Source organism: Pseudophryne corroboree, chromosome 6 (assembly GCF_028390025.1).
Source record: "Pseudophryne corroboree isolate aPseCor3 chromosome 6, aPseCor3.hap2, whole genome shotgun sequence".
Taxonomy (NCBI): Eukaryota; Metazoa; Chordata; class Amphibia; order Anura; family Myobatrachidae; genus Pseudophryne; species Pseudophryne corroboree.
This window is the reverse complement of record NC_086449.1, coordinates 720,092,700-720,150,199: the sequence shown is the minus strand read 5'-3', so window position 1 is coordinate 720,150,199 and position 57,500 is coordinate 720,092,700. Positions and strand designations below refer to the sequence as shown.

General features: G+C 46.2%; 1 protein-coding gene across 5 annotated transcripts; it reads right to left on the bottom strand.

The window, feature by feature from the left end:
• Positions 1-7,312: 7,312 nt before the first annotated feature.
• Positions 7,313-44,142, bottom strand: NIPAL4 (NIPA like domain containing 4). Of its 5 annotated transcripts, XM_063928380.1 has the most exons (8): positions 43,253-44,142; positions 42,066-42,227; positions 41,867-41,987; positions 14,113-14,361; positions 13,485-13,541; positions 13,226-13,316; positions 10,570-10,730; positions 7,313-8,284 (listed from the first exon to the last, which is right to left on the bottom strand). In XM_063928380.1, the coding sequence occupies exons 3-8, from the start codon at positions 41,898-41,900 to the stop codon at positions 7,671-7,673; spliced, it is 1,206 nt and encodes a 401-aa protein (XP_063784450.1). In that variant the 5' UTR covers positions 41,901-41,987; positions 42,066-42,227; positions 43,253-44,142; the 3' UTR covers positions 7,313-7,670. The 5 variants fall into 5 exon arrangements, with proteins under 5 accessions (XP_063784450.1, XP_063784451.1, XP_063784449.1 ...); XM_063928381.1 differs by lacking the exon at positions 42,066-42,227 and having other exon boundaries at positions 41,867-41,990; XM_063928379.1 differs by lacking the exon at positions 42,066-42,227.
• Between the last annotated feature and the right edge of the window lie 13,358 nt (positions 44,143-57,500).

Sequence of the window (57,500 nt, the reverse complement as noted above, 5' to 3'; positions counted from 1 at the left end):
TTTAATTGACATACGTCAAGAATCCTGGGTGTCTCCAGGAAAGAAATTTTCCCTGTCTAAAAAGATGCTAGCTCGTTATCCTATCCCTGCGGAGTTGAGTAACAAGTGGGAAACTCCACAGTCAGTGGACTCTCATGTCGACCGTCTTGTAGTGTCATCTACTCTGCCTGTCATCACTGTCACCTCACTGAAGGAACAGACGGATAAGCATCCACAACTACCACAAAAGACTTCAAGCTGTCATTGATGTTAAAGGGGGCAATACACGGTATTAAGAACTGAGGTATGTAAACTTTTGATCAGGGTCATTTGGGTAGTTTCTGTCGTCATTATGATTTAAAAAGAGTAAACACAGTTGTTTGACAATAAATGGCTTCACCCAACCACTAACCATGAGTGAAAGAAAAGTTTGTGAGTTATCATTCATAATCTCTGACAAATGGGCAGAAAATCACAAATTCTGCTAGGGTATGTAAACTTATGAATATATATATATATATATATATATATATATATATATATATATATATATATATATGACTGTTTAGAACCGTCACTCCGTGCTGCAATAGGTGACTCCTCGGTGCCTTCAGTGTAGATAATGGATAGTGAACATGGAGACTGCGGTACTCGGTTTTCAAAAGTAGAAAAGTTTTTACTGAAGCATGTTTAAGAAGTTACAAGATGCCTTAACAAGGCCGACGCTTCGGTGCTACAAGCACCGTCTTCAAGGCAGGCATGAACAGTGCTGAAAATAAATTTGGTAAGGGTTCTATTGATCACCTGTATATCACGTTTGGTCAATAAAAACGGAAGCATTTGTATCAGGTACAGGAGCCGGGGGAATTAGATCATTTTTGTACAAATGGCATCTACCAGATATGAAATCGGTAGATGTTGCCACCTAGCAAAATCATCCACCATTTTATTAATAAAGTGAGAAAAATGTTATGCGTATAAATCTGTGAGTTTAGACGAGAAACGCAGGCCCAAGTAAGTTATAAAATCGGTAGCCCATTTAAAAGGGAACGTAGAACCCCAATTTTGTTTTGCCCTGGAACCCAGACCCAATGCCTCCGTCTTGTCAGTTAACTAAGAAGCCCGATACCAAATTAAAGTCCTTCAGTATTGTCAATAAAGAGGGAAAAGCCACAACAGGGTCATTAAAGTAACGTAGTAAATCCAGCAGCAAAGGCAGATACCTTCACAGAATATGGGACTATACCTGTCCCTTCCCAGGAAACTTCCTGTATACAGCTGCAGATCAACGGATCAATGGCCAAATTAAAAAGGGGAGAAAGTGGACATCCCTGACGCGTGCCGCGAAATAGTGAAAACCATGGTGTGTTCAATCCATTTATCGTAAGGTGTGCCTGTGGGTCAACATAAAGTAAACGGAAGACCCTAATAAACTCGACTCCAAATTGTTGGGTGTGAAGCAAATGAGACCATGATATACGGTCAAACGCTTTATCATCGTCGCAGCTAACCACTAGAGCTTTAGAGCCAATGGATGTATTAGTACTATGTATTGCCGCTACCAACGTACGAACATTATGCACTGAAGTCCTGGATTTTACAAATACAGTTTGGTCAGGGTGCAAAATACGTTATAATACCGATTGGAGACGGGAAGCCAATAATTTAGTAAACAACTTCAAATCCTGAATTGAGAGATATGGGCCGCTAAGACTGAACATATTGAGGGTCCTTACCAGGCTTCGGGAATACAACAATCCTAGGGTCCGTAAATTCTAGAGGTGAGGAGTTCTCCCGCAACAATTCAGGTTCCGTGACTGGAGCCATTAATGACGTCCTTTCCTCATCTGTCAATACAGGCAAACTTGCTTTTTCTAGAAATTACATACCCTTAATAGGATATTCCGGAGGGGCTTTGTATAAATTTTCATATCATCATAAGAAGGCCTCAGATATGGCCTGTGTATCTACAATCGAGGAGTTAGGGTCATTATTTTAATGGGTGATGCGGGAAGGGGCAGAGTATGACCGTACCAGATTAGCCAGCAGTTTGCCTGACTTATTACCACCACGAACAAATTTATTCAGTTGTATATCATAGGAAAAACTTGCCCTTTCAGTGCATAGTGTGTCATACATCTGTTTCGCATCTTTATAGGCCTGCCTCTTATCAGAGGAATCATGCAAAACCATGGCGTCATAAGCTATCACTAGTGCTCTACTAAGGTCATGCAATTGTATTCAATAATTTGCGTTTTCTAGAAACATATTCCATGATTAGCCCACGAATACCCGGTTTTGAAGCCGACCAAAAAAAATTGACATCATCAACATGTACAATATTATCATCTACATAGTTAAGGAAGGCCTGAGTAAGAAATAAACGGAAGTGCGAAGAGTGACCTAAATAAGCAGGAAACCTTCAGTTATAAGATCGGGGTATAGGGGTATCTAGGGTGATAGTGATCCAAATCGGGGCATAATCAGAAAGTAAAATGGGTTCAATCCAAGATTCAACAACATGGCGTAATAGGGTGTCAGAGGTGAACCAGAAATCTAACCTAGAGGAGGAGTGTATATTCACGAGCGTCAGGATAATTAAATCTCCAATGGTCAGTGAGCCTCAGGGAAGACGTTACTAATGACAGTGACGTAGGAGTGGCGATACTAGACGTACCAGGCGAGGCAGATATGTCCAGACCCACCGACTGAACACAGTTGAAGTCCCCACCCAAAATAATTCCTCCCTCTGCCCAGCCCTGTAACTTGGCATAAATATCAAAGAAAAAAAGAACATTGGGGGCATAAATATTAGCTATAGTGTAAACAATATTATGAATCTTTAGTTTCAAAAATAGATAACTGCCATCCTGATCTACCAAACTATCAAGAATAGTAGAAGGTAGGGACGTATTGAGGATTGTCAGAACACCTCTACTTTTAGTAGTCGCCCTATACTCTCCTATCCAGGAATCACGCAAAACATTAGGGTCAGATATCCTACAATGAGTTTCCTGCAGTAAAACTACGTCCAGCTCCAATTGTTTTAAATAGGTAAGGACCTTTTTCCTCTAAATAGGGGTATTAAGCCCCTCAACATTCCAGGATATTAGCTTAAACCACGACTGTATTGTCGTGGAGGAAGTGGGGACTGACAGAATTTAGCCTTAACAATCAAGCCCCCCCCCAAAAAAAAAAACAAAAAAAAACCCCTATCTCAGCGAGTGGGCAGTGATGGATCGACAAATAATCAAGGCAGTGAAGAGAGAAATATATTCCTGCAATAGACCGTATAGCATGTGTGTGAACAGCAATAGAATCAACAAACAAAATTGCCAAATATTTTCAGATTTATAAGAACCCATATAGGTGCTCTCTGGAGTTGCATTAGTATCCAGTAAGAATGTGTCAAAGCGCGCAAGAAGAAAAGTCTCACACTGAAGTCCATAGAGCACCATATCCAATACAATAAAAGACAGGACAAAAGGAAATAAGAAAAAGGTAGGCGTGGGGAAAGAGGAGAAAGTAGTAACAGAAGAAAGAGAAAGAGTAGAGAAAAGAAGAGAAAAACAAACAAAGAGAATACTGATATACAGCAGTCGGCGACAAGCACTGAACACAATTGTGAATTGTATTTGCGTACAAAAAAATAAAGCAGGCATAATATACATAACCTGTAATTCAATACAATCAATAACCTGAATGTGCAAAATAAGGAAGATAATTAATCAACTTGAAAAGGATATAAGAAAATCAGTCAGCATCATCCATGCCAGATGATTGAGCTGTAGCCAAAGAGACCACAAAGTTCCTGGCTGCTTGAGGAAAGTCGTAGAAGTAGGCTTTCCCGTCGTGAAAAACCATCAGTTTGGCAATGTACAATAATGCAAAATGATGACCCAGCTCAAACAGGCGCTTACAAATTGGTGAGAACTCTCGCCGTTTCGTGGCAACCAGATAAGAGAAATCTTGAAATAGAAGAATTTTAGTGTCATGGTACCGGAGATCAAGATGTTTTCTGTAAGCTTCTAGCACACGAACCTTGTCCGCATAATTGAGGATTGATGACGGGTCTAGGTCTCTCTCTTGTGGACTGGCGATCAGGACCAATGCGGTGGACACGTTCAACCAAAATGGAGCCAGTATCCGAAACACAGCCCAATTTCCTGGGCAACCATTGGGAGACCAGTTTCATAAGGTCAAACGGTTTCACCAACTCCAGCAATCCTATAAGACGAACATTATTTCTTCTATTCCCGTTTTCCAAATCTTCAAGTTTGTCCTGGAGGGACATCACCAATTTATCATGCTCCGCAAGAGACGATTTAGCCGTAGCCAAGTAATCCTTCAAATCAGAAATTCTTTGTTCAGCCTCAGTGATACGATGATCATGAGCAGTCAGCTGAGTTAGGGCCGAATCCAGAGAGTCTTGCAGAGGTGCTAGCTTTTGATCACCCCAATCTAACTCTCTCTGCACGTTATACCTGCCCCCCTGCAATGCACATGGTTTTTCCCAACTGCTAATTTGCTGCTGCGATCAACTGAATTAGGCCCCATATGCACGCAGGGGAGGCAGATATAACATGTGCACAGAGTTAGATTTGGGTGTGGTGTGTTCAATCTGAAATCTAAATTGCAGTGTAATCATAAAGCAGCCAGGGTCATTCCATGAAAATGGTCTTTTTATGTAACGTTTGTTACCAGTTTTCATGACAAGCTTTGCATCAAAATTAAAGCATATCATGTATCACACAAACATTTACTTTACATAAAATATTCAAAACACATGCTCAAAAAAAATGTATTTCACATGAAATATATTTCAAAATGTAACGTTTGTTACCATGGAATGACCCGCCAGTATTTTACCCTGCACAGAAACAATATAACCCACCCAAAACTCTCTCTGCAAAGTTATATCTGCCACACCTGCACATGGTTTTGCCCAACTGCTAACAAATTTGCTGCTGCGATCAGGTTTGAATTACCCCCATGATCTGCAGGAGTCTAAAGCTAGGTGGTATCCGTTCACATGGTCGACCGTCATTAGGTCGACCACTATTGGTCGACATTGACATGGTCGACACATGAAAAGGTCGACATGAGTTTTTTTAACTTTTTTTCTTTTGGGGAACTTTTCCATACTTTACGATCCACATGGACTGCGATTGGAACGGTAATCTGTGCCGAGCGAAGCGGTAGCGGAGCGCAGGCACCATGCCCGAAGCATGGCGAGCGAAGAGAGCCATGCGAGGGGACGCGGTGCACTAATTGGGGTTCCCAGTCACTTTACGCAAAAAACGACACCCAAAAAAGTAAAAAAAAACTCATGTCGACCTTTCCATATGTCGAAATTTCATGCGTCGACCATTTTCATGTGTCGACCATGTGTCCATGTCGACCATCTCAATGTCGACCAATAGTGGTCGACCTAGTGACTATCGACCATAACATGGTCGACCATTCATACCGGAACCAAGCTAGGTACACACTGCAAAACATTTTTGCCACTGGAAGGTCTGATATCTGTGCTACGCATTGTGATTTTCTGCCACACCACAGTGAATTTACATATCTACCCACAAGCAGGATGAGGCAGTCGGGGTAAACCATAGGGAATGTGTGTGAGATTGCACACACTGCACAATATTGGGACTTTTTGGCTGGTATCTTAAGTCATGACTGACCAATAGGTAATTGAGGTAGAGCGTTTCTGGATGTTTGGCCAAAACACTCTCTTACCTACACACTATGCAGTTATACAGGCAAACCACCCGATCGTTGGCAAATCTATAGTATGGCAATTGTATATTGTGCACCTAGCTTGAGTATCCCAAAACAGTTTAGCAAGTTTCATTCCTCTTGCATAGAGTTTGCTGTCGAACAGCATATGTAGTAGTTGTGTTTTTCCTGGGCACTGCAAAAATGCTTTGTTTAAAAGTCAAGCAACGTGTTAAATTCAAATGTTTAGTTAAATTGAACAAAACACCGACCAAATCTTTCTGTATGCCAACTGAGGTTTATGAGGCAGATTGTATGTCATGTGCACGTGTGTTTGAGTGACAAAAAAATTTAGTGATGGTCATGAGGATGTCAAAGATGATGAACGTGCCGGAAGGCTTTACACATCAAAAACAAGGCAAATGTTAAGCAAGTTTTGCATCAAGATCTAACTTGAAAGAAAATTTGTTTCAGTACCAACACCTGTGCACTTACACCCCCCCTCCCCAGGCTCATTGAATCAAGTTTCTAGGTTGAAAGTTTATTTTGTACTGCAATTCAAACACAAGGCTAATTTACAAATACATGGTGTTTTTATTTTGTTAGTGCATTTAATGATGAACATATCTGAGACACGTCAGTATTTGAGAAAACATTCAAGTACCAAAAAATAATGACCCATTATAATGGCCATACACTAGGGGGCACTGTTCTATCATATCCAATGGCTGCTCTCTCCAAAGTACAGTTCTACCAATACTGAAATTTTTTATTGTTCTTCTTTTAAATGATCACATCTGCCCTGTCACTTTTACGTGGGGATTCCATTAGCCGTGAGAGATACTATATCCCAGGTTTTCCGGGAAGGAAATCTACATTTTTGCTCATACTCCATGAGAGTTATGAGCAATAGTTTCCCCCCTGTAATTAAAGGCAAAATGAGCAGCCATACCTCTTGCTTATTTGAATCTCTATATTAAGAGAAGGGATTTAAATAAAATTATCTATAAACACACACACACACACACACACACACACACACACACATCTCACTGTTTACGGAGATTACAGCTGTAACAGTCCCACGAATCTACTTGATTTTCTTATTACAAAATGATTACACCAATGAAGGGGAAACAGCATCTTAAAAACAAAAACCCCCACAACTTTCAAATGGGATTTAACAAAAACATTTTAAACATATACACAGATTTGCCAACACTTGTGAAAATAGACAAAAATAATAAATTAAATGAATGTCCCAAACTCATTCCATTAGTGTGAGATAGGTGCTTTCCAGCTCCAGAGGGCGGTTACTAGACCATTCCAAATTCATAACCGGAAATACACTAACATGTAACTGAAGTCCAGTCGGGATGCGGTCAACATCCCGCTGGATGGGATCCCGGCGGTCGAAATACCGACGCCGGAATCCCGACCGCCACAATCCAGACATACTCTCCCTCCGTGGGTGTCCACGACACCCATAGAGGGAGAAAATAATAGTGTGCCAAGCGTGGCGAGCGAAGCGAGCCCGCAAGGGGCTGCGTTCCGCTCGCCACCCCTGTCGGGATTGTGTGGTCGGGATTCCGGCGTTGGTATTTCGACCGCCGGGATCCCGTCCAGCGGGATTACGTACTGATCCCGTCCAGTCCCATCTAAAAATTTCATTTCAAGTCACTCTGAACACCTCTGTCCCAACATTGCAGACGTTCAGAAGAGAAGGGAAGTTTAATAAACAATAAAATTCCCCTGTGCCCACATTCCACAGACTTCCGAGTCAATGCTCATGAAGATCCTTGTTCTTTAATCAGATGAGTTATTGAGAAAGGCCCCGAGATTTTGGTTTATTTTCTTTTGAGAAGAGTCATTGTTCAGAATTCTTTCATGCGAGTATCACTGCAATTGAGCCGTATAATAACACGGCAAACAAGTTATGTTACTATGGAAGAACGGTGCCCAAGTACAGTTTAAGTATAAATTACAAACACTTTGGGTATACTGCCAGTGATCTCAGTCTCCATGTTGTCTATTAAAGTTATCTTGTCCTCTTTTTTGGCTTTTTGTTGGGTGGGCACTGGTGGCAGGTTTTGCAGTTGCTCCTGAAGACTTTTAAGACTTACATCAAGGTTATTGAAAGCGTGGAGCATGAAGACGCCTATTATGATGATGAGGAATCCGCAGACCGCTCCCACTGCATCCAGTGGGGACATAGACACCCATTCCTTAAAAAGGATGAGAGACGTAGCAATGACGACTGTTGTGAACAGGACGTAGTAAATTGGAAAGACCAGGGAAGTGTTGAACACGTCCAGCGATTTGTTGAGGTAGTTGACTTGGGTAACGACTGATAACACCAGGATAAGTAGGAGAATCCAAGGTAGAGGGTTCTGGACAACAGGCAGGCCAGCGATTAGGCCCTTTATGGCGATGCCCAAACCTTTCACGGAAGACACAGAAAAGGCACCCAAGAGGGAACAAATTGCCAGGTCCACAAGAATATTTGTGTGTCCAAAACGGGGTGAAAGAATGAAGATTAGGACTAAGCAGCAGATTAGCAGCAGAATAATGTAGATGATGAAGCCTGTGAAATAAACAAAAACATGTTTTACTTTTGAAAATATAGACATTTAACTGAAATAAAAATACTTTATGCAGACGCTTTTATCAAAAGGTTCACTTACAGCCCTGGGGTCATTGGTACGAGTCCCACAAGGGCATTGTGTGTGGAATTTATGTGTATGTATGCATTTTCCACAGGAGCTCCAGTTTCCTTCCACAATCATACTGGCAGCGTAACTGCAATGTGCCCTAATGTGTATCTGCATGGTAAGGAATATTGGTAGACAAATAGATACCGTAAACAGGAATGCAACACGGTGCAAGCATAAGACAACACCAGGACATACAAAGGTAGCGTGATATTCAACATGTAGGGGACTCTGCTCCTGAGAACTTATGTTTATGGGGAGAGATTAGAGATATATAATTTGTATTATCATCTCAAGGATAGAGGGCTGGGGTTATTCTCAGACTTTGTATACAAGTTGAAAGACTTAATTTAATCAATTTGTCCATCCTATATTAGGGCCTTATTCACTATATAACATATATAGTCTGGTTCTCAAACTCGGTCCTCAGGACCCCAAACAGTGCATGTTTTCCAGGTCACTCAGCAGGAGTACAGGTGTATTCATTACATTACATTTTAAAAGATCTACATATGCAGTAGGATGTAATGGAACCCAAGGTCGCCAGAGGTGCATCCCGCACCTTGTAAGGGTCTTGTAAGGGTTTGCCTCTTTAAAACAACGTCCGAGTTCAGGCGGCATTACATCCGGCCCATGGTGCTAATTATTTCACTTGTGATTGTCTAGAAAACACATCTGTTTGAGATCCTGAGGAGGACAGAGTTTGAGAACTTATGGCTTAAAGCACAGATTCTCAAACTCGGTCCTCAGGACTCCACACGATGCATGTTTTCCAGGTCTCCTCACAGAACACTAGTGAAATAATTAGCTCCACCCGCGGATCTTTTAAAAATGGGTCAGTGAGTAATGACCACCTGTGCACCTGCTAGGTGACCTGGAAAACGTGAACTGTGTGGGGTCCTGAGGACCGAGTTTGAGAACCACTGGTCTAAAGTCATGTATTTACATTAATGCAGGAAATGGTCATCAAGCATGTGCAATTTACTTAATCATAGCAGGTATCATGGCATGGCGCATGTGAACTCTGCATTTGTACAACATAAATGACATGTACAAAACAGTTGGGAAATCACACTGAACATCCCCTCCCACCCCCACATTAAAAAAAAAAAAAAAGGAAGGAGGAGGAGAAGGAGGACAGATGGTTACATTTTAATACAAGTTTGTACGAAGTTGGATAAAAACACGACACTCCCATCTGCAAGTTCAAACACATCTTGCCCACATACATGAAAATCCTGGCGTTTTTTTTGCAAGTGAATGAGCATCAATCTGGGATTTTTGTATGTCTAAATTGCAAACTACCCGGGACTTCATCCCGGCTTCTTGACCCTGCTCTTTACCAGTGTTGGGCTGAGACCCAGGATTTTGCCAGCTTGCTAGAGTAGGCAATTTCCCTGGTCACAAGTGTGAAAGGGGTATAATACAACACCTCAACATGCACGCCACACCGTGATGATTTCATTCAACGCATTTTCTGTTTCGGTTTTGGTTTTTTTGGGCGGGGGTTTAATTTGAGAAAATGGCATTTCTTTTGCCCACATTTTCTAATTTAAAACACTCTATATACATCATTATTAATTGGGAGGGACGTCCCAGAGGTACTGAACTAGGTCCTATCATGTGTACATTAAAATAAAGATTTTTCTCTGCTTTTCACCTAGTCTGAAGCATATTAACGTAATGCAAATTTCCAATTGAATAACAAAAAGTTGCATCCGAGGTCACAGCCACTGCTTTTACCTGTGGCAAGAAGTTGTGCGGCCTTACTGGCAACCAAATTAATCTGTCCCTTTATCTTCAGGCATATGTTTATTCCTTGAACAAAAATACCTTAAATGTATGAATTGGTTCAAAAGAAAGCACTGGGTTGCATACATCAGTACTTCATTCCAGCAGAATGAATTTTGGCATGGACACCAGCACTTTGTTTCATGTGCTACAATAACGAAAAAGATCCTCCACTAAGTTCACAGGGTTTTGGTTTTTTTTGCTTCTGCGGTGGAATCTACTGTAGGTTTGCAAAAATGTTTTGAGGTATGTAGAAATAGTCAAATTATAAATTATGGACCACCATGGTAGTCAAATCCATCTGCCCACAAATAAAGAGGAGATTGTGGGTATTCTGTTCCCTTTGTGCCCTGATGAGCTTTCATACCTGCATCTTTTAACTTTGAAGTCATGTCTTCTAGAGTGTTCACTTCTTGCTCCTCGGGGGAGTGGATTACCAGGACAGTGCTCCCTAAGACACTGAGAGCGCAACCTAACTTCCCCAAGATGTTTAAGCGCTCCCCCAGCAGATAAGAGGACATCACAGCACTGCGTGAGAGAACAGAAATCATTTCCATGGTTTTAATTCTTGTTTTACCAAATGTACAACAAACTTCATTATGTACTGTATAAGAAATACTGTAGTCAACACAATAGACTTCTTGTTTCATGAGATATATGCCAAACGGTGTCCAAGCAGAGGAACAGGTACAGACAGGCAGCTTAGGTTCTACAATAGGTGCCGAAGATGGAAATGGAACTTCACAATTGGATAGTTACACCTTTCCCTGTCAGCATGGGTTAGTGGTGTGATCAAAACACAAACAAACAGTAGCAGCGCTAATTAAATTAATAATATATGAAGGATTGAGTAATAAAAATTCTATTTATTAAAATGGCAATCTATAGCCACAATTGAACAACATATGTACACAGCTCATGCAATCAATAATTAAAATGGGTCTCAACTTAAAATTGCCTCTGATAAACAATCCGTTCCTATTTGGTGAACTGGATAAGCAGATGGTATGATTTAGATGAAAAATAGACTGACTGCGCAGTCTTAGCCTGAAAAAGCTGTAGTGCTTACAGCGAAACGCGTCAGGAATCTTTTGGGTCATCATCTGCCACTTCATACTTGCTTAAATCCGGACCAGAACTGGACGTTTATTGCTGCAGACAGATTGTGGAAACGACCTCCAACACCAAACAAATTACCACCATAAGGAGATGGACACCGCAAAATACTGAGGAACCCGTTTGGACGTTTATACACACCAAAGATTTCCAAGGGACTACACCTCTAGCGGCACTGGTAAAGTTGGAAGGCTAAGACTGCCAGTCAGTCTATTTTTCATCTAAATCATACCATCTGCTTATCCAGTTTACCAAATAGGAACGGATTGTTTATCAGAGGCAATTTTAAGTTGAGACCCATTTTAATTATTGATTGCATGAGCTGTGTACATATGTTGTTCAATTGTGGCTATAGATTGCCATTTTAATAAATAGAATTTTTATTACTCAATCCTTTATATGTTATTAATTTAATTAGCGCTGCTACTGTTTGTTTGTGTTTTGATGTCTAATTGGGTTTGACTACCCCACCATAATTAGCAGCTGCATTAGAGGTGCGGCAACCTACAGCGCCCGATCTTCTACCTATTGGTATATATCTTTTTGGCGTTAGTGGTGTGATATCTGAATAGTGATGAACTGCAGCAAGGGCAACAATTTATTTTAAACGTAGTCAACTTTAAGCTGGGTACACATTAGATATCGCACGATACGTTGTTTTGACGCAGACCGAAACGATCTACAGTATTGGTCATATCATCTAGTGTGTAAGCGTGATCATGCATTCCTGCAGGTAGATTGCTGGGTCGGGCGTGCTGCACGTCCAGTGGGATAATCCTGGCGATGACGACATGCATCCTAAATGTGGTCCCGCAATATATCATTCAGTGTGGACAGCAAGGTCGTTGGCTCCATCATGCCGTTGGCCAGGGTAAACATTGTGTAATGTGCATCAGCCTTAGGCGGATCATGGATACACACTAGATATGGCCATTATATCGTTCCAATCTGCATCAGGGCAATACATCATCTAATGTGTACCCAGCTTTAGTGTTTGTCAGGCTATGCTGCAGGAGACCATCTTATAGACAAGCAAGGAACCACATGGCCTGCTTACAAGATTCGGACACATGGGTCAAACACGTCTGATATTTGGTGGCGGTGTTGAAGGATCAGATAAGAAGAAGGAAAGCCCACACACCATTGGGTCGTTACATGATCTGTAAGCATACAGGGGTGGGAGGGGGAATACTATTTAGCTAAGGGGAGATTTATCAAATCTTGGAGAGAGCTATAGTACTAACCAATCGGCTGCTGTCATTTTATACGCTTTGCTAGAAAAATGACAGAAGCGGATTGGTTAGTACTTTGTGGTTGATGTATGTAGCAGTGAAGAAGTGGACCAGTGGAAAAGTTGTCCATGGCAACCAAGCATCTGCAAGATATCAGTCAAGTACATTCTATAGAACGATAGTTGCTATGAGCAACTTCTCCACCGCTTGATACATCAACCCCTTTTTCTCTCTCCACAATTTGATAAATCTCTCCCCAAATGTTTTGGACCTGCCTGGTTAGATCACATCAGGACCAATCTAGTCTAAAAATTATCAATTAAACAGATTTCTAGAATGGGAGAAATATTAAACCAGTGCACCAATCAGGAGTTTGCAATGATATCACATGACAACCACTATATGCTAGTTCTCTATTAAATAACAAAAAAACACACACAAAAAAAACCTTTGGGATTAGTTATACTAGTGGTTCTCAACAGGTCATGTTTTCAGGATTTATATCTGTGGAAACAGGTGGGTTAATCACTGACCCAGCCGGGTAGATCAACTCACCCTTGAGCGATCAAAAAAAAATCCGGAAAACATGACCTGTTGAGGGTACCTTGAGGACTAATGAGCCATACAGTTGGTCAGTAGGAGAACAGTCATTATACATTACATGTAGGACGCTACCTGATCAGGACACTGAGAGCCCCCAGCGGAGTGACGATGGTAGCTGGTGCGAATGCATAGGCAGCAAAATTTGCAGCTTCTCCACCTCCCACTGTAATTAGATGATAAAATGAACTTAAAATCAAGGCAGGGATGCAAAAGGATAAAGTAAGCCGAAGCACTGAACACTTGTCTATAATAAACACAGAAGTGTGCCCAATATAAGCCAGCAACGTTAGAAATATCGCACTATAGTAGGGTTTTGGCATATTTAGCTTACTTGTTAGAAGACCAGCCCACCACAACCAGTCCGTCAGGTAGCCATGTCCACCAGCACCTAGAAGGAAGAGAATAACCAGGTGACACAAATGAAACAACGGGATTGTCAAATTATACAGCAAAGGACGGGTAGGCAACGTGTGCCACGCCAGCTGCTGTGGAACTACCAATCTCAGCATGCCCAGCCAAAGTTGTGCTTGTAGGGTATGCTAAATGTCAGGTACGGCATGCTGGTATGTGTTGTTCCATTGCCGCTGGATAACTGGACATTTTCTATCCTAACATGGATTTATATATTCCGAACAATAAATGGAGGAATATTAATCTAGAATTCCCACTTTCCCTGCAGCACTAATGCAGTCAAGCGTTGGGGTTATGGATACTTCTGTAAATGGGTGAGGGATCAAACAGTGTGTATAGTATTTTGCCATTATTTGTATATTCAATTTGTCATACGACAGCGTACATGCTATATGAGCATCACAGATCCACACAAGCCGCCCAACCCAAAAATAGACAAACCTGTCCATACAAGTTCTATCATTAATAGTCTATTTCCATGTTCCATAGGATTGACTTCACACAATGTTCTTCCTAGAATAGGACATGATCTGCCAGTTCAATCATACCTGCACGTGTCCTTCCCTGCCCAGACAGACGTAGGAGTCCTTTCTTCTTGAGTATAACACTGCTGCCAATGAGTATACTGGAAAACACAGCCAGGGCCAAACCAATAAGGAAATTATAATTGGTCTTTGGTGTGGAGGACCAGCTTGTATCGGGAGTCAAATTGTAGTAGACAGAGCTATCCAGATCAGCCTCATTCAATATCCGGCAGATCACCTGGCGAGAAGGGCAGGTTAGGGTAACCAGGGTGCCTGCAGAGAAAGACAATGGTGTTAGTCCATGGTGAGAGGGGGAGGGGTGAAGAGCTGTAAATCAGAAAGTAATAAAAGTCACAGAACTTATAAATCATTTGGGTGTGCAGTGTGGAACACAACAAACCTCAGGATTTCCCCTCATATCTTATGCCCAACTAAAATCAGTACAGGTGGGAGGCATCAGTGTCGGACTGGGGCATAAAGAGCCCACCGGGGGAATGCAGTGGTAGGGGCCCATGTTTAGTGGTGCGGCCATCCACCACAGAGGTTTGACTAATGATTAGAGTGCATACCCTGGAAATTTTATAAACTATATATCCCCTTATTTATCAACGAGTGATAAATTTCACTGTGAGTGATAAATTGCACCAGCCAATCAGCTCCTAAATTCCGTGTCACAGGCCGAGTTTGAAAAAATAGGATTTTAATACCTACCGGTAAATCCTTTTCTCTTAGTCCGTAGAGGATGCTAGGGACACCATAAGAACCATGGGGTATAGACGGGATCCGCAGGAGACATGGGCACTTTAAGACTTTGAAAGGGGTGTGAACTGGCTCCTCCCTCTATGCCCCTCCTCCAGACTCCAGTTATAGGAACTGTGCCCAGGGAGACGGACATTTTGAGGAAAAGGATTTATTGTTAACTAAGGTGAGACACATGCCAGCTCACACCTCAAACACGCCGTACGACATGGCATTTAACAGAACTCCAGTCAACGGCATGAACAACGTCAGCAACAGGCTGACTATAACATAACACAACCCGTGCGTAAACATAACTAATAACTGCAGATAGAGTCAGCACTGGGACGGGCGCCCAGCATCCTCTACAGACAGAGAAAAGGATTTACCGGTAGGTATTAAAATCCTATTTTCTCATACGTCCTAGAGGATGCTGGGGACACCATAAGAACCATGGGGTTTATACCAAAGCTCTAGAACGGGCGGGAGAGTGCGGATGACTCTGCAGCACCGATTGACCAAACACGAGGTCCTCATCAGCCAGGGTATCAAACTTGTAAAATTTCTCAAAAGTGTTTGAACCCGACCAAGTAGCTGCTCGGCAGAGTTGTAATGCCGAGACCCCCCGGGCAGCCGCCCAGGATGAGCCCACCTTCCTGGTAGAATGGGCCTTCACTGATTTTGGTAACGGCAATCCAGCCGTAGAATGAGCATGCTGAATCGTATTACAGATCCAGAGTGCAATAGTGTGCTTGGAAGCAGGCATCCCAATCTTGTTGGCAGCATACAGGACAAACAGAGCTTCCGTTTTCCTAAGTTGAGCCGTTCTGGTGACATAAATCTTTAAGGCCCTGACAACAATCGAGAGATTTTGACTCCGAAGGCGTCAGTAGCCACCGGTACCACAATAGGCTGGTTCATGTGGAACGATGAAACCACCTTCGGCAGAAATTGTTGACGAGTACTCAACTCCGCTCTATCTTCATGGAAGATTAAATAAGGACTCTTGTGAGACAAAGCCGCTAACTCAAGACACCCGCCTTGCGGATGCTAAGGCCAATAGCATGACTACTTTCCAAGTGAGAAATTTGAACTCTACCTTCTGTAAAGGTTCAAACCAATGTGATTGAAGGAAATGCAACACCACGTTAAGATCCCATGGTGCAACTGGGGGCACAAATGGAGGTTGGATGTGCAAAACTCCTTTCACGAAAGTCTGAACTTCTGGAAGGGAGGCCAATTGTTTTTGAAAGAAAACTGATAAGGTCAAAATTTGTACTTTAATCGAGCCTAACTTTAGGCCCGCATCCACACCTGCTTGCAGGAAATGGAGAAAACGCCCTAGCTGAAATTCTTCCGTAGGAGCCTTCTTGATTCACACCAAGACACACATTTTCTCCAAATACGGTGATAATGTTTAGACGTTACTCCTTTTCTAGCCTGAAGAAGTGTGGGAATGACTTCACTGGGAATACCCTTTCTGGCTAGGATCCGGCGTTCAACTGCCAAGCCGTCAAACGTAGCCGCGGTAAGTCGCGATACACGCACGGCCCTGCTGTAACAGCTCCTCTCGTAGAGGAAGAGGCCAGGGATCTCTTATGATTAATTCCTGAAGATCTGGATACCAAGCCCTCCTTGGCCAGTCCAGAACAATGAGGATCGCCTGAACCTTTGTTCTTCTTATGATCTTTAGCAACTTTGGGATGAGCGGAAGCGGAGGGAACACATACACCGACTGAACCACCCATGGTGTTACCAGCGTGTCCACTGCTATTGCTGGAGGGTCCCTCGACCTGGAACAATATCTCTGAAGTTTCTTGTTGAGGCGAGACGCCATCATGTCTATTTGAGGAATTCCCCAAAGACTTGTCACTTCTGTGAAGACCTCTTGATAAAGACCCCACTCTCCTGGATAGAGATTGTGTCTGCTGAGGAAGTCTGCCTCCCAGTTGTCCACTCCTGGAATGAAGATCGCTGACAGAGCGCTTGTATGTCTTTCCGCCCAGCGGAGAACTTTTGTGTGCCATTGCCGCCCTGCTCTTTGTTCCGCCCTGGCAGTTTGTGCGCGCTACTGCTGTCATATTGTCCGACTGTATTAGGACGGGCAGGTTGCGAAGAAGACGTTCCGCTTTAAGGAGGCCGTTGTAAATGGCCCTTAACTCCAGGACGTTTATGTGTAGACAAACTTCCTGGCTTGACCATTTTCCCTGGAAGGTTTCCCCCTGTGTGACTGCTCCCCAGCCTCGGAGACTCGCATCCGTGGTTACTTGGATCCAGTCCTGGATCCCGAACCTGCGTCCCTCTAGGAGGTGAGAGCTGTGCAGCCACCACAGGAGTGAGATTCTGGTCTCGGAGGACAGGATTATTTTCCAGTGCATGTGCAGATGGGATCCGGACCACTTGTCAAATAGGTCCCACTGAAACACTCTGGCATGGAATCTGCCAAACTGAATGGCCTCGTAGGCGGCCACCATCTTCCCCAGCAATCAAGTGCATTGATGAATTGATACTCTCGCTGGTATCAGAATTTGTTTGACCAAACTCTGAATTTCCAGAGCCTTATCTTCTGGAAGAAAAACTCTGTAATTCCGTGTCCAGAATCATTCCCAAAAACAACAACCGCTTCGTTGGATTCAACTGTAACTTCGGCAAGTTTAGGAGCCAACCATGTTGTTGCAGAACTATCAGGGAGAGCGCAATGTCCTGCTCCAGCTTGTCTTTGGATCTCGCCTTTATCAGGAAATTGTCCAGGTAAGGGATAATTGTGACTCCTTGCTTGCGAAGGAGAACCATCATTTCCGCCATTACCTTGGTGAAAATCCTCAGAGCTGTGGACAGACCAAACGGCAACGACTGAAATTGGTAATGACAATCCTGAATAGCAAAACCTCAGGTAAGCCTGATGCAGAGGATATATGGGAACGTGTAAGTAGGCATCCTTTATGTTGACCAACACCATAAAATCCCCTTCCTCCAGACTGGAGATCACTGCTCGGATAGATTCCATCTTGAATTTGAATTTTCTTAGGTTAAGATTGAGGGATTTTAGGTTCAGAATTGGTCTGACCAAGCCGTCCGGTTTTGGGACCACAAACAGGCTTGAATAAAAGCCTTCTCCCTGTTGTGACGGGGGAACCCCGTCAATGACTTGATTCAGACACAACTTTTGTATTGCATCGCATACTACCTCCCTGTTCGGAAGAGAAGCTGGTAAGGCTGATTTGAAAAAACGTCGAGGGGGAACGTCTTAAAACTCCAGTTTGTACCCCTGGGACACTATTTCTAAAATCCATGGGTCTAGGGCCGAACGAGCCCAGAATTGACTGAAGAGCTTGAGACGTGCCCCCACCGGTGCGGACTCCCGCAGAGGAGCCCCAGAGTCATGCGGTGGATTTGGCAGAAGCCGGGCAGGACTTCTGCTCCTGGGAACCTGCCACGGCCGGAGATCTTTTACCTTTTCCTCTATTGGCAAGGAATTAATAACCTCGGCCTTCTTTGTATTTATTTGGTCAAAAGGACTGCATCTAAAAGTGGTGAGCTTTCTTTTGTTGTGGAGGAACATAAGGCAAAAATGACGACTTACCCGCGGTAGCCGTAGATACCAAATCAGCGAGACCGTCACTAAACAAGACACTACCTTTATATGGAAAAGACTCCATAGCTTTCTTAGAGTAAGCATCAGCATTTTGAACCCAAAATGCCAATACCTCTCGCCGCTTCCTTTAGGTAAGCTGCAGCGTCCTTGATATAACCCAGCGTTAAAAGGAAGCTATCCCTATCTAGGGTATCTATATCAGATGACAAGTTATCTGCCCACTTTTCGATAGCACTACTCACCCACCCAGATGGAATGGTTTGTCCGAGCAGTGTACCTGTGGTGACGTAAATGGATTTTAACGTATTTTCCAGTCTACGATCCGCAGGATCCTTAAGGGCAGCCGTGTCAGGAGACTGTAAAGCCACCTTTTTAGACAATCGTGATAGAGCCTTGTCCATAATGGGGGGTGACTCCCACTTTTCTCTATCCCCAGAGGGGAACGGATATGCCACCTGAATCCTTTTGGGAATCAGAAACTTTTTGTCAGGATTTTCCCACATTTTTTCAAAAAGAGTATTCACTTCATGAGAGGGAGCAAATGTTACCTCAGGTTTCTTTCCCTTATACATACAGACCCTAGTATCAGGAACAGCCGGATCCTCAGTGATATGTAACACGTCTTTTATCGCCACAATCATGTACTGAATGTTCTTCGCCAATTTTGGGTCTAATCTGGTATCACTATAGTCGACACTGGAGTCGGTGTCCGTGTCGGAATCTGTGTCTGCCAACTGAGCAAACGAACGTTTATGTGCCCCCGAGGGGGTCTGGACCTGTGATAACACATCCTCCACAGATCCATGCCTGGTTCTGCGATTCAGATTTATCTAATATCTTATTAATAAGAGCCACATTAGCATTCAAGGCATGCAACACATTTACCCAATCAGGAGTCGGTGGTGCCGACAGGGTCACTCCCACAGCCGTTTCTGTCCCTAACACAGTCTCCTCCTGGGAAGAGCACTCAGCCTCAGACATGCCGACACACCTGTACCGACACCCACAGACACACTGGGCAAATAGGGGACAGACCCACAGTAAAGCCCGTCAGAGAAACACAGAGGGGGTTTGCCAGCTCACAACCCAGCGCTCAACCCCGGATCTGAAACGTTAATATAAAGCCTCAGACCTGTAGCGCTTGTATAATCACTTATATTTGCACTAAATTAACTGTGCCCCCCCCCCCCCCCCTCGTGCACCCTGTTACTTGTACAGCAGTGTTGAGGAAGGACCAGCGTCTCTGAAGCTCTGAACAGAAAATGTCGCTGATGAGAGCTGTGAGGGCTAAGCCCTGCCCCCTTAATGGTGCACTTCAGCCCCGGTATTTTTTAAGATACAAGATCCACCCCCACGCCCTGCACCCTGTAGTGCCGCTGTGTGTGGGAGCATGGCGCACAGCGCGATCGCTGTGCGGTACCTCAGAAGCCGTCACTGAAGTCTTCTATCTTCTTCTACTCACCTGTCTTCTGGCTCTGCAAGGGGGGTGATGGCGGGCTCTGGGAATGAACTCCTAGGCCTACCTAGTGTTCCAAACCCTCAGGAGCTAATGGTGTCCTGTAGCCAAGAAGCAGAGCCTTTAAACTCATTAGAAGTAGGTCTGACTTCTCTCCCCTAAGTCCCACGATGCAGGGAGACTGTTACCAGCAGTGCTCCCTGAAAATAAAAAACCTAACATAAAGGGGGAGATTCAAATGTTTGAAAAGTCAGTTGGGAGTCTGTTTTTTCCTATCTAATAGACAGGAAAAAACAGACGCCCAACTGACTTTTCAAACATTTGAATTTCACCCAAAGTCTTTTCAGAGAAACTCAGTAGTGCTCCTCTAAGTGCATCCAGTCTGCCTGGGCACAATTCTAAAACTGGAGTCTGGAGGAGGGACATAGAGGGATGAGCCAGTTCACACCCCTTTCAAAGTCTTAAAGTGCCCATGTCTCCTGTGGATCCAGTCTATACCCCATGGTTCTTATGGTGTCCCCAGCATCCTTTAGGACAGGCATTCCCAACCGCGGTCCTCAAGGCATACCAACAGTGCAGGTTTTAGTGATATCCAGGCTTCAGCACAGATAGTTAAGTCAAAATAACTGAGGTACTAATTAAGTCACCTGTGTTCAAGCCTGGATATCACTAAAACCAGGACTGTTAGTGTGCCTTGAGGACCGTGGTTGGGAAACACTGCTCTAGGACGTATGAGAAATGACAGTTAGGAGCGGATTAGGTGGTGCAATTTATCACCCACAGTGAAATGTATCACTCATAAATAAGGGCAATAGTATATACTGCTAGTGCATGCATGATCATGTTGTAGATTAATAACAGCAATGCACTGTAGTGAATACACCATAGTCCTGTGCAGCATAAGATAATATATGTATAATTCAAGTGCACTGTCTAAAACCGGATCCCTAGAGGAAATGGTGGGCCCTTAGGGGGCAGAGCCCACCGGGGGTGAGGGTCCTTTGTACCCCTACAGGCCAGTCTGATCCTGGGAGGCATGGCTTTATGCAGTGCAGTTTCTTGCGGTGGGTGAGCCGTGCAACCGCAAGGGGCGCCCGCCGCGGCACTTCTTGAGCACTAAATCCCCCCTCCCCTCTCCTCCCGAGTGCCCAGCCCGGGGGGCGGGGTTTCGCGGAATGACGCGTTTGCATCGTGACGTCACGATGCAATCGCGTCATTCTGCGAAACCCCGCCCCCCAAGCTGGGCACTCAGGAGGAGGGAGAAGGGGGAGCCAAGCCGGCCGGCGCTGCGCAGACGAGAGAGAGGCGGCTGAAGAGCGGGAAGAACCGCTTCAAATGTAAGTCAGCCCCTCTACCTCTCTATCCCTCCCCCCCCCCACCTGCTGTACTGTGTAGAATGGGGACTATTGCCTGCCGGAATGTGTAAAATGGGGACTATTGCCTGCCGGAATGTGTAAAATGGGGACTATTGCCTGCCGGAATGTGTAAAATGGGGACTATTGCCTGCCGCAATGTGTAAAATGGGGACTATTGCCTGCCGCAATGTGTAAAATGGGGACTATTGCCTGCCGCAATGTGTAAAATGGGGACTATTGCCTGCCGCAATGTGTAAAATGGGGACTATTGCCTGCCGCAATGTGTAAAATGGGGGCACGTGACTGCCGCAATGTGTAAAATGGGGGCACGTGACTGCCGCAATGTGTAAAATGGGGGCACGTGACTGCCGCAATGTGTAAAATGGGGGCACGTGCCTGCCGCAATGTGTAAAATGGGGGCACGTGCCTGCCGCAATGTGTAAAATGGGGACACGTGCCTGCCGCAATGTGTAAAATGGGGACACGTGCCTGCCGCAATGTGTAAAATGGGGACACTTGCCTGCCGCAATGTGTAAAATGGGGACACTTGCCTGCCGCAATGTGTAAAATGGGGACACTTGCCTGCCGCAATGTGTAAAATGGGGACACTTGCCTGCCGCAATGTGTAAAATGGGGACACTTGCCTGCCGCAATGTGTAAAATGGGGACACTTGCCTGCCGCAATGTGTAAAATGGGGACACTTGCCTGCCGCAATGTGTAAAATGGGGACACTTGCCTGCCGCAATGTGTAAAATGGGGACACTTGCCTGCCGCAATGTGTAAAATGGGGACACTTGCCTGCCGCAATGTGTAAAATGGGGACACTTGCCTGCCGCAATGTGTAAAATGGGGACACTTGCCTGCCGCAATGTGTAAAATGGGGACACTTGCCTGCCGCAATGTGTAAAATGGGGACACTTGCCTGCCGCGCTGTGTAAAATGGGGACACTTGCCTGCCGCGCTGTGTAAAATGGGGACACTTGCCTGCCGCGCTGTGTAAAATGGGGACACTTGCCTACCGCGCTGTGTAAAATGGGGACACTTGCCTACCGCGCTGTGTAAAATGGGGACACTTGCCTACCGCGCTGTGTAAAATGGGGACACTTGCCTACCGCGCTGTGTAAAATGGGGACACTTGCCTACCGCGCTGTGTAAAATGGGGACACTTGCCTACCGCGCTGTGTAAAATGGGGACACTTGCCTACCGCGCTGTGTAAAATGGGGACACTTGCCTACCGCGCTGTGTAAAATGGGGACACTTGCCTACCGCGCTGTGTAAAATGGGGACACTTGCCTACCGTGCTGTGTAAAATGGGGACACTTGCCTACCGTGCTGTGTAAAATGGGGACACTTGCCTACCGTGCTGTGTAAAATGGGGACACTTGCCTACCGTGCTGTGTAAAATGGGGACACTTGCCTACCGTGCTGTGTAAAATGGGGACACTTGCCTACCGTGCTGTGTAAAATGGGGACACTTGCCTACCGTGCTGTGTAAAATGGGGACACTTGCCTGCCGTGCTGTGTAAAATGGGGACACTTGCCTGCCGTGCTGTGTAAAATGGGGACACTTGCCTGCCGTGCTGTGTAAAATGGGGACACTTGCCTGCCGTGCTGTGTAAAATGGGGACACTTGCCTGCCGTGCTGTGTAAAATGGGGACACTTGCCTGCCGTGCTGTGTAAAATGGGGACACTTGCCTGCCGTGCTGTGTAAAATTAGGACTTTTGTTTTCTTTCTTATCCTGTGGTGGCCGTGATGATGAGATCAGATGAGACCACGCCCATCTTAAAGCCACGCCCATTTTAATGAGGCCACACACCCTTTCCGGGAGCGCGCGCATGGTTTTCCACATTAATATCTATGGGGGGGGGGGGGGCACATTTTTTCTTATGTGAATGGGGGGGGGGGGGGGGGGGCGCATTTTTAAATCTCGCACTGGGAGCCAAATTGGCTAGAAACAGCCCTGGCACTGCAGCCAAAATGCTGGTTTATTGGTTAATGCTATTTTAACTATGAAGCTGGCAAACACTGATGAAAGGGATTTCACATATCTGTAGTTTAAGGCTTTTGTTACCATAAGACCCCAAATTACAAAATAAAAAAAATAAAAAAATAAAAATATATATAAATAAGTAATAATAATAATAATGTTTAAATCCACAACGTACACCTTTTAATGCTATTATTATTATTATTTAATAACTACATATTGAAATGTAATGGTTTGGATGATTATACCTCTTACATATTACACAATTTATTCAAGGGAGTCTTTCTTTGACAGACGGGAGTGTACTAGCATGCCCCCAAGAGCTGCAGATACATCACATTTGCTGAAACAACCTGGGTTTATTTCATGGGTCCAAACATAAAAAAAAAAAAAAAAGTCCTGATTAAATTAGTTAGAAGTTCAGGGATTTTAAATCCGTCACTCGCACAGCAAACAATCGCCCTGACGCCTCATTTCACTAATATTGATGTTCCAGCTATTTTAGTGAAGCAGATATGGACATTTTAGCTCCTATAAGCAGGAAAGGGGAAGGGTGCCGGAGATCCCTTATATAAATGCTTATATTTCTTTTCAAAACCGCAGATTAAAAAAAATTAATTTAAAGAGGTAAGCAACACGACCGCACACACGTTCTCCAACAAGCAGTACAAATATTCTGTTCCTGAGCAGTAATGGAATATATACCATTATAAATATTTGCCCATGTCACAGTATGTGACTAAGTGGTTATATTAGCATTCAGAGAAGGATGTGAGCTTCTAGGACCATTGACCTAGGGATTAGCAGGATCTTCGTACAATAGAACCGTAAGTGAAAACAAATACCAGGATATTTCCTGAAAGACAATTAGATGAGTTATAGATAGACCATCACGGTGGGCATTTATCAAAGTGGAGAGAGAGAGAGAGAGAGAGAGAGAGAGAGAGAGAGAGAGAGAGAGAGAGAGAGAGAGAGAGAGAGAGAGAGAGAGAGAGAGAGAGAGAGAGAGAGAGAGTTCCAACCCATCAGCTTCTAACTCATTTTTCAAACACAGCCCTAACATGACACGGTACCCATTCACAGCATAGGGAGAGGTATCGCAGAGATGGTCTCATCTCCTAGTGCCGCCTCCGCACCCCGATGATGCCGCGGTCTCCGCCCCTGATGGCAACCCAACCCGGCAATTTGCCAAGTCAGGAAGCCAGTTCTCAGGGTCCAATGCCGGATCGCACCAGGAAAGGATCCATTTCCAATTCCCGGGTGCGACCAGGTATTAGCAATCCGAAAGAAGCATTAGCTAGCAGAACAGGGAATCTGGCTGTAGATGTGTGGGCCCCACATTAGCCACTACCACACCTGACCGCATTGGCATTTAGCTACAATGGATGTAAAATGTGAGCCCTAAAAGCCCATTTTGCAAGGTAAAATCTACCTGCCGCTATCTGTACATGTATACACAGGAATTCTAGAGAACACACTTCATTAACATGGTTAATAGACTTCCATAACTACTACTGCAGACAGTGCTTTATAAATAAAATAGCAGCAATACTAGTACAGGTTGAGTATCCCATATCAAAATATTCCGAAATACAGACTTTTCAATGAGAGTGAGATAGTGAAACCTTTGTTTTTTCTTGGCTCAATGTACACAAACTTTTTTAATACACAAAGTTATAAAAAATATTGTATTAAATGACCTTCAGGCTGTGTGTATAAGGTGTATATGAAACATAAATGCATTCTGTGCTTAGACTTAGGTCACATCACCATGATATCTCAGTCTGGTATGCAATTATTCCAAAATACGGAAAAATCAGATATCCAAAATACTGCTGGTCCCAAGCATTTTGGATAAGGGATACTCAACCTGTAGTATAAATCTAGTGCCGCCAATATAAATAATCTTTATGAAAATGATAAAGTCAGATGTCATGTCCGGCATGATTAAGGACCGCTTGGTGACTAATTATAGTTTACAGTAAAAGAGGGTACTCACGGAGCGATCGCTGCTTAAAATCTAAGCAATCTGACTGCGCTGAGCGAGGGGGAGAGATGTGTGCTGAGCGGTTCGCTCAGCACACATCTCTCATTAGATCTGCCCGTGAATACGTGAATAAGACATACAGGGCTGGATGCAATGACATCCGAGTCGGTTGCCTTTAAGGGGAAATAACTTACAAGGGATGGTTTTTGCCTTGTAAGTGATTTTCTAAATAAAATAAAAATACGAGTTCGGCCAGCATCCCGCATGGCCCGCAAACTTTGGCGTCATTACATTACATCCGGCCCACAGTCTCTGAGAGACACATTACTTGGGGAGTGGCACTGCTACAGTGTCTGCTGGATTATATCCCATAAACCGCTCTGTGGGGCCTTTTTATCAAGAAGGTTTTCAGAAAATGATGTTGATAATTGTATGAATGCTTGTTATTTGCTAATCAGCAATCCCCATTATCATTTGCGGTCTGACCCTAAAGGGGGGGCAGGGCTGTCTTTTCGTATGGGCTCAATGGGCTCTTGCCCAAGGGCCCCAGGAGTAAAAGGGCCCTAGGCTGATAGCTGAGGATCCCCTATTTCCAGGGGTACCAGATTTTTTAAAATCGGCCCTGGGGAACCGGAGATATCTGACTTCAAAGCAGTGGTCCCCATCCTAGCCTGATAATTGTTCTTCCCAGCCAGATATCTCGGGTTCTGTCTGACTTTTTCATGATGGTATATTCCAAAAACTGAGACTCTCACCTTTTCGGTGGACACTGGCAGCTGGTCTCTACTATGCCCAGAACCAGAAATATCAGCCTTCCAGCAGCTGGTCCCTGCTCCAGCTCCACATGCCCAATATGCAGGTTTATATTTTCATCGGTGGATTACTCTGGCTCCTGAACGCTGATCCCCAAGTCCCCAGTACCTACTGAAAGGTGAGACTCTCTAACTTTTTATCCCATTCAAAGCTAAGAAATCTATTTTCAGGAACTTGAGATATCTGCAGTCAAGCAAGCCTCCCTTCCACCAGAAAATTATGACTATTAAGCCCACTCCACTATCCACTCCTCCCCTACGTATTAAACATCCCCTACTACCCTGGAAGCCATGTACCAGGGCCCTTTCATTCAGCCCAATGTACCCTTCTACAGTTTAGTGGTCTCCCTCCGCCCCATCTGTGCAGTAAAGGAGTAATTAGCAGAAATTATTTCTCCAGGTCCTACATGCTGAGGGACAGATAGAACACCCCCTACCGCCCGCGGGACATCAAAGCTGCCGCTGACAGCACCCCTACTGCTGGAGGATGGGTAGGGGCCCCAGTGCATTGCTATGCCCAGGGGCTCACACTGCTGTTAAGACGGCTCTGAGGGGGGGTACTCACGGAGCGATAATCTAAGCAATCTGACTAGATTGCTTAGATTTTCAGCAAGATCTCTCTGTGTGTACCCCCCACAGCTATAGCGATGCGCGGCGCTATCGCTGCTGCTAGATTGGCCTGCATGCAGGCTCAATCTAGCAGGTAGCTCATTTCACCCGCTGGGTGAAATGAGCGCCCATCTCCCGTCCCCCCACACACGCTCAGCACACATCTCTCCCCTGATCTGCCGGTGAGTACTGGCCTTAACTGTGCAAGACACCTCCAATGTGTCCGGCATCTTACTGGCAGCGGCAACTGTTATCACTACCACTGTCCCTACCAGTTACATGTAGTGTATGGCGGGATATTTAAAAAAAAAAAAAAAAGATTTTAAACCTACCGGTAAATCTTTTTCTCCTAGTCCGTAGAGGATGCTGGGGACTCCGTAAGGACCATGGGGTATATAGATGGGCTCCGCAGGAGACATGGGCACTATAAAGAACTTTAGATGGGTGTGCACCGGCTCCTCCCTCTATGCCCCTCCTCCAGACCTCAGTTAGAGAACTGTGCCCAGAGGAGACTGACAGTACGAGGAAAGGATTTTGTTAATCTAAGGGCGAGATACATACCAGCCCACACCATCCACACCGTATAACCTGGAATATACGCAACCAATCAACAGTATGAACAAAAACAGCATCAGCCAAAGACTGATCTCAACTGTAACATAACCCTTATGTAAGCAATAACTATATACAAGCCTTGCAGAAATACGTCCGCACTGGGACGGGCGCCCAGCATCCTCTACGGACTAGGAGAAAAAGATTTACCGGTAGGTTTAAAATCTTATTTTCTCTTACGTCCTAGAGGATGCTGGGGACTCCGTAAGGACCATGTGGATTATACCAAAGCTCCAGAACGGGCGGGAGAGTGCAGACGACTCTGCAGCACCGATTGACCAAACATGAGGTCCTCATCAGCAATCTTGTCGAATTTTGCAAAAGTGTTTCAACCCGACCAAGTCGCCGCTCGGCAAAGCTGTAATGCCGAGACGCCTCGGGCAGCCGCCCAAGAAGAGCCCACCTTCCTAGTGGAATGGGCCTTAACCGAATTTGGTAACGGCAATCCAGCCGTAGAATGAGCCTGCTGAATCGTGTTACAGATCCAGCGAGCAATAGTCTGCTTAGAAGCAGGAGCGCCAACCTTGTTGGCTGCATACAGGATAAACAGTGCCTCTGTTTTACTAATCCGAGCCGTCCTGGCTACATACATTTTTAAGGCCCTGACTACATCCAGGGACTTGGAATCCTCCAAGTCACCCGTAGCCACAGGTACCACAATAGGTTGGTTCATATGAAACGATGAAACCACTTTAGGCAAAAATTGAGGACGAGTCCTTAATTCCGCTCTATCCACATGGAAAATCAGATAGGGGCTTTTGTGAGACAAAGCCGCCAATTCGGGCACCCGCCTTGCAGATGCCAAGGCCAACAACATGACCACCTTCCAAGTGAGAAATTTTAATTCAACCGTTTGAAGAGGTTCAAACCAGTGAGATTTTAGGAACTGTAACACCACGTTAAGGTCCCATGGTGCCACTGGAGGCACAAAAGGAGGCTGTATGTGCAGCACTCCCTTTACAAAAGTCTGGACTTCTGGGAGAGAAGCCAATTCCTTCTGAAAGGAAATTGATAAGGCCGAAATCTTGCCCTTAATGGAGCCCAATTTTAGGCCCATATCCACTCCTGTCTGTAGAAAGTGGAGAAAATGGCCCAGATGGAATTCCTCAGTAGGAGCATTCTTGGCTTCACACCAAGATACATACTTTCTCCAGATACGGTGATAATGTTTCGCAGTCACCTCCTTCCTAGCCTTTATCAGAGTAGGGATGACTTCTTCCGGAATGCCTTTCCCAGCTAGGATTCGGTGTTCAACCGCCATGCCGTCAAACGTAACCACGGTAAGTCTTGGAACACACAGGGCCCCTGTTGCAACAGGTCCTCTCTGAGAGGAAGAGGCCACGGATCTTCTGTGAGCATTTCCTGAAGAACTGAATACCAGGCCCTTCGAGGCCAATCGGGAACAATGAGTGTTGTCCGCACGCTTTTTAGTCTTATGATTCTCAATATCTTTGAGATGAGTGGAAGAGGAGGGAACACATAGACTGACTGAAACACCCACGGTGTCACCAGGGCGTCTACTGCTACTGCCTGAGGGTCCCTTGACCTGGCACAATACCTCCGAAGCTTCTTGTTGAGGCGTGACGCCATCATGTCTATTTGAGGAAGTCCCCAAAGACTTGTTATCTCTGCAAAAACTTCTTGATGAAGTCCCCACTCTCCTGGATGGAGATAGTGTCTGCTGAGGAAGTCTGCTTCCCAGTTGTCCACTCCCGGAATGAAGACTGCTGCCAACGCGCTTATGTGATTTTCCGCCCAGCGAAGAATCCTGGTGGCTTCCGCCATTGCCGCTCTGCTCCTTGTCCCGCCTTGGCGGTTTACATGAGCCACGGCTGTGACGTTGTCTGATTGAATCAGAACCGGTAGGTCGCGAAGAAGATTCTCCGCTTGACATAGGCCGTTGTATATGGCCCTCAATTCCAGTACTTTGATGTGTAGACAAGCCTCCTGGCTTGACCATAGTCCCTGAAAGTTTTTTCCTTGTGTGACTGCTCTCCATCCTCGGAGGCTCGCATCCGTGGTCACCAGAACCCAGTCCTGAATGCCGAACCTGCGACCCTCTAGAAGGTGAGCACTCTGCAGCCACCACAGGAGAGACACCCTGGCCCTGGGGGACAGGCTTATTTTCTGATGAATTTGAAGATGGGACCCGGACCACTTGTCCAGAAGGTCCCACTGAAACATCCTTGCATGAAACCTGCCGAAGGGGATGGCCTCGTAGGTCGCCACCATTTTCCCCAGTACTCGAGTGCATTGAAGGACTGACACTCTTTTCGGTTTTAACAGGTTTCTGATCATGTTCTGGAGTTCCTGGGCTTTTCCATTGGGAGAAAAACCCTCTTTTGTTCTGTGTCCAGAATCATGCCTAAGAAAGATAGCCGAGTTGTTGGAACCAACTGTGACTTTGGTAGATTCAGAATCTAGCCATGTTGCTGCAGCACTCTCAGGGAGAGCGCCACGCTTTTCAGCAACTGATCTCTCGATCTCGCTTTTATCAGGAGATCGTCCAAGTACGGGATAATTGTGACTCCCTGCCGGCGCAGGAGCACCATCATTTCTGCCATTACTTTGGTGAAAATCCAACAAAAGTCCGAAAACTGGAACAGAAGCGCCTAATGTAGTGGCAGGTATTAGAGAAATACATTCCAAGTGAATTTTTCATTCAGTCCTTTGGATGACAGTGTATCAAGTAAAAAGATCCATTTAAATTCACATTTAGATAGTGCTGTGTGTCAATCGCCGCCTCTCACTGGGCTGGGAATGTGATCGATGATCTTATACCGCAAACTGGATAGCGGGTGGCCCTTTTGTTTGAAATGGCGTGCTACCGGTTGGTCTACCGGTTTGCCGTCGAGTGATGCTTTGATGGCCGATCGGCGTAACGCCATCCTATCCCTGAGGTTTCTGATGGTCTGTCCCACATACAACAAGCCACATGGGCAGATGATGATATACACAATAAATGATGTCCTGCACGTCAGTACGTGTCTAATTTTATATTGCCGACTAGTATATGGATTATTAAAGTTGTGGCCAGTTTCAAGGTATTTGCATGTGGTGCAGGATGCACACCGATAGCACCCTGGTTTTTTAACTTGTGTGGAAGGGGCATGTGGGATTGAAGTGATATTGGTTTTCACCAAGAAGTCCCTGAGATTGGGTCCCCTCTTGTAACTAGGCATCAGAGAGGTGCTTTTAAAGCAAGGCAATTCTTTGTCACCCGACACAATGGGCCACAGACCTTTGGTAGCACGTGGGATAACTTTGCTGGCAGTCGTGAACCGGGTTACAAAAGGAATCCGAGATTGCAACGGTTGTCGAGGTATTTTATAGAGCAGCTGTTCTCTAGGAATGTTGAGTACTTCGTCCCTAGAGTGCATGAGGTCCCGTAATCTGTAGCCTCTATGGGCAAACTTGTGGATCATGTGGTCCAACGTCGTTACTAGGGTGGCTCGGTCATTCGAAATGCGTGCTGCCCTGAGCATTTGTGATCTGGGTAACCCGCGTATTAGTGCAGGAGGATGACAGCTGCTGTGGTGCAGCAGCGTATTGCGGTCTGTAGGCTTTGAAACAGCTTGGTGTGTATACAATTCTCCTTAATCTCAATAGTGACGTCCAGATAATTGATACTTGTGGTGCTCATCTGATACGTGAATTTAATAGGTGAATCAACTGTATTTATATACTCTATAAGAGTGGTTAATTCCTTCTCTGTTCCAGACCAGAGGATCAGCAGGTCGTCTATATACTGTGTATATAGCACTATTTTGTTCACTATCTCATAGGATGAAAATAAGAAATAGTCTTCCTGCTGAAACATATATACATTGGCGAACGATGGGGCCACTGAGGACCCCATCGCACACCCGGTGGTCTGGATGAAATACTGACCATTGTGCATAAAATAATTTTGTGTTAAGGTTTTTGACAACAGTGAAAGAAACAGAGGGATGGGAATAGCATCAAAGTGATGTCGAAACAGAAACAGTTCCATGGCTGCTAAGCCACTGTCGTGAGGAATCACCGTGTAAAGATTTTTGACGTCTAGAGTGCATAACAACGTATTGGTCGGTACTGTTTTGATGAGGTTCAGTTTATTGAGAAGTTGTGTAGTGTCTTTGAGGAACGTGGACTGTTCCATGATATATGGCTGAATCAACTGGTCGAGAAACTGTGAAATTGGTTGAAGGAGTGACCCCCTTGCTGAAACAATGGGTCGGGGGGGAGGATCCACCGGATTTTTGTGAAGTTTGGGAATTGTGTATAGCACCGGAGTAATGGGAAAATCAGTAATTAAGGAGTTGTAGATTTTTTTTGTCAAAATGTCCTGCAAGATGAGCTTCCAAAAGGACGTTATCCAGGTCACGTTTGAATCCCGCCGTGGGATTCTGGGATAACTGTTGGTAAGTGGTACGATCTTGAAGAAGCAGATCAATATTGGGAGATATAATTGTGTGGAGTCCTGGATGACGATGCCTCCGCCCTTATCGGCGGGGCGAAAGATGACATCCTGGTATTGTGACAAGTCCCGTAAGGCTTTTTGTTCAGCTCGAGTCAAGTTGGTATGAACTGTAGGTTGAGCTGCGTGGAATTTCGTGACTGCTGTGTCCAGCAGACGATTGAATGTCTTTAATGAAGCATTTGATGAGGTGGGATCAAAGGACGTTTTTTTTATGCACAGATGGTACTTTGTGAACAATTGATACATTGTCGCGTTGATGTTGGAAAAATTCTTTGGTTTTTAGAGATCTATGTAGCCCATATAGATCTAATCTTCCAATCCAGTTCCCGGTGGGAATGGGTGGGTACAAAGGATAATCCTTTGTTCAAGACATTTAATTCTGTAGTAGAAAAATTGCGGGATGACAAATTAAACGTTACTTCCTCCCTTTGTCGATGGGAGGCTTGGAAGATCCTTTGGTTTTGGTCCCCACGTCGCGTTCTTCCCGGTCGCGCATGTCGACTTTTGAACGTGTGGCCCTGACTAAAGGGACCGTCCGTACTGTCTGAGGATCTTCTGAGTCAGCGACTAAAAAAATCACTATTGGACTGCGAACGGTTCCTCCTAGATGGTGGATTCCTATCTTTCCAGGTGATTCGGGATCCGGAACGGAACAATGAATCAGTTCCATTCAGCCACCGGTACACCCTCTGATCTTCATAGTCGGATTGTACCGTAACTAATTTTTTTTTGTTTAAATTTTAGAAGGTCTTGTCTACTCTGTATGTGTTGCACTGTTGGTCCAACCGGTCCCATTGTGCTTGGAGCCTTTTATCATCCAATTGAGATTTAAATTTTAAAGTGGCTGCCGCAAGTTTGGACCTGGTGTCAGATAGTATAGTACGTGCCTCTTCGATCACCAGCAGCATCAAATCTGAGCTGCACTTGTTGAGTATAGATACCCATTTTCGGCAGAAGTCGGCACTATTGCGGCCAATAGTTGGCATATTTCTTATTCTAAAGCCGCGTGGTATCATTTTTGCACGAAAATAGTCCGATAGTGATGTTCCATGTAGGAGCATCACTCGACGGCAAACCGGTAGACCAACCGGTAGCACGCCATTTCATACAAAAGGGCCACCCGCTATCCAGTTTGCGGTATAAGATCATCGATCACATTCCGAGCCCAGTGAGAGGCGGCGATTGACACACAGCACTATCTAAATGTGAATCTAAATGGATCTTTTTACTTGATACACTGTCACCCAAAGGACTGAATGAAAAATTCACTTGGAATGTATTTCTCTAATACCTGCCACTACATTAGGCGCTTCTGTTCCAGTTTTCGGACTTTTGTTTCTCTCCCCCCTCCCCCTTCCATTTTCCTCTTTTCCTGCCGTTCCCACCTCCTTTTTCGTTGTGATGTAACCGTTTGGAATCCAATTTAAAACCCAGTAACTATATTTCAGCCCACCAATATACCATATACTTTTTTAAATAACATCTAGTTTATTATTTCATCTGATCACATGTCGTTCTATTTATTTCTTCATGTTGCTATGGTAATGTTTGGGCTTTGTCCTTCACATTGGTTACTCTCCAGCTGATTATAAGTAACTTTTAATTTTTATTGATGCTCTTAACTCTTTTCACTTTTACACACTAGTCGCCTGCCTCTGGGTGTCATACGCATGTTTCTTGCATGCCTGATTTCACAGGCTTCAACCTTTTCACAGCTCACTGTCGGGTTTCCCCGGCGCCTGTCAGCGCAACCGTTGCCTAGCAACGGACACGTCATCTATGCGCCGCCCGTGTGACGCACCCGGAAGTCCCGGACACAGACGGGAACACCTGCTCCTGCACACTTTTGAAAAGGTGAGTGCTTCATGCTTTGGTTCTTTTATTATTTATGTTCTCACTGCACATGGGTATTCTTACCTGAGGAAAAGGCTTGATGCCTTGAAACGTCGTAAGCCTGCCATGTCTTTTTATTGCCATGAACACGTTTGTCCTGTTTGCACCATGATTTGAATACAAGCTTTAACAAAGACCTTGGAGTGCCACCTCTTTTCCTTTGCCGCACACACCTGAGCCACAGGTGGGGAAGGATATGCTACTGTATGATTTCCAGGAGGGCACCCAGGCATTTATTCTGCTACATTGAGTGCCGGATGTGTTCACTAGTAAGGATAGATTAGATAGATTAGATAGATTAGATAGATTAGATAGATTAGATAGATTAGATAGATAGTGTGAGGATACTGGGTTCAAAATCACTCAGTCACGGTGGTAGATGAAAACCAATAGTGGTTTATTGAGCAGATGGAATTATAAACAACAGCTCAGCACACTTCTGTGATCCAATTCTACACGACAATTCCCTCCTGGAGCTCCTGACAGAACATTACTTCTTAGTCAGTCTCCTGCCTCTCTCTCTCTCCCTGTCTCACGTCCCCTCTTTGCTATTATCAAACCTTTGTCTTTCCTACAATAAGGCGACACCCCCAGAACAGTTTCACATGTACAGGCATGTCCCCTAGGCCACAATAGATGTTAACTAAAGTAACCTTACTTAATCTGATTGTGTGGCCTGGAATCCATTGTGTGGGGAAGAATGAGGGGGGGTGTATGGCCTGACATCTGAGACTGGCTGTATCTTCCCAGACAGAGCAAATACATAGGTTATCTGATCGTCACATGGGGAAACATTATTTTACAAACTATAGCAGAATAACCATTACATTCATATATATACATTGAAAACATAACTGTACCCTTGTAACAATAATATCATACAATATAATACAATATTGCCTAACATATAACTAATAACATATTGGCAATTGGTGAAGTCCATGTGTAGGACCAGGGCTAGGAAAGTAACCACGTGTCTTTTACCACTGAGCGACACGACGCGCCAGCTGTGTCATCACATGTCGTCACATTACCTTCCCCTACTTTCTCGCCCTGTGTCCTAAGTAGCTGAAGCTTGCTGAGCGCAGTGATGCTCTCCTACATCAGACAGTCTGTGCCCCGTCATAATAATGACTGGCAGGTTTCTCTTGTGGGTCTGGTGGTTTTTGTGAATAGCATTGTACAGTTTGTACGGAGACCACCTGCGTCCCAGGTCCAAAGTCTGTGGTAATTGTCATGAGGCTTGTGTGGGAATTTCTTTCCCCGGTCTGGTGGGTGTGTGGCCCACAGTGCATAACTCAATACAGTCTTACCAGGGTCCGGTGGAAACGTGATCAGCAGTCCATAGTTCTTGTATTTCCCCCCGGTGTCCCATCTAAATACATTAATCAAGGTCCCCTTTGTAGACAGCCGCCGGGTTGGGGTAACAGCATGTGCAACTGTGTAATTCCATAAGTCCAATAACTGCACCTGGGGACCTAATAATTCCCCTACACCCAACTGGGTAACCTCACATTTCAGATAGTCACAATTTTCCTCCATAAACAAAATCTGATCTCTGGGGCCCTCACTCTCCCTCCCCAACCATGTATTCCCTGGGAACCCCACTTCCATCACCTCTGGTGCATCAGGACAGTGGCTTCCCTCCCCCAAACATGAACCACGGGTATGGTAATTGTCAGGGCACAATGGGGATTCCTTCATGCCAGAAGTTTCTTCTGTGCTATCCTGGGTAAATGCTTCCTCCAGCCTGGCTAGCTGGGTAACTTGTGGGATCCTACTCTGAGTCTTGTATGCTTTGGCCTGGAGTACAATCTGCTCAGCTTCCTTGTGTGTATCCACCAACTCGACCATCGTTGTACTGGAACATGGATGTAGGTTCACCGGGACAGTGGCATTACCTTCTCCATTCACTGCTACATGTACTGGCTGACCACCATTGTCCTGGTTAGAGTCAGTCATTTCACCTTGCACACAATGCCAGCCCAAAACACATTCAGGTGCCCTAGAGTAGAGCAACATGTTCCCTTCCAGTTCCTGAGCTGATGCTATTTTCACCAGGTCTGATCCCTGGATTTTCTCTGAGTCACAGGGAAGATTCTGGCATTCAGACTGCAGCTCCTTACCATCAAGTTCACTGAATGAGAACAGACCTCCAGAATCTTCTGGGAGAGATACAATTGCTGGAGATACACTGGGCCCTTCCTGAACATCCTTTTCTGATAAAATAACTGGGGCAGCCATGAACATAGCTTCACAATAGGCCTCCCTCAGCCGAATATGCTGATCAGCCTGAAGTGAGACACTGTCTGCACTAGCCATGCTTATAGTTGGGACATTACCACCTACTGCTGCCCTCGCAGAGATCTCCTCTTCCACCTCTGCCAATGGGAAGGCATAGTGCATCTTCTCCTGGGGTGTTTGGATGACAGACCCCACTCCCTTCTCATTTTCAGTAGCCTCCCCCAAACACAACACTGTAAATGGTTCAGTAGCCAGGACTGGTTGGTGCTCACCTGAAGGATTCCCTTGGAGGCTCTGTTGCTGAAGTGGTGGTCGGGTGATAGTGGCAACTTCTTCCTCAATGTCTCGCTGGCACTCTGGGATGGTTTCTATATCCTCCAAGCCTGCAAATGGCCAGTTGTAACACAGCTCAGGCCGGTCACTGAGTGTTTCACTGTGACATTCCCCCAGGGAGAAGAGAACGGGTTGCAGACAGCGCTTCCTTGCATCCACCTGGTCAAGGTCATCCTTTTCCAGTGTAACATCCTGGGCAGACAGTTCTTGACACTCTCTCACCAAGTCCTCATCCTCCATCTCAGCAAAAGGGAAGTTGTAGTGCAGTTCCTCCTGGGGTGCCTGGATTGTGCTCACTGCTGTCTTCACTTCAACGTGTGCTTCCTTCCATATAGACCACTGGGCAACTTCTTCCCTTGGGTATGGGAGAAGCTGTTGCAGGTGGTGCCTTTCCACATCCACCCTGTAACACTGGCCTCGCCATGCTGGGGTATCCAGGGGCCCCCGATCCAATGCCACTTCTTCTGGCTCTGTCCGGGAAGGCAATTTACTCTGCACTTGCTCTTCCGTCTCTGTATATTGTATCCTTTGTGTCATTTGGGCCACTGTGGCGATCACTTCCTCCCTGAATTCCTCAAACTCTGGCTCCCCCAGCAGATTCCATGTGGCTGCTTCACTTCTGCAGTGCATGAACGCATTCCCCAGATGACACAACTTGTCCTGTATGCTGGATACTCTCCACCTGCGGATTTCCCACTGAGCTTCATTCCAGTACTCCCAAATGTACTGCATTTTGGTAACTATAAATAAAAGATCCGGCTTCTCAGCCTGCCGATATGCTGACAAACTTCCAACCACAAGCTCCACTGCCCTGGTTCCATTACTGGTCTCCTCCGCTGAGGCCTCGACCATATCCTCCTCTTCCTCCTTATCACAAGGGTGCTCAACGTCCCATTGAGCCAGTTTTCCAATTAGGGATTCCTTGGTATCCACTGTATTAAACTCAATCCGTCTTGCTCGACAGAGGTCCTGTAGTTGATCCTTCTTGCTGTAACGGTAGCATAGCGGGGCAGAATCCATTGCCTGCTGTGGTTTATACCTTTCTGCTGGTGTCTTGAGTGATCCCACTGCTGCCGCCAAATGTGAGGATACTGGGTTCAAAATCACTCAGTCACGGTGGTAGATGAAAACCAACAGTGGTTTATTGAGCAGATGGAATTATAAACAACAGCTCAGCACACTTCTGTGATCCAATTCTACACGACAATTCCCTCCTGGAGCTCCTGACAGAACATTACTTCTTAGTCAGTCTCCTGCCTCTCTCTCTCTCCCTGTCTCACGTCCCCTCTTTGCTATTATCAAACCTTTGTCTTTCCTACAATAAGGCGACACCCCCAGAACAGTTTCACATGTACAGTCATGTCCCCTAGGCCACAATAGATGTTAACTAAAGTAACCTTACTTAATCTGATTGTGTGGCCTGGAATCCATTGTGTGGGGAAGAATGAGGGGGGGTGTATGGCCTGACATCTGAGACTGGCTGTATCTTCCCAGACAGAGCAAATACATAGGTTATCTGATCGTCACATGGGGAAACATTATTTTACAAACTATAGCAGAATAACCATTACATTCATATATATACATTGAAAACATAACTGTACCCTTGTAACAATAATATCATACAATATAATACAATATTGCCTAACATATAACTAATAACATATTGGCAATTGGTGAAGTCCATGTGTAGGACCAGGGCTAGGAAAGTAACCACGTGTCTGTTACCACTGAGCGACACGACGCGCCAGCTGTGTCATCACAGATAGATAGATAGATAGATAGATAGACACAAACACTCACTGCGCCAATTAAAAGTGGCCCCCCCCTCTTTTTTGCCCTCTGTCACAGTGTTCAGCAGGGGAGAGTCCGGGGAGCCAGCTTCTCTGCAGTGTGCTGTGGAGAAAATGGCGCTGGTTAGTGCTGGAGGATCAAGCTCCGCCCCCTCAGCGGCAGGCTTCGGTCCCGCTCAAATTTCCAATACTGGCGGGGGATTATATAATATACTGCCTCCGCAGAGTGTGAGAGTATATATATATATATATATATATATATATATATATATATATATATATATATATATATATATATATATATATATATATATATATATATATATATATATATATATATATATATATATATATATATTTTAATTAGACCGTCCCTAGAGGTTTATTATTGCTGCCCAGGGCGCCCCCCCTGCACCCTTCAGTGCCTGCTGTGTGTGTAGTGTGTGGGAGCAATGGCGCGCAGCGTTACCTCAGAGAAGATCTGAAGTCTTCTGCCGCCTTTGAAGTCTTCTTTCTTCTTATACTCACCCGGCTTCTATCTTCCGGCTCTCTGAGGAGGACGACGGCGCGGCTCCGGGACGTACGGCGAGGGTGAGACCTGCGTTCCGACCCTCTGGAGCTAATGGTGTCCAGTAGCCTAAGAAGCAGAGCCTATCATTTAAGTAGGGCTGCTTCTCTCCCCTCAGTCCCACGATGCAGGGAGCCTGTTGCCAGCAGTGCTCCCTGAAAATAAAAAACCTAACAAAATTATTTTTCAGAGAAACTCAGGAGAGCTCCCCTGTAGTGCACCCAGTCTCCTCTGGGCACAGGATCTAACTGAGATCTGGAGGAGGGGCATAGAGGGAGGAGCCAGTGCACACCTATCTAAAGTTCTTTATAGTGCCCATGTCTCCTGCGGAGCCCGTCTATACCCCATGGTCCTTACGGAGTCCCCAGCATCCTCTAGGACGTAAGAGAAAAAAAAAGTCCATTGCAATAGGGACAGTTAATAATTGTGGTAGAGCTGTGATTAATACATATAGGCCTCTGTTTATTGTAATTGTCACTATTGCTGCACACATTGCTGATGAAATGGGAGAACACTAGGCCTGATTCACATGTGGTTGGAGGTGCTATTGCTGCTTCTTACATAGAAGCAGCAGTGATAGCATCAATATGGTAATGCAGCCGGGGGGCGTCACTCCTGCTGCATTACCGATCAAAGCTGCGTCCTAGGATGCAGTATCGGATCATCTCTGACACCATCGGCCGGCTGTGTGACCCTTGGGGTTGCACCAGCCTACTACCACAGGCGTTACCAGAAGGCCAGGAAATCTCAGCCCTCATCCCTCGCCCGCAACAGCGGCGACACACCTCCACACCCTCCAAACAGCTGCAGGCTGTCAATCACTGACCGTCTGCTGCCGTCCTGCGTCCTAAGACATATTAATGCAGAGCAGGTCCTCCTTAGCATGCGCAATGTACCGATAATCTGTACTTTGCAGCGCAGGACGCCACTCCAACCACATCTGCATAACCCTCACTGTACCCCCCAAAAAATTATATATATGTGGGGTAGGGAGGGTGGTATAGTAACATTAGGAATATTATATGCCCCCTTTGTCCCCTTGTACTGTATAGTAAAAAGATCAGAAGTCACTGGAGCTCGGGGGCTTGTATCAATATCATCATGAAAGCCCCGTCTGTTGGGTACATATGTAGTAATAATCCCAGCAGCGGTGCGATTATGAACAATCCAGGTCACAGCCAGAATAATCGTTTAATATTAACACTCCAACTAAGATTGAAACAATTCTACAGGGGCAGCACATACAAAGAGAAGCCCTTTGAATGTATTCCTGTCACAATGGAGGAGTCCTTCATATTTTTGCTTGTTAGAGCTTGGTACATAGGCTGGCTTACTATACTATCCCTTTATACCTGGACACTAATGAATTACACAGGTCCTGTGGCTGGCTGACTGCAAGTCTGCATTTCCCCTGGATATAATCAGCCAGAGAACCTGTGAAATTCATGAGTGTCCCAGTTTAAAGGGATGATATGGTAAGCCTACTCATTGCGCCAATTAAGCATATTACTTGATGTATTAGGGAATGAGCCCCCTCCTCTATAGTGCATACAGTAGCGTGGTCACTATGTGCAGTTATCACTGCAATCAATAGCATGTGTTGCAATTAGCACAGCCCAGATGAACTTTAAGGGGTGTACACACGAAGAGACTAGGGGGGTAATAATGAGTTGATCGCAGCAGCAAGTTTGTTAGCAGTTGGGCACAACCATGTGCACTGCAGAGGGGGCAGATATAACATTTGCAGAGAGTTAGATTTGGGTGGGTTATTTTGTTTCTGTGCAGGGTAAATACTGGCTGCTTTATTTTTACACTGTCATTTAGATCTCAGTTTGAATACACCCCACCCAAATCTAAGGGTGTGTACACGGTGAGATCCTTGCTATGCCCGATTTTTACTTGCGATTTCCCCTGAACTCCCCAGAGCCCAGATAGCACAGATTTTGACTAACTTTTCTTGAGATATGGACTATGTGTGCTTACGATTTTGGCTTATGTGAGATGTCATTGACATGTGAGATGAACTAGATAGTACACCGATCTAGCAGGGATTGACTTGCCTGCACAGTCTATCTTTTCTTGCGATGCCGACCTGGCGGGACCGCGCATCGGGATCGCAAGGTGACTTTCACCTTGCGATCTGCACTAACTTTTCTTGAGATTTTGACTATATAGTCAAAATCTCAAGAAAATATCTCACCGTGTGTACACACCCTAACTCTCTCTCTGCACATGTTATATCTGTCCTCCCTGCAGTGCACATGGTTTTGCCCAACTGCTAACAAATTTGCTGCTGCGATCAACTCAGAATTAGGCCCTAGATTGCTTGGAAATCAAGTACGGATCTCTCAGTGTGTATGCCCCGAAGCAGTAGTGATGTGCGTCCCCACACGCCACTATCGCTGGTACTAGATTGTGTGTAAGACCCAGGTTTTTCCACTGATTAAGTTTAAACCATGCAGACTGATAGAGAAGAAAGCTATATTTAAAGAAATATAAGTTGCCGTAAGAAAGAGTCACTCTGGAATTCGTATTATCGCAGATCAGAGACACAGCAGACTCTGCTGCTCAGAGACCATCAACAACATCCAAAGACAGGTAGAGAAGGTAAACCCACGCAACAACTTCTCCCATCACTCAGGTCAGCACAAGTCAATCCTCCTGCCCATCCCAAAGACTAATCATTACAAAAACCTAGTCACGCAGAGATTAGTATAATTGCACCAGTGATAACTATACACTCCTGCCTTCTCAGGTCAGTGGTCATCTGATAAAGATTGTTTCACAAAGTTATTTTCCTGTGTAACCACATTATCCTATATAATAAAAAGGCCAACGCTGCTCCTCACCTCTATGGATCAAATTCAAGTGTTTTGCTTGCCGGCAGCCAGTAGATGGCGCCCGACAAAGCAATTCAAGTGTTAATCTATTTGGGCGCACACATAATGGTTATGTTGTTCCGTTATTATGACAGGCTGGTAACTAGTTTAGAAAGAAACTGGATAAACACGAAGATGAAATTAAACATTTGCTCTGGGTTAGGACTAAATTGTAACAGGGACCACCAGTACCATAACCGCATCCTGGAACAGGCGCTTGATCTAAGCATTTTGGTAGAAGTTACTAGCTAAAAATATACAAAGCTTTCAGGGGGGGGAAAAAAAAAAGTTTGCATATAAAAAAGGCCAAAATATTTTACACCAACGAAATAAAATATTTAGCAGACAAACCCCTGTGCCCAACTAAACAACAACATTGGGGCAAACATTTGTAGCTTCACTCATACATAATGAATCATTCTGTGGCTCAGTGGCCTGTAGTAATACTCACCATTGGCACAGTTGTGGTTTGATAAAGTAGCCATGTAGCAATCACTGGATCATCAGACAGTGCACTCTCCAGGTGCAACACTCAGAGACAAGATTTCAATCTGAACATACTGCTCCCTCACCTGCTGAGAGGGAAGTTACACACTTACACATAGTCTATAGTTTCAGGGGACTCCTCCCTTTAATTAGGTTACACACACCTTCTATTCAGAGCAGTATCACTCCTCACTCTGTGCCATTGCTGTATGTCCCATTCAGCTTTCAAAGCAATCACTTTTATTCACTGCAGGTCATCTGCAGAGCGTACACAATGCAGGTTGTGGAATACCTTGGTTTTTTACCCAATTGCCTCAGTGGTTTATCTAATGTACATAAAGATACAAATCTACAATCTGCACTTCTTTGCAAACATAATATGCATCAATGCAGTGAGAGGAGGGATAGTACATAGGTGTAAATGTGCCCCCAATTGATGCAATGCATGACAAAGGTATCCTATGCGCCAGCTTCAGGGGCAAATGCAGGATTTGTGTGTGTGTGTGTGTATATATATATATATATATATATATATATATATATATACTGTGAGGAGGTAGGGCTCCAATCACAGTGTAGAGAGGGAGATAAAGCTGTATACATCTCAGAAAGAAATGGGGTGTTGGCGGGTGTTCTGTGGTTACGCAAGATGTGGCCTGACAGTGTTAGTGGAAGCTAAAGTACACAATATTGTCTGTCTATGTCTGGACATTGCTATAATAAATGATAAAAGGCGTATTTAGCATGTAAAATACAATTAAATTCACTGTAAATACAACATGAAAGCACTAACTTCCATGAAAAACAAATATCCATTGTCTGTCCATTTAACAGATGGGAGGCATTCAAGTTGTCGGCTTCTGGGATCCCGCAGGTCAAGATACCGACGCCGGAATCTCGATACCCGGTGAGATTCCGACCCCCCGCCCAGAATCCCCACTGGACCACCACCCGATGGGGAATATAACCCTGTGGCGACCAAAGTGAGCCCGAGAGGGGACACGCTACACTCGCCACCAGTATTCCGGCTGTTGGGATCCCAGCGTCGGTCTCCTGACCGCCGGGATCACGACAGCTGGGATATCAGACTGAATCCTGATAGTAGTGTTAGTGGGAGGGAAGAAAACATACTCAGCCAATCAGAACTGGCTGCTTTTGTCGTCATCATCATCTTCTTCTTCAGATACTAATTTGCACCAGGTGCTGAGCAATGGATGCATGAGCATGAATGAACATGGATGCACTGTACTCAGTCAATGCTTGCATGCCCCCTGTATATACCCTGTTCTGAATCTCTAAGCATAAAGAAGTGTAAGTGCAAAATGCTTCCAAATCCACCCAGGTAACTTACATTATTGAGATCTTCGGCTGAATTCCCAGTCATGGGCCATCTGTGTGAGGTTTGTATGTTCCCCCACACTAACATGGGTTTCCTGTGGGTGTTCTGGTTTCCTCACACACTTCACAAACATACTAGCAAGATAATTAGATTCTGACAGACTTGCAATGAAAAAAATAATATTTAGTTTAATATGTTTTTTTATTGATCTCTTCTACAAATGCGCCCCAGAGCTAGCGATAGCAGTACAGGTAACACAATGATAGTAAGCAGGCTCCCTCATGGGGAACCCTTTCCTGGAGATGGCGAATGTTCGTAGCAAGCAGTCACATACGACATTTATGTTTTTTTACATGACTAAAAAAAAATTCAGAGTCTTTTAAAGACGTGTTTGGACAGTTTTTATGGAATGTACCTAAAGAACTATCGATGCTCTCTCAAAACAATTATAAAATACCCTTCCATTAGCAATTAACAAATAAAACATACATAAACACCTATGACCTGTGTTGCAACACGCTAAGTACATGCTACTGGGCATAGTGTGTGGTGGTAAAAATCAAAAACATTTATATAATTTTTATAAAGAGAGAGAAAAAAAACAGACTGTTTTGTATATAGCTAAAATGTCTGCATTTACTGAGTGTCTAAACTTAGATGTATTTACATGTCTTACATTTGAGAGGGGGCTGTTTAGCTAACAGACCAGGCAGCAGGCCTTTTGTCTTCTATTGTCTGCACACCATGGCCAGTTAAGCAGGGTGTTCAGGTTATACCACATGGAAACTAAGGTCATACTCCGGCTAAGAGGAAATACAAAAAATTCCTGCATAGTACTAGACCTCCCTCCGGAACCATAACTACACACGTATAACACATGAGTATATACAGCCGACTTTCACAACCTCAGTCTGCAAGGCACACTAACAGTCCAGGTTTTAGTGATATCCATGCTTGAGCACAGGTGACTTAATTAGTACCTCAGTTATTTTGATTTAACCATCTGTGCTGAAGCCTGGATATTACTAACACCTGCACTGTTAGTGTGGCTTGAGGACCGAGATTGGGTATACAGAAATGCATATATTAACACCATGGGCGAGATGTAATACAGTGCGCGGTGGCCGGAGCTCCGAGATTCCGGATGAATTTGTACGTTTGTTTTAAAGCGCCATTCATTTACCAGGCAACCTGGTTTTGTCTTGTAAATGTTTGCTGCTATAAAAAAACGCTTGAGTTTCTGCTGGAATCTCATCGCTCCAGACATCTTATATCCGACCCTATATTCCTTAGGGTGGGTAGCAGTTAATTTACCAGCGGACACAATACCGACGGTCATAATCCTGACAGCCATTGACCGACAGTCAAAATACAAACACGGTCAAAATACCGACATTCATTATGACGACATGTTCAAAATCCCAGCATAGTCAAAATACCAACATATGAAATGCCAACATGTCAAAATGCCGATATGAGTTTTTCTAGTTCCTTTGGCGTCAATGTCGACAGAGGTCGACATGGACACCGTCTAAGTGTACCGCGTTCCCTGCATGTGTGGAGATGTGCCCTGTGTCCCAGGGCACATCAGACGTGCAGACCCTAGCTGTGGGCAGCGCTGGGGCAGCTTGTCTGTCCCCAACGCCTGTCGGCGTACAGCAGCGGCGGGTGTCCGGTCCAGGGATTAGACTTTTCCCTGCAGCGGACTTACAGCGGCGGCGGGATTTGAAATCCGGCGCTGTCCGCGAGCCAATCGCGGCTCGCGGGCGCCGGCCAATAAGAAGCGGGTGCGGCAAGCCAATCGGCGCTCGCCGTGTCACAGGCCCCACCCCCGGCGTCTGACATCAGACACCGGGCGGGAAGAGGAGAAGAGAAGCGCGCGGAAGAGCGCCAAAGAGAAAGAAGCGGCCGGGACCCGGAGGAGGAAGTCGGCGCGCAGGAGCGCAGAAGAGAGACCGTCGCGGAGGAGAAGACGACGGCCGTTTGAAGAGGAGCTCCGGTGGCCGCTGAAGAGGCAAGAAGACGTCGGGCTCCTGACAGAAGATGTCCAGCGGCGGCTGGACGCGGAGGAGGCGCCGCTGGCCAGGACGGGTCAGCGGCAGAAGAGGGCGCCGGAGACCCCCGGATCAGGTGAGGCCTCAGTGAGGCTACTTCCACCCCCCCCTCCCCTTTCCTCCCTAGACCATCAGGGACGGGCATCAGGCCCGGGGGCACAGTTCAGGCACTAGGCCTGTGGCGCAGATAGGAGTTTCAGTCACCCCCTGACTCAGTGGCTTGGGCATTAGGCCCAAGCCACGGTAACTGGCATTTTAGGCGGGCATTAGCCCGAGGGCGTATAGTGGGCATTAGGCCCAGTTAATAGGTGCGGCCCCCCAGATGAATAAGGGTGGTACTGGGCGCTAGGCCCAGGCCACCCCAACGTGCGCCGAGTAGGCAGGCCGGTAAGCCTGAGCCCCACTCCATAAGGTGGCCCTGGGCATTAGGCCCAGGTCACCCAACGGGCACCAAGATAGGCGGGCGCTAGGCCCGAGGGTAAAGTCAGGCCTCTGGCCTGTGTGCAGATAGGGGGCAGTAGGCCCAAGTAGGAGTACGGGAGGTGGGTGGGCTGTACAGCGCCCACTCCCTGGCGTTCTGATTCAGGTCGATAAAAGGGACAGCACCGTGGTAAGAGCTTGCACTGTGATTGTGATTGCATATGTGTGTTACCGTGCAGGGCGAATTGTAAGCTTGTTAAGTCTGTGTTTAGTTTTGTGCACCACACCCACAGAGCTAGTTTGAGGGCTCTGCCGTTGTAGTTAGTATAGGGGTGTGACACTAGGTTAGAGTTAGGCCCTGCACGTCTGTTTGTTTGCCTCCTTACAGGGACCTGTAAGAGGAGAAGACGTTCGCAGTGCGGAACTGACGGTGAGTAGCATCTGTGTACGTTTGTCCCTTTGTCTGTCCCCGGGCGCCGGAATAGGGGTTTGCTCACGGACGTGAGAACCCCTTCATCACACTACGCGCGAGAGTGCGAGTGTGTGACTTCTGGGTGGCTGAGGCTTTGTGCCAGTGATGACCTTTCACCCAACCGGTGAAGGTCGCCGTCACCCCTGGGGTATCCCCTTTTCCGGTGGAAGAAGGGTTGATACCCCCCTTAAGGTAGACTATTTTCTCCTCAGCTCGTTCGTCCGTCAGCTCCGAGAGGGAATCGCCGTGTCCGGATCCGACTGAAGATTGCCAGGTCCGTTGAAGGTTCCGGTACCTGAAGGTGAGAGAGAGCGGCGCCTGGTGAGTACGGAAACTACACCTGCATGGCAGCAGACCACACCGCACCGCCTCCCCTCTTACACATGCAGAGGCGGATTGGCCATAGGGTCTACAGGGAAGATTCCCGTTGGGCCGACGCACCCGTTGGGCCTGTTTTGTTTGAGGACATGTGGTCCTATTTATAGACATAATGAATAAGATGCCAAACAATTTGCATATATGAAAATGACTTTGCCACTTAGCCTGTGATTGCAGATAATCTAGTGCAGTGGTTCTCAAACTCGGTCCTCAGGACCCCACACAGCATACCTCCCAACATGACCCTCTCCAGGAGGGACAGAATGCTCTGCTCCTGGACTTCCCTCTTACTGTATTATTGCCATCACCTGTGCTGAAATACCTTTCTTATCCATTAACCTGTTCAACACAGGTGCCGGCAATCATAAATTAAGAGGGAAGTCCAGAAGCAGAGCACTGTGTCCCTCCTGGAGAGGGTCATGTTGGGAGGTATGCCACACAGTGCATGTTTTGCAGGTAACCCAGCAGGTGCACAGGTGTATTAATTACTCACAGACACATTTTAAAAGGTCCACAGGTGGAGCAAATTATTTTACTTGTGATTCTGTGAGGAGACCTGCAAAACATACACTGTGTGGGGTCCTGAGGACCGAGTTTGAGAACCTGTGATCTAGTGCACAGGTTCTCAAACTCGGTCCTCAGGACCCCACACAGTGCATGTTTTGCAGGTCTCCTCACAAAATCACAAGTGAAATAATTAGCTCCACCTGTAGACCTTTTAAAATGTGTCAGTGAGTAAATAATACACCTGTGCACCTGCTGGGTCACCTGCAAAACATGCACTGTGTGGGGTCCTGAGGACCGAGTTTGAGAACCTATGATCTAGTGCAGTGGTTCTCAAACTCGATCCTCAGGACCCCACACAGTGCATGTTTTGCAGGTAACCCAGCAGGTGCACAGGTGTATTAATTACTCACTGACACATTTTAAAAGGTCCACAGGTGGAGCTAATTATTTCACTTGCGATTCTGTGAGGAGACCTGCAAAACATGCACTGTGTGGGGTCCTGAGGACCGAGTTTGAGAACCTATGATCTAGTGTATGCTCTGTCTGCCTGCTTGGCTGACATATAAGAATGAGTGAATAGTGATTGGGATATGGGGGGTAATTCTGAGTTGATCACAGCAGGAATTTTGTTAGCAGTTGGGCAAAACCATGTGCACTGCAGGGGAGGCAGATATAACATGTGCAGAAAGAGTTAGATTTGGGTGGGTTATTTTGTTTCTGTGCAGGGTAAATACTGGCTGCTTTATTTTTACACTGCAAATTAGATTGCAGATTGAACACACCACACCCAAATCTAACTCTCTCTGCACATGTTATATCTGCCTCCCCTGCAGTGCACATGGTTTTGCCCAACTGCTAACAAAATTCCTGCTGCGATCAACTTGGAATTACCCCCATGGTTGGTGTAATAAGCAAGAAAATATATCTTTCTAAAGAATTATATAGTTTCCTAAATTCTAAAGGTGTATCATATAATGTGCTCATAATATTTAATTTTATTTCCTTTTAACTTCCCCTTGATGCTGGACATGCCCACTATCTGGAAAGTCTTGGGGGGAGGGTGCTGCTGCCATGGCCCATGGCTAGACCTTACACCTCTGGTGCTGCCCATGTGGGGCTACTTGTACAATTTTTTTCCAGGGCCGCTTTTTGTTCCCAATCCGCCCCTGCGTGCATGGCTGAGCAATCACTCAATATGGAAACTCCCTCAAGGCAGTGCTTCTCAATTCAAGGCACATTAACAGTTCAGGTTTTAAGGCTATCCATGCTTGAGCACAGGTGACTTAATTCGAACTTCAGTCATTTTGATTTAATCATCTGTGCTCAACCATGGATGTCCTTTAAACCTGAACTGTTAAGGCCCATACACACTGGGCAATTTTGAGCTGAAAGCAGATCACTTTTGGTATGTGGAGCTACTTTCCGCTCAAAGCCACCCAATGTGTATGGCCCGGCGATGAGCGCTGGTAAGCGCTCCCGCTTCATCACTGGCAGTCGCCGTTCATCTACTGGTATTACCAGTAGATGAACGGTGGGGTGAGCGGCTTTCAATAGCGTCCTGCTATGAAAAGCCGCTCACCCTCGCTGACATCGCTGGGCAGCGGGGAAAAGCGCTCAGTGTGTATGCACTGAGCACATTTCAGCCCAGCGATATCAGCGATCATCGCTATGCATACATGCTGTGCAAAAACGCCCAGTGTGTATGGACCTTTAGTGTGTCTTGAGGACCGAGTTGGAGTAGCACTGCTCAGAGCAGTATCAAGCAGCATCTCAGTTATAGCAATATAGCAACAAGACAAAAATGAGATCTAGCATAGATTTACTAAAACATCTAAAAAGAGGAAAGTGGAGTTGTTGACCTTAGCAACCAATTATTCACATTTTCCAGATTGTTACAATCTGGTTGATATAGGCAACAACTCTGCTCTTCCCAACTGAAGTAGATCTTACACCTCATATATCTCTAATGATTACATATATATATATATATATATATATATATATATATATATATATACACACACACACACACACACACACACACACACACACACACACACACACACACACACACACACAATGCTCAAAAAAATAAAGGGAACACTTAAAAAACACAATGTAACTCCAAGTCAATCACACTTCTGTGAAATCAAACTGTCCACTTAGGAAGCAACACTGATTGACAATCAATTTCACATGCTGTTGTGCAAATGGAATAGACAACAGGTGGGAATTATAGGCAATTAGCAAGACACCCCCAATAAAGGAGTTGTTCTGCAGGTGGTGACCACAGACCACTTCTCAGCTCCTATGCTTTCTGGCTGATGTTTTTGTCACTTTTGAAAGCTGGCGTTGCTTTCACTCTAGTGGTAGCATGAGACGGAGTCTACAACCCACACAAATGGCTCAGGTAGTGCAGCTCATCCAGGATGGCACATCAATGCGAGCTGTGGCAAGAAGGTTTGCTGTGTCTGTCAGCGTAGTGTCCAGAGCATGGAGGCGCTACCAGGAGACAGGCCAGTACATCAGGAGACGTGGAGGAGGCCTTAAGAGGGCAACAACCCAGCAGCAGGACCGCTACCTCCGCCTTTGTGCAAGGAGGAACAGGAGGAGCACTGCCAGAGCCCTGCAAAATGACCTCCAGCAAGCCACAAATGTGCATGTGTCTATCAAATGATCAGAAACAGACTCCATGAGGGTGGTATGAGGGCCCGACGTCCACAGGTGGGGGTTGTGCTTACAGCCCAACACCGTGCAGAACGTTTGGCATTTGCCAGAGAACACCAAGATTGGCAAATTCGCCACTGGTGCCCTGTGCTCTTCACAGATGAAAGCAGGTTCTCACTGAGCATGTGACAAAGTCTGCAGACGCCAAGGAGAACGTTCTGCTGCCTGCAACATCCTCCAGCATGACCGGTTTGGCAGTGGGTCAGTAATGGTGTGGGGTGGTATTTCTTTGAGGGGCCGCACAGCCCTCCATGTGCTCGCCAGAGGTAGAACACAACAACACTCAGCTGCTAAAACAGCGCCTCAAAAACAAAACCAATATAGATTATAAAATTCCTGATAAAGGGGGTAATTCCAAGTTGATCGCAGGAGGATTTTTGTTAGCAATTGGGCAAAACCATGTGCACTGCAGGGGAGGCAGATATAACATGTGCAGAGAGAGTTAGATTTGGGTGGGGTGTGTTCAATCTGCAATCTAATTTGCAGTGTAAAAATAAAGCAGCCAGTATTTACCCTGCACAGAAACAAAATAACCCACCCAAATCTAACTCTTTCTGCACATGTTATATCTGCCTTCCCTGCAGTGCATAGGCTGGTCGAAAGCCGGGCGTCCCCGGCCGTCAGTCCTGCAGTGCCCACATCCACTGTGCAGCGGGGAGGAGATGAAGGGTCACCTTTATGAAATAGCTGACTGTGGTGGCGTATCGTCCAGCGGTCGCTCTCAGTAATTTGGCAGCCAGACGGAGATCCAACTTGATCAGCACAAGTACACCTGATGTAACACCTGAACAAGGTGTGTGAAGAGGCGGGGTCCCTGACGTGTTTCGTCACATACCATGTGACTTTTTCAAAGGTATCAAGACCAGACCACCGGAGAGGTAACACCGTCTGCACGGTATACCTGATGATTACAAGCACTCCGCTATTTGGAACTACATGTGCTGCATTTCATTTATTTCCAGCCTAGCCACGGCTGACAATCTGCGGAAAACTGACTTTTTATAATTATACCGTCCATTGCATTTTTAATTGCCATATACAATAGGAGACGTTCCATATCCTGGGATTATCAAGGTGTGATCACTAGATTTATATCTATTGGTCTATATATGTCTTGTTTTATTGCTCATTTTATTATTTAATAAATATTACATATTCTATACGCCGGCTCTCTTTCCTTATCACCTCCTGACATACAGCGCAGCCGTTCTTTCTTGCTCGCCAGAGGTAGCCTGACTGCCAATAGGTACCGAGATGAGATCCTCAGACCCCTTGTGAGACCATATACTGGTGCGGTTGGCCCTGGGTTCCTCCTAATGCAAGACAATGCTAGACCTCATGTGGCTGGAGTGTGTCAGCAGTTCCAGCAAGACGAAGGCATTGATGCTATGGACTGGCCCGCCCGTTCCCCAGACCTGAATCCAATTGAGCACATCTGGGACATCATGTCTCGCTCCATCCACCAACGCCACGTTGCACCACAGACTGTCCAGGAGTTGGCGGATGCTTTAGTCCAGGTCTGGGAGGAGATCCCTCAGGAGACCATCTGCCACCTCATCAGGAGCATGCCCAGGCGTTGTAGGGAGGTCATACAGGCACGTGGAGGCCACACACACTACTGAGCCTCATTTTGACTTGTTTTAAGGACATTACATCAAAGTTGGATCAGCCTATAGTGTGTTTTTACACTTTAATTTTGAGTGTGACTCCAAATCCAGACCTCCATGGGTTAATAAATTTGATTTCCATTGATAATTTTTGTGTGATTTTGTTGTCAGCACATTCAACTATGTAAAGAACAAAGTATTTAATAAGAATATTTCATTCATTCATTCAGATCTAGGATGTGTTATTTTAGTGTACCCTTTACTTTTTTGAGCAGTGTATATATATATATATATATATATATATAATCTCGCTAATGATTTTATATATATATATATATATATATACACTGCTCAAAAAAATAAAGGGAACACTAAAATAATACATCCTAGATCTGAATGAATGAAATATTCTTATTAAATACTGTCACAATCCATGTAGTTTCTCCTCCATGCCTAGGGTGGCGCTCTCTGCTCTGGTGCTCAGCGTTCTGCTCTGTATCTGCAGCTTGATTATTAGCTGTTACCACAGCTGTGAGCAGCACCTGAACTCACTACTTAGGCCAGTCACACAGGCTCCCTGTTGCCAGTTCATCGTGTCGAGATTGTTACAGCTCCTGGTCCTGGTCATGCTGCTAAATCGACCAAAGAACTGCCAGTGCTCTTGTTCCCGGCGAGTTTCTCCGCAGTCTACCCCAGTGTCTCCGGTGCTTCCAGCGTTAACTGCTGCACAGCTTCCAGCGTTCTCAAGCAGCTTCTGGACTTTCATGTGTCTCGGTCATCAGCGTGCTGGGAGTCAGTGTCTGCATCAGAGTCTTTAAGTATTATTTTCAAGTTCCTAGAATCATCAGTGTCTCCAGTCACTGTTTACTATTCTGCAAACCACCAGTGTCTTTAATTATTATTCTCAAGTTCCTGGAATCATCAGCGTCTTCAGTCACCGATTACTACTCTGCAAACCACCAGTGTCTTTAATTATTATTCTCAAGTTCCTGGAATCATCAGCATCTTCAGTCACCGTTTACTACTCTGCAAACCACCAGTGTCTTTAATTATTGTTCTCAAGTTCCTGGAATCATCAGCGTCTTCAGTCGCCATTTACTACTCTGTAAACCACCAGTGTCTTTAACCATTATTCTCAAGTTCCTTGAATCATCAGCGTCTTCAGTCATCGCTTACAACTTTGCAAATCATTTGTGTTTTCAATCATCATTCACAAGTTCCTTAACTCATCAGCATCTTCAGTCACCATTTAAAAGTCTGCAAATCACCAGTGTCTTTAAATCATCATTCACAAGTTCCTTAACTCATCAGCACCTTTAGTCACCGTTCACAAGTTTACAAATCATCAGTGCCATCCTGTGATCCAGCTACAGTGCAATCCTGCAGTCCTGTTACAGTGCAATCCTGCAGTCCAGCTACAGTGCAATCCTGCAACCCTGGTACGTGCATACTCTACCACAGTCTACATCATTTTCATGTACTCACAGTCTCCTGGCATCCTGTGTATTCACAGTCTCCTGGCATCCCATGTCCCCTCAGTTTTCCCTTTGTGTTCTCTAGTTATTCCTGCTTTTATATTTATTGTTTACAGTTGTACACCGCTTTAATAAACTTGCTATTATACCGTGAACATCAGTCCCTGCTAATATGTTCTCACAATGGGAGATCCAAACGAATTCTGACTGTATGAACTGGCCAAAAACAAACAGCAGGGGAGATAATTGCAGTCTGCCTGAGGGAGTTTTCTCACAGCTCGTTAATTCCTCAGCTCCCGGGACATCACCTTCTTTAGATTTCTTACAACTGGGGATTTTAAAGGAGAAGTTAGACCAGCTACAGACTTTAGTGTCCGGTATTCTATGCGTTCTTCCTGAATTCCTGGGGAGACTGGTGGACCCCAGTAAAATAGCTCCAGAAAAGGAGTTTTCTTCTGACCCATGGACTAGGCATGCTAGGGGCACCTCTCCTCCTTAGACAAGAGGCAAGTTCCAAAGTTTCCCTCGACCTAGCCTCTCTGAAACAGAACGCCAGTATCGTAGAGACTATAAACTTTGCCTGTATTGTGGGGGTCAAGGACATTTTATTTTAACCTGTCCCATTCGAAAACCAAGAAATGGGGGCAGAGTGTATCTCCAATCTTTAAATACCATCTGTCACAAAACTGGTCTTCCACCTAGAGTTTCCAAGCCTGTCGCCCCAGGAGGGGGTTCTTCAGAGTGTCCAGCCCCAAGAAGGGGTTCTTCAGAGTATCCTGCCCCAAGAAGGGGTTCTTCAGAGTGTCCAGCCCCAGTGAGGGGTTCAGAGCGTCCAGCCCCAGTGAGGGGTTCTTCAGAGTGTCCAGCCCCAAGGGGGGTTCTTCAGAGCGTCCAACCCCAGTGAGGGGTTCAGAGCGTACAGCCCCAGTGAGGGGTTCAGAGGGCCCAGCCCGAGAGTCTACAGAGTGCTGCCCAGCCCGAGAGTCTACAGAGTGCTGCCCAGCCCGAGAGTCTACAGAGTGCTGCCCAGCCCGAGAGTCTACAGAGTGCTGCCCAGCCCGAGAGTCTACAGAGTGCTGCCCAGCCCGAGAGTCTACAGAGTGCTGCCCAGCCCGAGAGTCTACAGAGTGCTGCCCAGCCCGAGAGTCTACAGAGTGCTGCCCAGCCCGAGAGTCTACAGAGTGCTGCCCAGCCCGAGAGTCTACAGAGTGCTGCCCAGCCCGAGAGTCTACAGAGTGCTGCCCAGCCCGAGAGTCTACAGAGTGCTGCCCAGCCCGAGAGTCTACAGAGTGCTGCCCAGCCCGGCAGTCTACAGAGTGCTGCCCAGCCCGGCAGTCTACAGAGTGCTGCCCAGCCCGGCAGTCTACAGAGTGCTGCCCAGCCCGGCAGTCTACAGAGTGCTGCCCAGCCCGGCAGTCTACAGAGTGCTGCCCAGCCCGGCAGTCTACAGAGTGCTGCCCAGCCCGGCAGTCTACAGAGTGCTGCCCAGCCCGGCAGTCTACAGAGTGCTGCCCAGCCCGGCAGTCTACAGAGTGCTGCCCAGCCCGAGAGTCTACAGAGTGCTGCCCAGCCCAGTGAAGTGGGGGCTCTTGCCTCAGGCCAGCCCAGTGAAGTGGGGGCTCTTGCCTCAGGCCAGCCCAGTGAAGTGGGGGCTCTTGCCTCAGGCCAGCCCAGTGAAGTGGGGGCTCTTGCCTCAGGCCAGCCCAGTGAAGTGGGGGCTCTTGCCTCAGGCCAGCCCAGTGAAGTGGGGGCTCTTGCCTCAGGCCAGCCCAGTGAAGTGGGGGCTCTTGCCTCAGGCCAGCCCAGTGAAGTGGGGGCTCTTGCCTCAGGCCAGCCCAGTGAAGTGGGGGCTCTTGCCTCAGGCCAGCCCAGTGAAGTGGGGGCTCTTGCCTCAGGCCAGCCCAGTGAAGTGGGGGCTCTTGCCTCAGGCCAGCCCAGTGAAGTGGGGGCTCTTGCCTCAGGCCAGCCCAGTGAAGTGGGGGCTCTTGCCTCAGGCCAGCCCAGTGAAGTGGGGGCTCTTGCCTCAGGCCAGCCCAGTGAAGTGGGGGCTCTTGCCTCAGGCCAGCCCAGTGAAGTGGGGGCTCTTGCCTCAGGCCAGCCCAGTGAAGTGGGGGCTCTTGCCTCAGGCCAGCCCAGTGAAGTGGGGGCTCTTGCCTCAGGCCAGCCCCGTGAAGTGGGGGCTCTTGCCTCAGGCCAGCCCCGTGAAGTGGGGGCTCTTGCCTCAGGCCAGCCCAGTGAAGTGGGGGCTCTTGCCTCAGCCCAGCCCCGTGAAGAGGGGGCTCTTGCCTCAGCCCAGCCCCGTGAAGAGGGGGCTCTTGCCTCAGCCCAGCCCCGTGAAGAGGGGGCTCTTGCCTCAGCCCAGCCCCGTGAAGAGGGGGCTCTTGCCTCAGCCCAGCCCCGTGAAGAGGGGGCTCTTGCCTCAGCCCAGCCCCGTGAAGAGGGGGCTCTTGCCTCAGCCCAGCCCCGTGAAGAGGGGGCTCTTGCCTCAGCCCAGCCCCGTGAAGAGGGGGCTCTTGCCTCAGCCCAGCCCCGTGAAGAGGGGGCTCTTGCCTTAGTTCAGCCCGGTGAAGAGGGGGCTCCTGCCTTAGTTCAGCCCGGTGAAGAGGGGGTTTCTGCCTTAGTTCAGCCCGGTGAAGAGGGGGTTTCTGCCTTAGTTCAGCCCCGTGACGAGGGGGCTTTTGCCTTAGTTCAGCCCCGTGACGAGGGGGCTTTTGCCTTAGTTCAGCCCCGTGACGAGGGGGCTTTTGCCTTAGTTCAGCCCCGTGACGAGGGGGCTTTTGCCTTAGTTCAGCCCCGTGACGAGGGGGCTTTTGCCTTAGTTCAGCCCCGTGACGAGGGGGCTTTTGCCTTAGTTCAGCCCCGTGACGAGGGGGCTTTGAGCATTATGTCAATCTCAGAAGAAGAATCTAGCACTCTCGTTTCTCACAACACAGGCCATATATCTAGACACATAGGCACTGTTGTAGTCCTGGGTTCCAATCCTACTACTAACTTGTTGGCTCACGATTTGGGTACAGCCCAGTCCCCCAGGACTTCCAGGAAGGACCAAATCCAAAAAGTACCATCCAAGTCTCTAGTCAAAGTTCGGTTAGGATCATCATATATTTCTGACCAGTCTCCTGAAAGTCTGTCCCCTCCTCAGTGTCCTGATGATCCATCTCCAGTGTTTCCAGAAAATCAAGTTTCCACTTCACAGAATTCATCCAACGCTCCATCTTTGGATTACTTTGATGGAGATTTAACGCAATACTTCGCACTAGTTAATCGATATCTTTCTATGATGGAGACAGATCCTTCCCTCGGAATTACTCCATCCAACATAGTTAAATTTTTATTCCTGACCTTCAGAGGAGAAGCCGCGGCTTGGGCTAGTCCACTAATTGAGACCAATGACCCAGTTCTTCTCAATCTTGTGGCCTTCAGTGAAGTGGTAATTAAGAAATTCAATTCATGGTCTTACCAGTCTTCAGTCCCAATTGAGGTTCCTGCCCATCCGGGGTCATCTAAGGTTCCTATCTATCTTGGTTCATCCGAGAATCCTGTTGCCAGCTTAGAGACTCCAGCAATCAGCTTACCTGTTGGTTTTCTTCAGCTCCAGTCTACTGTTCCTACTGGGAAATCCACAAAAAGGAGAAAGAAGAAGAAAAAGGGAAAATCTAAGTTGAAAGCCTCTGTTGGACTTCCTTGGCAGCATGAGGATACCCTGATATGCCCTCTACCTTTTGATTCAGACTCTGACATGTGTTGAGCGTCTGGAATCCGCTCCTTAGGGAGGGGGTACTGTCACAATCCATGTAGTTTCTCCTCCATGCCTGGGGTGGCGCTCTCTGCTCTGGTGCTCAGCGTTCTGCTCTGTATCTGCAGCTTGATTATTAGCTGTTACCACAGCTGTGAGCAGCACCTGAACTCACTACTTAGGCCAGCCACACAGGCTCCCTGTTGCCAGTTCATCGTGTCGAGATTGTTACAGCTCCTGGTCATGCTGGTCTCTGCTGCTAAATCGACCAAAGAACTGCCAGTGCTCTTGTTCCCGGCGAGTTTCTCCGCAGTCTACCCCAGTGTCTCCGGTGCTTCCAGCGTTAACTGCTGCACAGCTTCCAGCGTTCTCAAGCAGCTTCTGGACTTTCATGTGTCTCGGTCATCAGCGTGCTGGGAGTCAGTGTCTGCATCAGAGTCTTTAAGTATTATTTTCAAGTTCCTAGAATCATCAGTGTCTCCAGTCACTGTTTACTATTCTGCAAACCACCAGTGTCTTTAATTATTATTCTCAAGTTCCTGGAATCATCAGCGTCTTCAGTCACCGTTTACTACTCTGCAAACCACCAGTGTCTTTAATTATTATTCTCAAGTTCCTGGAATCATCAGCGTCTTCAGTCACCGTTTACTACTCTGCAAACCACCAGTGTCTTTAATTATTGTTCTCAAGTTCCTGGAATCATCAGCGTCTTCAGTCACCATTTACTACTCTGTAAACCACCAGTGTCTTTAACCATTATTCTCAAGTTCCTTGAATCATCAGCGTCTTCAGTCATCGCTTACATCTTTGCAAATCATTTGTGTTTTCAATCATCATTCACAAGTTCCTTAACTCATCAGCATCTTCAGTCACCATTTAAAAGT

Excerpts from the sequence above, each read along its gene's own strand:
- NIPAL4 (XM_063928380.1), bottom strand. The coding sequence starts at position 41,900 with ATGGCTACTTTATCAAACCACAACTGTGCCAATG. Across the intron at positions 13,317-13,484 it reads GTGGGCTGGTCTTCTAACAA|TGGGAGGTGGAGAAGCTGCA; the intron begins GTAAGCTAAATA and ends ATCTAATTACAG. Across the intron at positions 10,731-13,225 it reads GCTCTCAGTGTCCTGATCAG|TGCTGTGATGTCCTCTTATC; the intron begins GTAGCGTCCTAC and ends TCTCTCACGCAG.